At 35.8% G+C, this 60,948-nt stretch overlaps 1 protein-coding gene across 2 annotated transcripts; it reads left to right on the top strand.

Moving 5' to 3' along the window:
* Positions 1-5,125: 5,125 nt before the first annotated feature.
* LOC121727241 (lachesin-like) lies at positions 5,126-50,143 on the top strand. 2 transcript variants are annotated; one of them, XR_006035635.1, is made up of 10 exons: positions 5,126-5,517; positions 35,708-35,805; positions 41,149-41,356; positions 42,134-42,292; positions 44,251-44,379; positions 44,743-44,880; positions 47,984-48,137; positions 49,064-49,096; positions 49,633-49,695; positions 49,914-49,926. XR_006035635.1 is itself a non-coding variant. In XM_042114960.1 (10 exons), exons 1-10 carry the CDS (start codon positions 5,406-5,408, stop codon positions 50,009-50,011), a joined length of 1,188 nt encoding a protein of 395 aa, XP_041970894.1. In that variant the 5' UTR covers positions 5,126-5,405; the 3' UTR covers positions 50,012-50,143. The 2 variants fall into 2 exon arrangements, 1 of the variants encoding a protein (XP_041970894.1); XM_042114960.1 differs by having other exon boundaries at positions 47,984-48,133; positions 49,914-50,143.
* The last annotated feature ends 10,805 nt before the right edge of the window (positions 50,144-60,948 follow it).

Here is a 60,948-nt window from a genome sequence, read left to right as displayed (position 1 = left end):
CTAGTACACCGTAACCTGCTCGTTATGTACTAAAGATAATATGATTAAAGTGTGAGAATAAGGGTAGAGGCTATTGTGAACCATGTTTTAATAGTTCAGATCACTTTCAAATTCAAATATTCAAATATCTGAAGGAAATTTTCTAGATTTAGAAAAAAATCTCCTTGCTAATTTTCTTGAGTATTGTTTTCTAATTAATTAATTATTTCTTAATTATACCGACTGCCGATATGTGCCGGTATTGGGTAATTGGGATATAATAATTACAATTTAGGCCTGTTTTTTATTTAAAACTAGCTGTCCCGGCAAAGGTTTCTTTATTTCGCCCGTATTATTTTATTGAAGTGGCTAAATAAGTATGTCACTATGGCAACGTCCATCGCTATCCCGTCGCACAAACAATGGTCGCCGTCAGTCTCGAGTTGTAATAATTTACCATTATGTATTCAACAAATACACTTATCAATATATTAAGTACCCAGTAGCCGATTCTCAGACCCACTGAATATGCATATAAAATTTGGTTAAAATCAGTGAAGCCGTTTCGAATATGCACAATGTTAGGCCGCGTACTCCTTGTACGCGGCCTAACATTGTGACACGAGAATTTTTTATATAAAATGTAATATATTTTGATTGCTTTAAATGAGTCGGAAACGTAACTGTATTGTTGAGCTTAATTTTAAATTATTTATATTTAGCGGTTTTTTTAAAGCACGTCGAAGCAGGATAGCATTTAAATGTTTTAGGTTTATCACATTCTCCATGGAATAATAGTAGAGTAAGTCCATTCCGAAATGTCAAAAGTCGAGAAGACTCGGTAATAAAATTTTTATAATGTCCCAAGTGTACCGTCGTTACAGTAAGTTTACACGGTCGAAGCTTTTTTAATAGTAATGTAATAGCCATTTCTTTGTAGCTTTCACTAAAATCTACCTACTTACACAAAAATAACTAAAAACCACACATTTTATATAGATTGGAATAAAAAATTTCACTACGATTTTATTACAACAAAAAGGCATTACACAAAATCGATTACATGTACGCGAATGTGAATTTCCCGATTGTCCGTCAATGACGTGAAATCTAAATATTAATGGTATTTCTAAGGCTAGAGGGAAATACTTCATTTCGTAGAACGAATTTCCACGGCGCCGCTAGGCCGGTCACTGTGTACTTGGAAACCAATAAATAATACACACTTTTTGTAACTTTATGTTTTCACTGAAACGTTTAAAATTAGCTTTATAATTAGCGTTGTCGTTATGTATCCATTAGGTACTGCAGTCAGCAACCAAGGAAAACCAAGGATTGCAATCCAGAGACACGGATCCTATAATCCGTAGGATCCGGCATCATTTTACGGTTAGCATATCCGGTGCTTGCAATTTTTGATGATGGTCTAACGGAGTGGCTCCTATAAAGATTTAAAAAAGCTTTTTAGACATTATTTATTATTAGGCTCTTCGGCTTGTACTTTGTTATTTTACCTTTTGGTGTGTTCCAAATTGTAGGTCAATAAATTATAAGATAATAGATAGTTTGTGGCCAAACTTCTCCGAAACGGCTGGATTAATTAAAACTTTGAGTACTTCCAAGAATCGACCAAATTTTTTTCTTGACCGAAAGAACGTAAATGGCAAAACATGTTTGCTATTATTTTTAATATAAAATTAATTTCTTTTGAAAGTAAAAATTACAAATCTACACTTAATATTATAAAGCGGAAGAGTTTGTTAGTTTGTTTGTTTGTTTGTTTGAACGCGCTAATCTCAGGAACTACTGGTCCGATTTGAAAAATTATTTCAGTAGTAGATAGCCCATTTATCGAGGAAGGCTATAGGCTATATTTTATCACGCTGATACTAATAGCGAAGAAACAGAGGAAAGTGTGAAAAAAACGGGGGGAAATTATTTGAAAGGGCTTATTTAAACGCGCTAATCTCAGGAACTACTGGTCCGATTTCAAAAATTCTTTCCGTGTTAGATAGCGTATTTATCGAGAAAGGCTATAGGTTATATTTTATCGCGCTAAAACTAATAGGACCGAAGAAATAGAGGAAAGTATAGTAAAAACGGGAGAAATTATTTGAAATGGCTAATTTGAACGCGCTAATCTCAGGAACTACTGGTCCGATTTGAAAAAATTTTTCAGTGTCAGATAGCCCATTTATTGAGAAAGGCTATAGGCTACATTTTATCACGCTAAGACTAATGAGAGCGAAGAAATAGAGGAAAATGTGAAAAAACACCGGGGAAATTATTTGAAAGGGCTTGTCTCACGAACTACTGGAGAAATTTTTCTGTTATTTGGCATAGAAACAGGACCAGTAGGGTCCGATTTAAAAAAATCTTTCAGTGTTAGATAGCCCATTTATCGAGGAAGGCTATAGGTTATATTTTATCACGCTAACACTAATAGAAACGAAGAAATAGAGGAAAATGTGAAAAAACACCGGGGAAATTATTTGAAAGGGCTTATCTCACGAACTACTGGAGAAATTTTTCTGTTATTTGGCACAGATAAGAAGTAGACCACGTGAAGGATCATAGGCTATTTTTTGTGGACAAATTTGTCTGTGAAATATCTAATTTACGCGGGCGAAGCTGCGCGGAACGTTATATTTCGAGTGGTCACGACATCACGCGTAAACGGCTAGACCCATTTTGCTGAAATTTGGTATAAAGATACTTTGAGTCCCGAAAAAGAACATAGGATACATTTTGTCCCGGAAAAATGTACGGTTACTGCACAATATACTTTTATGATTTGCGCGTAAACTATTCAATCTATTTTGATGGAATTTGGTATGGAGATACTTTGAGTCTCGGGAAACGAGAAGGAATACTAATTTTGTCCCGGAAAATGTACGGTTCCCGCACAATAAACTTTATGATTATCGCCTTAACTATTCAATCTATTGTGATGAAATTTGGTATGGCAATACTTTGAGTCTCGGGAAAGGACAAGGGATACTTTTTATCCCGGAAAATATACGGTTCCCGCACAATAAACTCTTATGATTCTCGCCTAAACTATTTAATCTATTTTGATGAAATTTGGCATGGAGATTGGAGATACTAATTTGAATCTGAGACAAGGAATGTTTTTGTTTCGGAAAAATGTGCGGTTCCCACACAATATACTTTCTGATTTGCGCGTAAACGACTCAATTGATGTACGGGAACAACTATAAACTAAAGTCCACGCGGACGAAGTCGCGGGCAACAGCTAGTATTTTAATAATAATCAGAGGCACCAAGAACCTAGAATTTTTTATTATTTTTAGTATCTCTTAAATTCTTAAATAACAACTCGTAACATGGTTTCTCTACCATTTAATATAGTTTTGTCACTTAGTTATGAAATGTTATACGATAGACTTAAAGGGCTTCGAAATAGGAATGCTTTCGAGTCAGTCATTGATTGTAAACATTTCCAGGTGGAGTATTGGATTACACCGCAAGTGCACCGCACGTCCGACGAAGCCACCTAAGTACCACCCTACTTTAAGATTTCCATTAAAAGATTACCTGAGATCAATAGAAGGCCGAACTAACCACATTGTCTTCAAGTAAACATATCAGCTATATTATTAACAACAATTTAAAAAAAAACTGTAATGCTTTCCGACGTGGATTCGTCACTTCGACATAGAAAATCATAAAATCTATACTAATATTATAAATGCGAAAGTATCTCTGTCTGTCTGTCTGTCTGTCTCGCTTTCACGCCAAATCTACCGAACCGATTGTAATTAAATTTTATATACAGATAGTCTAAAGCCTGAGAAAGGACATAGGCTACTTTTTTACTGGAAAAAAGGGTTGTAAGGGGGTGAAAATACGAAAATTTGTTACATCGCGCTAACGCTTGCCCAACATCTTTCTATAAGAGGTGGTATCATCATATTTTTTTTTTCGATTTTTTCGATTGCTATTTCTTTTATACGTTATTTAATAAGTCAGTACTTTATATTATATAATATATACAGTGACGTAACCTTAAACCTATCAATGATAAATAGTTTATGGGTAAAGTTGTGTAATTGGGGGGCTAAATAAGCTTTAAAATTTGGCATAATATGTAAAGTTTAATTTAAAAAATGAAATATTATGTGCACACTGCACAGCTGTTTTGATTAAAGGGGTACCAGGGTTTTTTTTATAAAATCTTTTGACACCAATTTTGTTGACATCGCGCGCTATAAACTGAAGTCCACGCGGACGAAGTCGCGGGCAACAGCTAGTAATAAAATAAATTGATTAATGTGTAATATAAAATACTGTATAAGATAGTTTTATTCACGAAAAAAATCAATTCCCTGTTGCATCGTGACAAAACATTGAATGAGACAAACAGACAAGGACAAAATATTATATTAGCTTATTCATTCATGACTTATTCATTTTGTAAGTTTTTTATTAGTTGCTAGTGGCAAAAGAAATAAAGTTTCGTGATAGTATTTTGCATATTTCTGTGCAATAACAAAACTGAGATCACATAATCCTATATTAAATCTCTGGCTCTACTTACTTTTATAACAGCAACAGAATGTAGAGATTTTCGATAAAACTTCTAGACTGGGTTAGTGTTATGATGAATGAGGCGTTCTCGTGATTAATAAAGTTAACTTAACAGAACTTTGTAGCTGAAATATTGTGATGGTATAAAATATCACTAACTCCTAAAGTAATAATAATACGTATTTAATTAAAATATACTTATTGATGCTTAGAAAAAAAACCTGTATTTTTTCAATAAGTTTAAGGACTAGGACTGCGTGAGTTTACTTGCTGTAAATATTGTGTAAGCCGTTAAGGCTCGTGCCATTTAAAATAAGTACAATTAGTAGACTATTAAACCGAAATATTACACAGTCAAGCTTTCAGGTTAAATAAATAAACCCTTTTTATTGCATCATAAAAAAAAGAAAAACATTTTAATATACCGCGCAAAAATGAACGACTACGTGCATAATACCTGAAGCATGATAATACGTGGAGTATGGAAGTTTATGTCGTGGTTTCTGTGAAAGAGAAAGCCTCATCGAAAGGGGAGGCGCTTCGGCTTGGCCGTCTGATGTGTCAGTTGGTTCGCACCGCGCCAGTAGTTCGCAAGTTCTCAGGGCGGCCAGTCGCGAGCCCCACGCACCGCGCGCCAAACTTTTCACGGGACTTGGCAAAGTATTTTACGATACTTGAACACCCCTTAATCACTATCTCGCGTGTGCCAGACGCAGTATAATCGTTTATGATACACCAGAATGATTTAAAACCGTTTTTTGAAAAAGATGCCACGATTTTCTTTGGGTTTTCAAACTTGATGTTAATGTTGTTTTAATTATTGTAATGAGGGTTGAATTGATGATGGATCTACCTTAGGGCCCGTAAATATCCATATGATAACAATGACGTATCTACTAAATTTAAGTGTTACTTTTGTCGTAAAAATGTTCCTAGCCCTACTCTACCTGGACTTGCTGTTCACGAGGTCTACATTTGCAAACACATGTAAGTATATTAAATGTAATAAATAAATCATGTTTAAGGTAGATTTATTGTTTTGTATACAAAACGCTTTCTTTTGTAAATAAAGTAAGAAAGTACCTAAAAGTTTTCTATTTACTTCACACTCTTCACTCCATAGAAAGTAGAGAAGAGACATCATTAATAATATTAATGAAGATATGAGTAGATGAACCACGTTACAATTTGAAAACTGACGTTTTTTTGCATATAAGGAGGCTTTAGGACCGGAAGAATTTAAAATAAAATATAGAAGCTATATACATAGATTCTATATTAGCCAGAATAAATAATAACGTAGTTAAGTTGCAAATTATAAGGGAAAATATGAGAACTTGCTCTTATATTGTAAAATATTAGTTATCCGGTTCATTCACTCATGTCTTCATCATTATCATTATTATAAAAGTTATATTATGTATATTTTACTGTTTGTTATATTTAAAAATTTTTGCAAACAGTAAAATATACATGGACGACGATGTAACATAAACACTAGAACTTAACATACATTAGTAATAATAAAATAACGAAATCCATACTAGATTCTTGATAGCGAAATAAAAAATAACGTTCCTTTGTTTAATACTCGTAATGCCTCGTAGCGAGGGTAATGTAGCAATTTTCATGCACTCCAACTACCCTCTATTTCGATGCATTCAAGTTATTCATGGAGAGCTTGATAAAAATTGTTAGTGCGAGCTCGAAAATTCAGTCCACGATAGACAGACCATGTGCTTCGCGAGACGTTATGCTTGTGTAGAATTCTGCTCCACGTTAAATAAATATGAAGCCAAAGAGATGTAAACAAAATATCAATAATACATGTGTGTTCTTGATATTTGGTTACTATTAGAAACAAGTGTACACTTCTTTCTAAATCAATATTGATGAAATTGGTTGCTTATATTATAGAGTACGTACGTACTAATAATGTAAGCTACCAATTTAACTAAAATTGTGTTCAATTTTACGAGTGCCTGTCATCAATCATCATGCTTCATGTAACCTAAAAATGTAACTGCTGTAGCCACTAAGTGTGTCGAATATCGAGTGAGAAAAAATATTTTTCTGTTGAGCCTGTAGTCAGTAGACAGAGCTTTTATTGTGTGCTTTATTCTAAAGCTGTAACATTTCATTTGTATTCAATCATCACTTTCGAAGTAAGCCGAGAGAAATGCCACAGGCAAAACACATTTGCCTTTTAATAAATCAAAGAGATTTGTCTCCCAGACACAGTGGATGTGAACACGATTGATGCTCAGGTGAGACGAAGCAAGTAGAGTTTTTCGTTACTCTAACTAATAACTATGTGTTCTATTAATAATTATATTATTTCCTTACATCAATATTCTGAAAAAAAAGTTTAAAATGTATGAAGTTTTAAGTGATGATTGAATACATTTCATTTGTATTTAATCATCACTTTTGAAGTAAGCCGAGAGAAATGCCACAGGCAAACACATTTGCCTTTTAATAAATCAGAGAGTTTTGTCTCCCAGACACAGTGGATGTGAACACGATTGATGCTCAGGTGAGACGAAGAAAGTAGAGTTTTTCGTTACTCTAACTAATAACTATGTGTTCTATTAATAATAATGTTATTTCGTTACATCAATATTAAAAAAAAATGTTTAAAATGTATGAACGTGTATCTTTGTTATATCTTCACGCAATAACTATAACTAAACGGATTTTAAATAAATTAAGCATCGTATTAGTTTAGGCTCCGGATTAGTGCGTTGAATATTTTTTGTTCCAAAAAGAACTTATCTTGGTTTGATCGCAAAGGTTTCGCAAGTCAAATCTATGTTTTATCAATAAAGGTTTCATTATAATATTTTTAACATTATAATAAAGGTAACATTAACAATAGTTTTTAAACATCATAATATGTCGACAACAATAATTATGATAACATTTAGTTGGTCTACTTCAATCTTGATTTAAGACTGAAATATAATAATAATAATATCTATGGACACTTCGCACCACGTCAGTCTGGCCCCGTGCTAAGTTCCTGAGAGAGTTGTGTTACGGATATCAGACAACGGAAATATATTTAACTACTAGCTGTTGCCCGCGACTTCGTCCGCGTGGACTTCAGTTTATAGCGCGCGATGTCAACAAAATTGGTGTCAAAAGCTTTTATAAAAAAAACCCTTGGTACCCCTTTAATCAAAACAGCTGTGCAGTGTGCACATAATATTTCATTTTTTAAATTAAACATTATATTTTATGTCAAATTTTAAAGCTTATTTAGCCCCCCAATGGGCATTGTCCAAAAAAAATCACATCTACTTTTTATATATTTTTTTTGTTAAAATAGGTTATTTTAAGAATATCAATTAAATAATTTTGAAATTCATTGGCTAGTTTTTTCTCAATAAATTTTTAAAGTTTCGCTCTGACATATTTAGTATCGTAAAAAATATAACAATCGAAAAAAAACGGAACTCTAATATTAGATGATACCACCTTTTATAGAAATACTTTTGAGCAAGCGTTAGCGCGATGTAGGAGACGCACGGCGCCATCAATTATGAATTTTTGGAACTTTTTTTTTTTTTATTAAATAAGGGGGAAAACGAACAAACGGGTCACCTGATGGTAAGCAACTACCGTCGCCCATGGACACTCGCAACATCAGAAAAGCTGCAGGTGCGTTGCCGGCCTTTTAAGAGGGAATACGCTCTTTTCTTGAAGGTTTGCAGGTCGTATCGGTCCGGAAATACTGCTGGTGACAGTTCATTCCAGAGTTTTACAGTGCGCGGCAGAAAGTTACGCGAAAAACGCACTGTGGAAGACTGCCACTTATCAAGGTGATGAGGATGGTATGTTTTTCGCGTGGGACGATAGCGAAAAGTTGCAGGTGGTATGATTCCGAACAATTCCTCAGAGCACTCCCCGTGATACAACCGATAGAGGATGCATAGTGAAGCTACATCTCGGCGTAATTCCAGGGGGTCCAAGCTGTTTGAAACACTATGGCAGTCAACAATTTGAGCAGCCCTTCGTTGGATACGATCCAGAGGGAGCAGTTGGTATTTTGGCGCCCCTGCCCAGAGATAAGAACAATATTCCATATGAGGCCGAACCTGCGCCTTGTAGAGTTGTAGGCGTTGGTCCGGACTGAAGTACTGTCTCGCTCTGTTAAGAACACCAAGCTTCTTCGAGGATAATTTGGCCTTACCCTCAAGATGATATCGGAACTGGACTTCGCTCGATATGTTGACGCCAAGTATCTCAATGCTAGGGGAGATTGTTAAAGATGTGCACTCGAAACGAGGATAAACGACCATTGGTGACCTTTTAGTGGTGAACGCGCAGACTTGTGTCTTGGTGAGGTTGAATTGGACTAAGTTACGTCTACCCCATTCAGAGACCTTCTCCAATGAATTCTCCACCTTAGACACAAGTTCGTTTCGACTCTCAGTGACATTTTGCCGAGAAATATTAGGGGAGCCGGTATATACAGCATCACCTGTACATACCGGCATCAGCATCATCCGCATAGCAATGAATGCCGTTGGTTGGTAACATGTCATTGATATGCAGTATGAATAGAGTAGGCGATAGTACACAGCCTTGAGGGACACCAGCATTAACAGACTGAGTTTCCGAGCATTCGCCTTTGCCTTCGAACTAACTTAATTTGAACAAATTTACGCATTTTCACCCCCTTACAACCCTTTTTTTGAGTAAAAAAGTATCCTATGTCCTTTCTCAGGCTTTAGACTATCTGTATACAAAATTTTATTACAATCGGTTCGGTAGTTTTGGCGTGAAAGCGAGACAGACAGACAGACAGACAGAGATACTTTCGCATTTATAATATTAGTATAGATTTTTATTTACTTAATTTTTTTTATTAACGCCTCCGTGGTCTAGTGGTATAGAGCGCGGCTCTTAACTCGGAGGTCGTGGGTTCGATTCCCGCGTTGGAAACATGCTATTTCCAAGTTTGGTTAGGACAATGCAGGCTGATCACCTGATTGTCTGACAAGTAAGATGATCCATGCGTCGGATGGGCATGTAAAAAAGTCGGTCCTGCACCTGATCTCTCGCCGGTCGTGTCGGTCTTCCGTCCCACTGGGTTATGAGAGTAAAGGAATAGAGAGTGCTCTTGTGTACTGCGCACACACTCGGGCACTATAAAATTACTCCTGCGTAGCTGGCCTGGTTTCAATGAAACCGGCCACCGTCACCGAAAACCGGTGTGGGAGCCATTTATTATAGATTTTTATTATATGATAGTTGATACACATATTTAATACACATCCATGACCCAGAAACTTTGAAAACTTTTTGTTCCGTCGGCGGGAGTCGAACCCGCGACCCCCAGCTTGAGCTACCAACAGCTCACCAACTGAGCCACAGAGGTCGTCATAATATAAATATAATGGAGCTCAATAAATGTCCCGGTGTATATAGTTTAGAAGTCATCCATCAGAAAAGCGTGTGAAGCAATGATAACTGAAGCTCATTAATACCATGAAACTAAGTTAACAATCTATAAATTACTTTTTCTTTCCTAATGGCCTGTTATTTTAAATAATAACGAAAATTGGACGACCTCGTTATAAAGTTTAATGTAATAACTAACATGATCGGTTGATGTCATGAAGTAAAGACAAGTAAAAGGCAAATCCCACCAAAACATTAAATGTAAAAAGGAGCCAAGCAAAATATTGCATTGCCATGCAATATATCTATCGTAAAAAGTTTTCAGATCACATTCAAGCCAAGCCTTCAATTTATTTTGTAATTTAAATCAACATTCAGTGAATTTATCAATAGTTTTCTTTATTTTATAATTATTATAGTGGCTCGGCAATGAGCACAAGAAAACAAATATAAAACTTCATATTTGGGGTAGTTCATACTTACACAAACGGCAAGCGTAAAGTGTTTTTAGTATGTAACGATGCATATGGACGATGGTACCCAATAAATCCAATCAGTCGCTGATTATTTCTCTAGTGCTCATTGCCAAGCCACTATAATAATTATAAAATAAAGAAAACTATTGATAAATTCACTGAATGTTGATTTAAATTACAAAATAAGTTGAAGGCTTGGCTTGAATGTGATCTGAAAACTTTTTACGATAGATATATTGCATGGCTATGCAATATTTTGCTTGGCTCCTTTTTACATTTAATGTTTTGGTGGGATTTCATTTCTTTTTTTAAGGTTTCTTTTCTTTTCAGGTCGCGTTAAAACTTTTCTGTACTTAGCTTAGCACCCATTCTCTATCTCTAGGTATATATTCTAGATCGTAAAATTAATTGATAATAACAGGTAGGTACTTCTACAAAGTACAAATTCTATGACGATAGCCCAAAAACTTTTGAACTTTCAGGAGGTTGTTCGTGCACCGATGTTACTTTCGATTGAGTATTACGACCTATCCCGGATTTTTTTAAACCATACTAATTATACTCCGTAAACAAGCGATACTGCGATATAAAGGGAGTGCTACACCATCTATCGAGCGAGTATGGAGTGTTCATCGTAATTCGCAGTTCTGATTTCATTTATATTTTAATCGAATTTAATTATCATAGTTTCATTGTTAACTGTGTTAACACTATTTTTCCTTTTGTACGTAAAATAATCATTATGAAGTCGAAACTCATTTTTAATGTTCTTGCAAAGCCACAAATATAAAAATCTTTTCTTTTATTTAATAAAATTATATTATACTTTTTAGTTTTTAGGTTTCCTTGCCCAAAGGATGAATACGGGAGCCTATTCCTAATGAGTCTAGACTTCGCTGTCTGTCTGTCGTCCGTCCGTGTGTCACGAGGCTAGATCTCGAGAACCGCAATAGCTAGATATTTTTTTTTTTACAAATTATGTACTTTTGTTGTCGCTATAAAAGCTAATAGTCCAACTAAAATAAAATAAATAATTAATCGGGGGTCTCATACAACAAACACGTTTTTTTGCCCTTTTTTGCTCTATATCCATAATGGTAAAAGTAAGGTTTTTGAAAATTTCAGAAAATACTTAATTGTATTTCAACTTTAATAATAAGTAATAAAAAGTACATAAACTTGTGATTTAGGGGGGCTCCCATACAAATTTACGGTACGGAACCCTATGTATGCCAGTCCAACTCGCACTTGGCCAGTTTCATAATTTTTCCTTTCATTGTGGATAACGACCTACCTTGTTGCCAAATTTCAAGGTTCTAAGTCTGCTAGAAGTACCTTAGTATTTTGATGATCTGTCAGTCAGTGAGTGACAAAATGTAGTAACTTTGATCATCCGTAACTTTTAAACTATTTATCGAAATGTAATGTAATTTGGAAGTTAAGCTAGTTTTAATACTTGCTCCTAGTCACCGAAATTCTAAATCCCTAGCTTTGTTAACATCGAAGATAAAGGGGGTGGGAAAAAGCCGCGAACCGCTTCGAGAAAAGTATGCTACGGCCGTGCCTTTGCTAAAAAGCTTGGCTGGAGCACTGCCGTGCTCCCAGATTATTAGGCATACAATTAAGGTTATAAGGTAAGTCAAATAACGAATTAGTTTGTCGTCATAATTTAAATCAGGGTGCTTAGTCAGATTGTATCCGATAGTTACGACAGTGAAGATACATGCCAAATGAGAATGACAATACTCTATATCAGAGTGTGTGCATCTGCAATGCGTTAAATCAAACATCTCCGATTTGTAACTTTACCATCGAAATTATCGAATTCAACTTACGTAACGTACCCCTATAATATAGGGGACATATTATGTCGATGGTTGATTAGGTATTTGATGGCTTAGTAAATGATTTTAAATTATGTATTGAGTCAATAATTTTGACTACTATCACGTGAAATCTGACCTTAACTTTAAGCAAAAAGGTTCATCCCATAAAAGAAATATAACAGAATACAAAAGTAAAAAACCTTTTACGTAACATGTATATTTCATAATGACATACTAGAATTCATAAGATCATAGTAATATTCTTAAGTTCCAATCCACATGGACCCTATAAAGTAAACAATCTATGTGCAACATCAAAGGTTCACGTTTGGCTAACATTTTAAGCTTTAGTAGTAAAGTAAATATCTTTATTAAACTAAAACAATAAAACTAAATTACAATAAAAACTAGCGTAAAAAGAGAACAGTTTAAATATAAAAAAGGTTGTCATCCAGACTGCTGCCTTTAGGGAGAGTGCCCAGAATACTAGCCACATTGCCCCGCTGTAAGGCCAGGCTTAATCGCTGGCCAAAATACGCTCCAGCCCTCTGGTCACCTGTGCGATCTATGAGGCGGGATGATATAAGATTGAAAAACTTTTTCATATCATCCCCCCACGGGCCTAACGTTTCAAACGCAAGCGGCAGAAATATGTAGTCACGGCTTAAAGATACATATTTTCGCCGCTTACGCGTTTGCGCTTCGGACGCCGCCGCACCAGCCGTCACTGAAGTTCCATGTAAATAGGAGGCCGCCAGTGTGTCGACACATGTTGCGTCCCACACCAAGCACCTCCCACTTTTCCATGGAACTATTGTTAAGCCGTCGGGTCTCTTGCCATCATCACGGGCAATACCATTCGGCTCTAAAATAGCCGGAACGTTGATGGAGACAAGAGCCCGACGTACAACATCATTCAATGCCGCGTGGCGCGACAGACGACCAGCGCTCCGCTGGCAAGAAAGCCCATGGTGACCCAGACGATCTACCATAGATCCACAAGGGCAGCAGTGTGGATGGTTTGTTGGCAAACCTAGTCGCAGACTGATGGCAAGGGAGAAGGTGGTATTGTCCAGTAACGTGCCTAAATTTGGAGATGGAAGTGCTTGGAGCCAGAGTCCAGATTCCCAAGTTGCAGCAGCCAGAAGACGGGCCCGCTCAGCCGCGTCGGAACTAGAGATAACTAGCTTATCAAATACAACACGGCAAAGCGGCTCATCCCAAAGACGCTGCAAACAAATGTTGGCTGGAACGGCCCCATTGGCACTAGCTTCTCTCCAGGCCTCTAACGCGTCACTATAAAACGGAAAATCAAAGTTGCCAAAAGAAGGGGAGAGAATTTGGCGGGTCAATGGACTGGTACTATTTACTGAAGATAGAAAGGCTGGAAGAGCAACATCTGACACTTTCCTGATGCCGATGCCCCCAAAGCGAATAGGGAGTGATGCTTGGCACCACGCCCTATCCGTAAGTGAACAATTAAAAATATGGGTCAAAATTTTACGGATGGCTGCGTCAAAAGAGGCCAAACTATTGGTAAATTTCCAAACTGGAGAACACCTTAGAAAGTAGGTAAATTTTGGTACAAACAAGCAAAATTTGATAATTTGAAAGGCCATATGAATATTAATTTTTTCCAAACGATCACAAGAATTTTGAAATTTCAACATTTGTTCCTCTAGGAATAGTGGAATTGACTCCTCCAAAATAGGAGCTCCTAAAAGGCGCAGAGCGTATTTATCTATTACTTTTAGTAGTATATTTTTTTATCACATTGACATTAAATTCTCTTAACGACATTCAATATTTTTTAACATATTATTATTCAATTGTGATTAATGACACAAACTTAAAGTGTACACTAACATTATTTTCAAATAAACAATACATCTCAGGTAAAAGTTATCTGTATACCAATTGAAAAATCACCCTGTTGCCTTTAATGTTATAGCCATGGTGGTTGTCTGATGTCATATTAGTCGGATGGTCGGTTTACTTTACTATTTCCAGCGCTTAAATACTTCGACATGTCCACTTTCACGGACAAAGCAATTAACGAACATAGGCTTCCATCTAAAAACATGTTTATGCTTTCGTACTCTTTTATTAAATACCGGTTAGCTATATCTCACTTATATTGTAAACGAGCTTGTTTTCTTCTACTCTTGGCCGATCTATTTTGACATTTAGTAGATTCGAATAATGATAAACGAATGATCGATTGATAATGAAAGACATATTAACACCTTTTACCATTCACGTAATTATAATGGAATCATGCGTACGATGACCTTTAGGCTGCCTTGTAAAAGGTATTTTATATATATTGTATGCCATAATAATATTATAAAAGTAATTAATTATTAGCCGGCAGTAAATAGTCGACCAATTAAATTTTTACAACGTAAACTGCGCAACCTCAATTAGGCCTACTACGAAACTGTTTTGAGCCTCAAACAATAGGAAGAGAATGCCGCGTCTTCCTCTAACAACGTCATTTCACGTTTATTAGAGTAGGACGTGGCATTATCGTTCGATTGTTTGAGTCTCAAAACAGTTTCATGGTACAATGCCTGGTTTAACTTGTGTCGAATACCTAGTGCGGTACAATGCCTGGTTAAACTTGTGTCGAATACCTAGTGCCTCACAATATTTCCCTTAAATAACTCATATAATTTTCTAACACTTTAAGTTTAAAAAAGTATATGTCCGGCAGATTACGTTGACCTTTGATGGAATAATACAAGCGAAATACAAAAGAACACGTAGAATTTAGCTTTAAGCAAACTTTGTGTTATATTTTTGGAATAATATTATATTATCAATAATAGCTTACAATTACTTTGACAGAAAATAATATTATGATCTTTCATGTCTTTGCTGATCGCCCTAAGTTACCCTCGCTCTGAACACTAATCTAAGTATAACCATAGAATATATTATGTTGTATAACCACATACCAACAACGATAAAGATAGTAAATGAAATAAAAATAAGATAAAACAAAAGTTGTTACATGTTTATCACACGGACACAATTAAATACATTTAATGAGTACTGCACGGGCGTCGGGCTAAGGGGTTTCACGAACGTGTCTCATTATTTCTGTTTGTCACGAAATACGATAATACTGAATTACTGATCAGGCCTCATTGTGATTGCATAACGCACCCTTTCACACGTTTCTGTTTATTTGCCCTACTGACAACTATCCGTCGATTTTAGTATTATATGTTACTATATAAATGTTGCTCACAATTTTGCCCGCAGTTCGATTGATACACACTCTGAGTGAGTTTCTGTTTATTTGATTTATTGACTACTGTCCGCTGATTTTATTATTATATGAAGTTGCGGTTTCTACGGTAGTAATAACTAGATATTGCCCCCAACTTCGTTCGCGAGAACTTTGTTCACTGCGTATTTTTCTCGGTGTTCAAAGTACCTGACTCAGCAACCGAAGCATGAGCGATTATTGAAAATACGAAGTATAGTAAAATTGTACATGTAGCGACAGATATAATGTGTTTTAGTATAATATAATGGATTGCGGCTTTCAGCATTAAAAATCACATATTATGTTATTCTTATTCTGAAATCTTTAGTAAGATTAAAAATAGTTGCTCAATTCGAAAAGATAGGATTTAGAATTTGTAGAATCCATCTACTACTGGATAGTAGAGATATTAGAGTTAGAGAGAATAGACAGATTTAGTCATACTGATTTTAAAAAATATAAGTGCATATTGCATAATCTACTCTGATATTTGAATAAAAATTAAAATATGTAGTCTTTTACTTATACAATAATATCAATTAATTGTATAATGCATTTTCAGCACTGAGATATTTGGCTGTAATTTCACACTTGCTGCGCGCAATGCCTACATGGTTATTGTAGCTGAATATACATATTATATTATAATCATTCATGTTAATTGAGATATGAATTGTTTGGCAATTATATATTATGTACAACAAAACAAAACAACATACTTAAACATGGAATAAGTATATTTAAGATGATACTCTGCCTCTGCATACTAACTAGTGATGAACTGTTGCATGTACAAAATATCCCCTTTTTTACTAGCTCTCTCATACGTACTTTTTTTTTTATGAAATAAGGGGGCAAACGAGCAAACGGGTCACCTGATGGAAAGCAACTTCCGTCGCCCATGGACACTCGCAGGATCAGAAGAGCTGCAGGTGCGTTGCCGGCCATTTAAGAGGGAATAGGGTAATAGGGGAGGGTAGGGATGGGCAGGGAATAGGGGAGGGTAGGGAAGGGAATAGGGTAGGGGATTGGGCCTCCGGTAAACTCACGCATTCGGCGAAACACAGCGTTTTGTGAGAAATTGTTCTGTGAGAATGTGGTATTTCTCCGGTCGAGCCGGCCCATTCGTGCCGAAGCATGGCTCTCCCACGTATAAATTTACTTACTTATCCAAACCAAATATTTAGGCCTTGTTCGGAATATTTAGCAGATAGTTTATGTGAAGTTTACACAAAATCGGTCGAGCGGTTCTTCATTAATCAGTTATTACATTTTTGTAATATATTAAATAAATGGAGAATGATTTTGTTAGTAGGGATTTTGCTATTTTTAAACTTTTTTCATTGTTGACAGTACAAGCAAGGTTTTTTTAATTATTTAACTTTATACGTATCGAAGCACGTACCGCTAGTAAATAATAAAAATATGAAACAGTTTTTAGAAGAACCATGTAAGTACCTATAATCTGCATTCAGAAATTATAAGTAAATAAGAAAACAATATTATGATGATTATTTTCACTTCACAACTACCATTTTAATGTAAATGCAGTAAAAAAATGCATTGTAAAGAAGAAGCATGTAGCAACTACCATTGTAAAGTAAAAATAATCATCATAGTGTTTTCTTATTTACTTATGATTTCTGAATGTGGATTATTATTGGTACTTACATGCTTCTTCTTCGCCCCATCCCCTACCCTTTTCCCTTCCCTACCCTCCTCTATTTCCTTCCCTACCCTCCCCTATTCCTTTCCCTACCCTCCCCTATTCCTTTCCCTACCCTCCCCTATTCCCTCTTAAAAGGCCGGCAACGCACCTGCAGCTCTTCTGATGCTGCGAGTGTCCATGGGCGACGGAAGTTGTTTTCCATTAGGTGACCCGTTTGCTCGTTTGCCTCCTTATTTCATAAAAAAAGAACCATTCCATTTTCCTTTTGTATAAATTTTTGAAGTCGATTATGTAAAATGAACATATTAAATTAAAAAAGAGGAGATGAACAGTAAATTGTTTATTAAACTTACTCCCGCTAAGAAGCACTACAAACTTGGCGTTACAAGTAAAATAGCGGACATTCTTTAATTGGCATCTTTTATTATCTCAGAAAGGTATTCTCAAAGAAGAAAATATTTTTACAGGTATCATTTTGCAGTGCTCTAGAAAATCTTTTCTCTTTGGTATAAGATCAATCTTTGCGCTGCCCTATTTTTGTCTTCTTTACTAAGCATCTTCATGATATTACCGATCTTTTAGAAATTTTATGTTTTTTCGTGGGAATGCAAGCGACGTTATTATTAGAAATTTCAGCTTGCTACCATTTCTTATTAGAATAAAGTTCCTTGGTATTTTAATAAAATTAAATACAGTATCAGAAACTATCGGTAAAAAAACCTGCAAGTAACTGGTTTTGTAAGATTTTGTAACAAACGACGTGGTTTATTGTTAGATGTGGATATTTTAAACGTTATTTCAAACTTGCGCATTATAAAGCAGTAATCATATTGTCATACTGATGCACCATCAAAGACCTACGTCATTTGGTGAGGTTATGCCAATTCAAATATTGATTGGGATCTTACAGCTGGCTCTTCATCATCTTTCTACAATCATTGCAAATATATTATGAATGCCTTAAAATTACGCTATAAAGAGCAATGTAGTAAATATGCTCCGAAATATTACATTACAATTTATCATACATTTTTTTTAACAATTTACATACAATTCGATTATTTAAGTTTACTTATATTTTAAAACAAGTATAGATAACTATTTCAACTCGTCGGATACTCGCAATTTAAACATTGTCACTGTTAATTGACAAAACTGCTCAACTAACAGGCTTTTATGGGGCGGCGGAGGGCGCGACTTCCGGCGTTGTCGGACGAGTGCCGGGCCCGACCGCGCCGGACGACCGGACGGACTGGACGCGTTAATTGACTATACGTCAAATTGCCGCGCTCATCCAAATATAGCCATTGATTTTCAACACCCTGTATTTATAGTGCCCCGCTATGATGCCACAGTTGCATATTTTAAATACTTTTATATTTGTACCTTTTAGAGCCCCCGCAGACTGCAGACTTTCTTTTGGCCGATAGTTTGATTTGGCTCTTGATCAGTATAAAGCAGTATGGAAGAAAATCAAATCAAAATCAAAATTGTTTTATTTTTGAATAAATTTAAAATAAATGTTTTCAGAAAGTCCTACATGATGCCTACCACCGGTTCGGGAACTAACCCGGCGAGAAGAACCGGCGTAAGAAACTCGCACGGGGCCCACTTTTTTACCAAAAAAAGTGAGAAAAAAACTAATCTTTTAAAATAAAGTTTACAATTTTGTAACTAAATATTATATATAATATCCATATACATAATTGTAAGTCCTATAATAATGAAGAAGTAGCCTTGCAAGAAGCCATCCTACTCCCAAGGTGTGCCATCGTTTATGAAATCATTGACCTTATAATAGGCTTTGGCACACAAACGTTCTTTAACTACTTTTTTAAATTTATTCATGGAAAGATTTTGAACGTTTTCTGGGATTTTGTTGTAAAGGCGTATACATTGACCTTTAAAAGACTTTACTAAGTCTGATCACCGGCATATCTAGCTTGTGCTTATTTCTAGTATTCCTAGAGTGAATGTCACTTTTAACTTTAAATTTACTTATATTTTTTCTAACATTATTACATTATCCAAAATGTATTGAGAAGCAACAGTTAGAATACCAATTTCTTTAAATTTATCTCTCAGAGATTCTAAAGCAGACATTTTATAAATAGAACGTATGGCTCGCTTCTGCAGCACAAATATTGTATTAATGTCGGCAGCGTTTCCCCATAAAAGGATTCCATATGACATCCTACTATGAAAATAACTAAAATATACTAATCGTGCCGTATCTTCGTCAGAAATTTCCCTAATTTTTCTGACTGCATATGCTGCAGAACTGAGCCTACCTGCAAGATTAACAATGTGAGGACCCCACTGTAATTTACTATCAAGTGTAATACCTAAGAATACAGTGTTGTCTACCAAATTCATCTTCTCATCATTTAATACTACATTGGTTTGGACTTGCCTAACATTGGGCAAAGTAAATTTTATACATTTTGTTTTACTAGAATTTAAAAGTATGTTATTAACATTAAACCAATGTAATATTTTTGAGAGAGCACTGTTTACCTCGTCGTAGTTCGACTGTTGTTGCTTCACTTTAAAAATAAGTGAAGTGTCATCAGCAAAAAGCACTATCTCAATATTATTATCCTTAACTAGATAAGGTAAGTCATTTATATAGATGAGAAAAAGAAATGGGCCTAATATAGATCCCTGTAGGACACCTAATTCTATTTTGGTTCCTTTGGACCTTTTAGTATTTACCTCAACCCTTTGAGTCCTATTTTTAAGGTAAGAAGTCAAAAGGCTGAGAGCAGAGTCTTTAATTCCGTAGTGGCGCAATTTCCTGATCAATGTAGCATGCTCAACACAATCGAAGGCTTTGGAGAGATCGCAAAACACACCTAAGGCATCCTGCGACTCCTCCTAAGCCTCAAAAATACTGCAAAGAAGCATCCGTTGTGGATCGACCCTTAGTAAATCCGTATTGATTATCATGTAATAAATTATTAGAATTAAAATGTACTAGTAATTGTTTTAAAATAATTTTTTCAAATATTTTACTAAAGGTCGGTAGAATTGATATAGGCCTGAAATTCGTGGAATCCGATTTAGTTCCAGCTTTGAATAAAGGAACAATCTTGCTATGTTTCATTAAGTCAGGAAAAACACCATTTTTTATACAGTCATTAAAAATAATTGCTAAATGAGGAGCTACGATGTCAATTATTGATTTAATAATTTTTGTGAACATGCCCCAGTGTGTGAAGTGCGCATATTACAACGATACCGAATCGGTCGATAATTAAGTTTGATGGGCTATACGATTACCTTCAAACGTATCTATCGGCAAACTGTCGGCCGATGTTTAATCAGTACGGCGTTCTTCCACGCGCGCATATGACTCTGATTGTATGGTCGGCCGACTCGGCAGAAATCCAAATCGTGTTAAATTTTTCATTCAAAAATCTATCGCTGTGAATGGAATCGTGCGAGAACAATCGGCCGGCTGTTGTCTAGTCTGCGCACTCTACCAACAACCCAACTGTTTAGCTGGCGTAGTGTGCGCGCTAACAGCCTAACAAGTAACAACCCAACCCGACCAAACTATCGGCCGATAGAAGTCTGCGGGGGCTCTAAAGGATCACAATGTGATAATAATAGATATAATAATTTTTATTTTAAATTCACGGGGTAATAAAGTTGAAGCAATGACTTTTAAATTCAGGACATGGTAGGATTGGTTGGACGTTTGACAAAATATGTAACCACACAAGAAATGCAAGAAATGTCACCTATTTCATATCTTAAAAGTAATGGGGTTTATAACATTTCTATATCTATAGCGTTCGTCTGTTAGTATCTAAGGAGTTCATTTTTAGCTATAAAAATTATACACATTCACGGGCACAAATAGAATACATAATCTGTAACATTTAGCGAGGAACAAAAGCCCTAAATATGTTCGAGTAAACGTTCTAATTACACGACTTATTTAATAAAGAACCATTAATATTTAACCTGCTCATTTGAGAGCTCGACTCGCCCCTTAGCCACAAAGGTCTTAAGCGAAACGTTTTACTAAGAAATACATGTTCCGTTTTCTTGTATGACTACTGCGCCGCGCTAAACATAAGAGCATTGAAATTTTCATATTTGTTACTTAATGATACGTTGAATATGTTTTTACTTTGAAATAATTATAATTATTATTTTGTTGACATTTTTCATCTCTATTAAAGACTGCAAGGTTTAGTGACGTTGTGGTTGGTATATAATTGGTAATAAATATGTATTAATTTCAATTAAAATTATATTATTTGATGTACTTACACGTGCGGCTCAAAATAACTTGACATATACATTAATTTTGCAATTTAAAGTAGCTAAAATGTGAACATTTTGATAAACAACAAAACAGCACTATTTTTTTAACTTCAGATTTATAATTTACTCGACGTTCCTTACGTACAATTTACAAACAACGGGCGAAATAAATCAGGCACAATTAAGTCATTTTCTTGTAAAGAATTCACGAAGAATAATTTGTGAACCACCGTGAAAGTTTTGAGACTCTAATTTGAGAAAGTTATAGGTGCGTGAGTAACGAACACCAATAACACGGTAACGAAAAGGTCGGGGGATTAATAATGCATTTACTTAATAGTGCTGTACTGATTGTCACCAGTGCCAGCGCCTTCATTGCTTTAAAATTTGGATAAGTAAGTAAAAGGGGAGGTAAAATTTTGCGAAGTAAAATATCAACAACTAAACGGATAGTACTGATTGGGCAAGAACTTAAATCACAATTATTACGGCATACAATTACTATAATAATACACTACCCCTACGCTGTATACCATTAGGCATTATGACAATGTAATGTTATCAAGACCTGATAATTGAATAAGATACAACATATGTAATTATTACTATGTCGTTAGTCCCAGTTACAGAAATCCAAAGCTTTTTGTTCTATAAAATTTTAATCAACCAATTTTCATCCCGCATGCAAAAGAAATAAAACTTTATCTATAACCTTTATTACGTCGGACGATAAGATATCGCAGGTCAGTTGTGACATAAATTGAGCACATTTTTCCACACTAAATACCTAATAGTTTCATGTGTCGCGTGTTTAGAAACTAATTTAATGAAAACAAGGTTTCGTAAATGTTATTCGGGTATAATGCGACCCCCGTATCGTAATGTGAGGGTGGCTCGGAACTGACTTTGTGGATACCGTAATATAAAGCGGCACGTCGCGACTCGTTAATACTCAACCTGCTTTTACTATTCGCCAATGACAAAATTGCTTTATTCTTTTTACAAACTATTCTTACCTTACAATTTCGGACATCTGCAATCATCTAAGTAGGCATTTCATATGATTTTATAGCTCTTTTTTCTGAATGTCTATACATACTATTATGTTATTCGATTAAACTGTAACCCAACTGCGAAAAAGCCTATTTAGCCTAAATAATTTTATTTACAAGTACTTAAGTACATTTGATATCTTTAACCTTTACGAAATTTTAAGCTTTCATTTATAAAACGTATTTAAGTTACATTTCACAAAGAAACGACTTCACTTGTTACACATAACAGCAGCAATGCGTCCTTTTTACGTATATTTAGCGAGATTTGACTCGGTTTCAAAATGTACTCGTGTAGTATTACAGTTATTGTATGAGTCTTGACTCTTGACTCTTGGGTGACCTGATGTTTGATTCAATATTGAGTTATAGCTTAGAGATACTTAGCTGAATTTATAATTTATTACTAGTTGACCCGGTAAACGTTGTTTTGCCATATAAATATTTTTTAATAATGTGAATTACCCTCATTACTTAGGGGTATGAACAATATATGTTGGCCGATTCTCAGACCTACTCAATATGCTCACAAAATTTCATGAGAATCGGTCAAGCCGTTTCGGAGGAATACGGGAACGAACATTGTGTGTGTGTCTTATATATTAGATTTTCTTATAGTATTATTAAAAAGTTCAACAATTATTATTGTATTTTAACGTTCAAACGCAAGCACTACGGTGCTACGCGGTACCACGTAGCAGAGCTACGGCGTTGCTACGAAGTGTAGAGGTGCTACGTAATTCGTAGCGCCACATGGATTCAGTTTTCTTTGCTGCCTGTAGACATCAGCTACAGAAGTATAATAGTCTTTTAATGGAGCGTGTCGTGTGTTCGTCCAAATCGCCTTAACCGATTCTGATGAAAACTTTGGTGGTGGCCGATTCTCAGCCCAACCTGAGTACGTCTGAGAATCGGCCAACATTTATTTTTCATACCTATGTTAAGGGTGGTCCACTCCATTTTTGTCATTAAAATTTGCTTAAAGTGTAAAACGCTGAATTAAACACGTAATAATGAAGTATTATTTTTGTATAATGATACACTTAATAACTTTCTTGTATATATCGTGTTTATTTTGTTGTAAAAATAAACGTGACTTGCATTGTACTGCTGAGCGCTATGCGGTGGTATCATTTACTGTATACAGGGTGTAACAAAAATAAGTGATAATACTTTAGGGTGTGTACGCGTTCCTTGTATAGAGTTCACTGTGAAAGTAGCAGCGCTGAAAGACCAACATTGTTTTTACTTTTGTATGGGGAAACTCGTGACGCTCGGACCCTTGCCCATACAAAAGTGAAAAAATTTTTTCGTCTTTCAGAGCTGCTACTTTCACAGTGAACTCTCTACAAGGAACACGCACACACCCTAAAGTATTATCACTTATTTTTGTTACACACTGTATAATAAGCTGTAATCGATTAAGTGGTAGTTTCATGTTACGATACAATTACACCATAATAATATGATCATTCTCTACTTGATAATTACCAGGTTAGTAATGAGTAGATCTTAAATCTTCAACAATGATAAATCGACAATTAATATTTTTGGGAATAACAGAACATAGTTTTACGCAGCTAAGATCAAGCACAGGTATATCACATTCCTCTAAGATATTATAGGAATATCGTTTTCGCCAAGGTTCGGTGATGACTGATTGCGTTTAATATCCTAAGTTTAAAGTTTCGAGCGCTTCAAAGCTTAAAAATATTTAAGTATTGCGATAAGCTTTTCTATTTTTAAAGTATATACTCAATAATATAGTTATGTTTATGATGTTGATACTAGATGTTGCTCGCAACTTTGTTAACACAATTTTTTTTAATGAAATAAGGGGTCAAAGGAGCAAACGGGTCACCTGATGGAAAGCAACTTCCGTCGCCCATGGACACTCGCAGCATCAGAAAAGCTGCAGGTGCGTTGCCGGTCTTTTAAGAGAGAATAGGGTAATAGGCGAGTTTAGGGAAGGGAAGGGAATAGGGGAGGGTAGGGAAGGAATTAGGGTAGAGGATTGGGCCTCCGGTAAACTCACTCACTCGGCGAAACACAGCGCAAGCGCTGTTTCACGCCGGTTTTCTGTGAGAACGTGGTATTTCTCCGGTCGAACCGGCCCATTCGTGCCGAAGCATGGCTCTCCCACGTCTAAAATTTCGTAAGACTTTACGTTTTATCGCGTTCGACTATAATGGTATCCCCATAATACCTAATTTTATCAAAGAGCTTCAGTGATTTAAGGGACAATAGATGGACTGACAAAATTTTTCAGGAATATCGAAGAAATTTCATACCATAATGTTAAATTATGGTATGGAATTTTTTCTAAATTTTTTAGCATTTTTACTATAAAACAATTACTATCTAATCGGTAATGACACACGTTGCCGCACCGCGTTTCTAGTTTCTAAACCATTAAGATATATTTAGGAAATTGACGCGCAGACAAACCTAAAATGTTTCGCAGTGCAGGCAGGCTAGATTTCCAGAGAGTGTCAGGTACATTTTGGGAACAATTTCGCATCTGAACCCGGGATATTTTGTATCAATAGCTGAAAGTTAACTCTTGAACGTCACAGACTCACAGTGCGACAATCATGACGTGTATATTAAACTATATTGAAATACGAAATTATTTATTTTTTTCTAAAAAAAGTTATACTAAACTTAGTTTTTACTTATTTAAATTATAACAAATTTTTCGAGGCTACTGGAATTTGGGAATTTGGGATACACCTTATCAAATCTGTTACATTTTTTTTATGAAATAAGGGGTCAAACGAGCAAACGGGTCACCTGATGGAAAGCAACTTCCGTCGCCCATGGACACTCGCAGCATCAGAAGAGCTGTAGGTGCGTTGCCGGCCTTTTAAGAGGGAATGGATAATAGGGAAGGGTTTGCTGCGGTCGTATATCACGCATTTCCCGTAGTCCCACCTTCAGGAGCAGGAACACCGTTGGGGTTTTAGTGGGTAGTCCCGGGTGCGTCTTCCGTCCGCCCCAGGGAGTCCCACATACCTCGGTGGTCCTCCCCAGGCCCCGAGGATGCGTAAAAGCATTCCCCCAACGAAAAAAAAAAAAAAAAAAAAAAAAAAGGTATAGGAAGGGAAGGGAAGGGAATAGGGGAGGGTAGGGAAGGAAATGGGGTAGGGGATTGGGCCTCCGGTAAACTCACTCGGCGAAACACAGCGCAAGCGCTGTTTCACGCCGGTTTTCTGTGAGAACGTGGTATTTCTCCGGTCGAGCCGGCCCATTCGTGTCGAAGCATGACTCTCCCACGTTTGGTCAAATAAGATGCCTCTGTGCCAGATTTTCCTCTGTGTTCAAACACCCAGAAAACAAAACTGGCTAGAATATACAAAAAAAAATAAAACATAGGAACACAGCTCAGGCCTTGCTTTAATTCTTAATACTTAAATCGGTTAAGTTTTGGAGCAGGAATCAGCGGACAACGAATCGAAGTTTTACTGTTCTTTTATTAGAACTTTTGTCGTGTTGTCTCTATCGCGCTCTGCGGTGGGAGACTTGAGATTGGTGAGACAGCAATACATTTTCAAATATCTATTTTCAATTTCTCTCGCCCCTGGTGTATCCTACGACTAGAGATCGCCCAATGGTCGAAATTCGACCTTACTTGCAACGACATTAGGACTACTACCTATATTTTGTAAAAAATATTGACTTCATCTTAGTTTTTTTCAATTCTTGTCTCTGGGACTCAGCTGATCTCAGACTGGCCGTTGAAGTATTATCTAATAGTAATATCTAAAATTAAATAAAAAAGAAACAATAATCCATTTTCAATTTGTCAACTTGTTGTCAGCAGACTTCAACCATAAATAAAAGAGTATAATTCGTATGTACGAGTATAGGCTTGTCCGTTCCGTTTAATCTCCGCTGTTCGAAAATAAATCTCCGCCAGCCCTTGTGCCTCAATGTCCCAAAGCGGGGTCCCCGCAAGAGCAAGTGCTGCATCACCAGCTATTGTGCGATAGCCACGGATCATTCGCAACGCCATTACCCGCTGGACACTCTTTAAAAGCGCTTTGTTCTGGGCGCTTAGGCCTTCCGACCATACGGGAGCTCCATACAGGGCCATGGATCGTAAGACCCCCGTGTAAAGCTGCCGACAACTGGACCCTGGTCCGCCGAGGTTGGGCAGGAGGCTACCGAGAGCCGCTGCCGTTCTCTTCAATCTCGGTGCCAGCCGACGAAAGTGCTCGGCAAACGTCCATCTCGAGTCTAGGAGGAGACCCAAGTATTTTAATTCCTTCCCGACCTGGACGCTCACGTCGCCGATTCGGACTGTAGCGTTCGTGGAAAATCTCCGGCGGGGGCCAAGAAAGAGAATAGCCTCTGTCTTCTCTAACGCTACTCTCAGCCCTTGGACTATGAGTCATACCTGCCGAAAGGCTCATTATAGAAGTACGGCTGCTGCAGGAATGTTTTATAGAATATTAACTATTTACTTACACAAAATATATTAAAAACAAAAAAAACAAAACGGCCCTCTTTATGAAATTCGAGAAAAAATGGATTTGCATTTTTTTGCAAAAGAAAAATAAATAGTTAAAAAACTCATTAAATGACGGCGCGTAGTTGTACAGTTCGACAAGGCTTTCAAATATCAATATGACAATGATGTCAATGGGCGCTGCTGGTAAAGGAGAACTGTCAAAAATGACTTTTTTGTATGATAGAAGCGTTAGTTCCTTTTCTCGCACCGTTCATATACAGCCTTGTCGAACTGTATGTTGAATGGTTAAGTCATTCTTCTAAAATGTACGAATTACTAAAATTAAAAATAAATGATGTAAGTAATGAATAATTATTATGCTTGTTTCTGTATCTACAGGATAAAACAAAAGTGATAATTCTTTTTTTGATATAAAATAAGGGGGCAAACGAGCAAACGGGTCACCTGATGGAAAGCAACTACCGTCGCCCATGGACACTCGCAACATTAGAAGGGCTGCAGGTGCGTTGCCGGCCTTTTAAGAGGAATACGCTCTCTTCTTGAAGGTTTGCAGGTCGTATAGGTCCGGAAATACTGCTGGTGACAGTTTGTTCCAGAGTTTTATAGTGCGCGACAGAAAGTTACGCGAGAAACGCACGGTGGAAGCCTGCCACTCATCAAGGTGATGAGGATGGAATAATTTCGCGTGGGACGATGGCGAAAAGTTGCAGGTGGTATGATTCCGAACAATTCCTTAGAGCACACCCCGTGATACAACCGATAGAGGATGCAGAGGGAAGCTACATCTCGGCGTAATTCCAAGGGGTCCAAGCTGTTTGAAACACTATGGCAGTCAACAATTCGAGCGGCCCTTCGTTGGATACGATCCAGAGGGAGCAGTTGGTATTTTGGCGCTCCTGCCCAGAGATGAGAACAATATTCCATATTATGTTGCCGAAACTGCTTCTTTTTTTTTAAACGGGCTTTGGCCCACCACACATTCCCACCACTGTATCTCCTGTGTCGCCGGGATCGACAGCGGTATCCAACCACGAAAACCCTTTGATATGATCTCAGGGAGCCCGAGGGACATGCTAAAACTGTCTTGAGACCCGCAACGAAATTAATCAGAAGAAAATAGGAGGAGTAGGAAGATGAACCTGCGCCTTGTAGAGGTGTATGCGTTGGCCCGGACTGAAGTACTGTCTATCTCTGTTGAGAACACCAAGCTTATTCGAGGCTAACTTGGCCTTACCCTCTAGATGATGTTGGAACTGGACTTCGCTCGATATGCTAACGCCAAGTCTTTCAATGCTAGGGGAGATGGTTAAAGATGTGCCCTCAAAACGAGGATGTACGACCATTGGTGACTTTTTAGCGGTCGGCAGACTTGTATCTTGGCGGGGTTGAATTGGACTAAGTTACGTCTACCCTATTCAGAGACTTTCTCCAATGAATTCTCTATATTTTTAGACACATGTTCGTTTCGACTCTCAATGACATTTAGCCGAGAAATATTGGAGGAGCCGGTATATACTCGTACAGCATCACCTGTACTATCATCCGCATAGCAATGAATGCCGTTGGTCTGTAACATGTCATTGATATGCAGTATGAATAAGGTAGGCGATAGCACACAGCCCTGAGGGACACCAGCATCAACAGACTGAGTTTTCGAGCATTCGCCGTCAACTACGACCTTTATGCTTCTGTCTGCTAAGAAACTTTTTGTGATTTGCATGGCCAAGCGCCCTGGCGTAAAGAGTTTCCCCATACAAAAACGAAAAAAAAATGTTCTCTTTCAGCGCTACTACTTTTACAGTAAACTTAATACACGGGACTCATACACAGTACATACACTAAAGTATTATCACTTAGTTTTGTTATACCTTGTATACTAATATTATGAAGCTGAAGTGTTCGTGTGTTTGAAAGTGCTAATCCCAGGAACTGCTTGTTCGATTTGAAAATTTTTTTTTTTGGATAGCCCATTTATCGAGGAAGGCTTTAAGCTAATAAATAATACAGTTTTTTTGTATTTTACTGAGTATTCATGTTATGATTGAATTTACTTTTAGTTGAAAATACGAACTTAAAATGCCTAATATCTCGGCTCCGACATAGTTTAGCTATAGGGCAATTCCATATGTGACTGACTCTACAGCCCAAAACGTGACCGACACTACACTCACTTTGTGCAGGTAAAAGTCGGTAGTTTTACATTAAACTTTAAAATTTATGTATCTCAGCACGTACAGTACGAACTCTAAAAGTATATAAAAGCTAATCAGTTATTATTTAATTCATTAAAATGCTTTTTTTGAACTTAAACGTCACAAAAACGAAATCACTAATAATTAGTCAAGAAATAACTCAACACGAAATTCTCAAAAACTATTAACATAATAACCCAAAAGGCAGCGATAGGCAGACTTTCGTAATTTTTTTAAGCTAAAAATTTTCCATTATATGAGCCCTATAGAGGTAAGAACGACCAGACACTATGGAGTTTCGGTCGCTATTACTTTAGAAGGTTTCCAGTTCTGTAGGTCTATCTTACGTTCAACAAAGTTTAAAAATCAATAATTTTATCTTATTTTCTTGCGATATCTGTAATAATCTCATGTCCTACTGCCAGATTTTTGTGACAATTGCTTCCCATTTCCAGACATCGCAAAATTTTGGATTTTATTTGACTTTGAGGTGGTCTGGCAGGTTCTTAAAATAATAATTTAGCTTTCTGCTTCTCTCTCTGCTTTCTATAGCTGTTTTCGCCATCTATTAGCAAAAATAACAAACAAAACGCTACTTTTGAGCATGATCGACTCCATAATGTGACCGACACTACAAAAATATTTTTTAGAGTTTAGGTGTTATAAAAAAGATGGCAAATTTTTAATGCCGGTATCATTTGAGTAACGCCGTCACGTAGAAAAGTTTCTAATTTTGTTGATGTAAAAGTAATTTTACCGTAGTTATAGACAAAAGTAATGATTTTTATGTGACCGACACTACAACTCGACACTGCGATCTTACAAGCCTTATCTTTATAAAAATGAATTTTCTCGAATCTCAAAAGCTATATCGGTATTTAATTGTTTGAACAATCAGTGTGTAACAAAATGTGAGAAGAATTTAAAGTACATAACGTGAAAACTAAGTCAGAACTTCATCACACAAAACCACACTCAGCCGATCTGACGACATCATCTCATAAATGGCAGCTTTGCTAGAAAAGTAATGCTTAGAAATTGTTGCTTCTATAAAATCTTAATAGTGCCATAATGTTGTGACTATAATTAAGTATTTTTAATACCAAAATCAGGTATTTATTTTTTAGTTTATGGTAGACTTTTACATGGAACTGCCCTATATGTCCCCCATAATAAAGTTTACTCCCCTTGATATGTTCTTTCATAATATGCTGGTTTGGTGAGTGGCCGCGAGATTTGAAAATTACGCCAATATTACCCAAACCCCATTTAAAATAATATTAGCTCGATGCACTCCTTCAGGCTTCACCATATAAACTATTACTGTGCGAAATTTCATGCACCTACGTTTCCCCATTTTTCGTAAAAAGGGTTTTTTTTTTTTTTTTTTTTATAAAATTGTGGCCGTCTATGGACTGTTCGTCCATATCCTTTTTTTGTTATTTTATTATTTAGATTTTTCGCACCAAGGATAATTGAAATAATATTATGAATTTTAATTAATTGTGGTCCATCACGCCATGGACACTTTTTTTTGTTTTTTTTTTACATATATATAAATAATATAATATATATATGTGTATATATATACTTAATAGAATAGACTATTATAAATTATACATATAATAAATAAATATATATTTATTGTTTTATAAATTACATAATAATAATATTAATGTTTTGAACGGTGAGGTCCCAGTCGGTGTGGCGGCCAGTAGATCCGACATTTTCCGATTTTCTTAGATTTTATGCTGCTCCACCCTTTGCCTTTAGATGTTGTGACATTGGCTTGGTGGAGAGGGGTCACTCAAGCTGGGTGGAGTTTCTAGGGTGTTAAAGAGATATCGTTCTGTGTCGAATCTACCCGCCATGTGGCTTAGGACTTTATCGTTCCTGTCTTTTATAGCCATTTTTATGTTATAATCTTTTATGTGTTCGGTTGACACCTCCGTGGCTCTTTTTATGAAGTTTGCCACAGCGTCTCCATCAGTGTCAGTGTAATAGACACAGGTGTTAGTGTGCCGGGATATAGCTACAACTGCATGAGGAACGCTGTCATGGATTGCCAGCTTTCGGGACTTGGTCTGTATGATGAATACCGAGGGACTCGTTAATCCCTGAGCTTCATGAATTGTGAGGACGCGAGAGTCCGTTCCCGATCCATAGCCTGTATTAGTGAGGGCTGCTTTCTCCTCTTGTGTGTGGACAAGATACAGGGTATTTAGATCGGTTTTAGGTATTCTCGCTCCTGTATACTTCATTAGCTTTAGGGACCGCACAATTTCCTTCGATGAATAGATGTTACTATAATAACATCTATTCATCGAAGGAAATTGTGCTTAAGGCGTATGCCACATCCATAGGGCTCCTGTGTGTGCAAGACAACTCCTGGGTGATGCTGGTTACCAGGTTAGGACGAGTGTAATTAAGTTTAAAGAGGTTTTCATTTTTAAATGAGGATAACATCGTTGGCGCCTGTTAACTGATTCGCCATGACGATTGAGCCGAAATGGTTCATGAGGGCCTCATCAACTATCAACTTTTTGTAGGTTCCTTTTGTCCCATTTACCAGCAAAGAGGCCATGGTACGAACTTTATCTTTAACTTTGTTGCCAGTTCGTAGCGATAGCCTTTGCTTTAGATCCTCGGCTGCTTCGATTGTCGTTGTTATTATAACGTCTGTTTCCTCATTGAAGTTATTAATGATCCAAGTTGTCTTCCCACATCCAGGAACCCCATTGACCCACGAGTAGTTGATAGGTTTCGCGAATATGTCCCAGTCCATGCTGGATTCGGGGTCCCCAGATAGGACTTCTGCCATTTCTAGTATCCTGTCTTCCAGCATTATTCTGGTACATTCCGCTATTACCACTATTGGATCCTCAGATTTTGTGATAAATTTGAGTGTTCCCGTGCGTTTTGTCTCATCCTCGTCCAGAACCACGAATCCGCAGTCGGCACTTAATGCCGCCATATACTGCCCTGTCATCGCCCCGGCAATTATTGTGGAGGTGACATTGTCGTATATGGCAGCTTTTGCATCTTCGAGTCTCACTTCTAACAGCTTTTGATTTTTCCGCTGATAGGCCTGCATGATCTTATTGCAGGTCAAGAGCTTTATGGTCTTATTTGCTCTTATTATCGCCTGGAATTCGAGGAAGGCATTTATTGTATGATCTTCGGGGTTCTGGGCCAGTCTGAGTTTTGGCGGGAGCACTTGCCCGAGATCGGCCCTATATCTTTTGTTTTTATTTGCCGGTGTTTGTGTAGATGGTTCCCTCAAAAAGCCTTCATTGCTAAAGCCTGCCGATTTGTTTGTGACGTAGCCTTGATCCGAGAAAGGGTGTTTTTATCCTCGATCATGTACGATGAAGTACCTTTTTGATGGAGCCCACAAACGCTTTTAATTTGGCCATTGAGTTTAGAGACTTCTTAATTTCATTTTTATCTCTCTCTGTCTCATCCTCTTTTTTTGTTCTCCCGTGATGCTTAGAGTCGTTCACTTGCGGAGGATGAGTTCGCCTTATTGCTGGGTTGGGACGCTGCTGGCTGATCATCAGGATTCTTTTTGAGGAAGCCCTCGTAAAAAGGGTTACAAAATTTTTCTCTCACGTATTAATATATAGATTACATAATGTAAATATCGTTCGGTATCCTACATTATTTTATGTTTGTTTAGCATTATACAAAATGTTCAGGACTTCTTAGATAACGATAATAATAATAAATCCTTCATCATAAAATCCTAAAAGTTATGAATTTGGTTGTACTAAACAACAAGGATAATATTATACTTACCCTAATAAATTTAATATAAACACTTTCATATAACATACCCACATTGATAATTAATAAAAGGGTGGGATTAAAATATTTACTTTCAATATGAATCTATTTATATACGCGAGCGAAAAACTTTGGATCCTTTTTGACGAAAAATGCGGAAACGTAGGTGATTAAAATTTTGCACAGTTATAGTTTATATGGTGAAGGAGTGCATCGAGCTAATATTATTTTGAAATTATGCTTTTATCATACATTTTTTAACAAATGAAACATCACACACACTACAACACACATACTAGGAAATTTTGATTGACAAGCCTATACATACGAATTGTACTCTTATTTATGGTCGAAGTCTGTTGTCAAATTGAAAATAGATTTAGTTTTTTTTTATTGAATCTTAAATACTATTAGACAATTATTATTACACGGCCAGTCTGTCATCAATTTGACTTTATTTATCTGAGACGTAGTCTGAGACTGTCGCAGGAATTATGTCTAAAAAATAATAAAGTCAATATCTTGACATAGAACATCATAAGCGTTGAAATTTGAAACTCATAATTTAATTTTTTATTTGAGGTTGAATTTCGACCACTTGGCGATCTCTTGTATACATTAATTTTTAAAATCTATTTACCTAACTACTTTATTAATTCACGGAAAAATGAATTGAACAATATTTTAGTAAAATAAAAGTACAAAAAGATTATATTTGGCAAACTGAGTTTCTTCAAAGATTACTATTTTGGTGTTAATGACATCATAATATGCTATACGAACGAGTATTGCGGCAGTAAAGTGTACTAAAAGAACGACTACGGTTAACATCTTCTGAAATGAAGAGTATTGTTCTCTGAAAATGATTCGTTTCGTCCAGTAGTCAGTGCAGGTATTGTGATAGGTTTGTGCAGGTTTATCGAGCGGGGATTCCCCGTCCGGCAGGAGTCAGCGCCTGAGATATTTCGGTGACGTACCCGAGGGATTTACCTTTTTTATAGCACTGCTCCGACGGTCTGAAACCCTTTGTTTTAGTGAATAGAAACACAATTCAACGTATTTCGCCACTATACGTCCGAAGTTTCACCACTTTGCAAAAACAAGGCTTTATAGTTCGTTTTATTTAATTTCGACGTAAATGTTGGCAAAGCTACTTATTTAAATCTGTAGCATATACTATGCCACAGATTCAAGTGACACATTGACAGTGCAATTTTAAATACAAACGCATATTTATAACCATGCCATACATGCTACGGTTTACCGGAGTGTTCCACCTGTGCAGGTATGCCTGCGCAGATAGACCGGAATGTGTGTGGGAATAGACCTGTGAAGTTTTTTAGGCCTGTACAGGCGACCGGCGCAAAATAAAAAAATCAATTCTTTCGAGTGACACTTGCGCAGGCATACCTGCACAGGTGACCTCTCCGGTAGACCGTAGCGTGTATAGCTTACATATGCTTTTTTATGAAGTAAGGGGGCAAACGAGCAAACGGGTCACCTGATGGAAAGCAACTTCCGTCGCCCATGGACACTCGCAGCATCAGAAGAGCTGCAGGTGCGTTGCCGGCCTTTTAAGAGGGAATAGGGTAATAGGGGAGAGTAGGGATGGGAAGGGAAGGGAATAGGGAGGGTAGGGAAGGGAATAGGGTAGGGGATTGGGCCTCCGGTAAACTCACTCACTCAGCGAAACACAGCGCAAGCGCGGTTTCACGCCGGTTTTCTGTGAGAATGTGGTATTTCTCCGGTCGAGCCGGCCCATTCGTGCCGAAGCATGGCTCTCCCACGTAGCTTTTGTTAAGATTTAGAATTGAAACGTAATTGTTTAGCTACTGGTGCGTACAAAATTCTTACATCAGTACATGAGCTGATGGAGACTTAACTTAGCTTCAAGGTGATTATTCTTATCAATAGGAATCATTACAGCTGCACCGACACGTTAATTAATTTATTAATTATGTACAGGCTTAACTTCGCTAATTAATTTTAACAACCAAACTGCGTTTAAAATGTGAAAATATAAAACCTTATTCTTTATTGTAATTAATGAAATTCAATTCTTAACATTTATTCAAATAAAGCCCTAAGCTCCATCGTTATTATTTACAAAATATTTGAATCAGTCAACAAGCTTCTCAGATTACCCAATTACAAATGGAAAACGTAATGTTTGAGATAAAAACAATTTTTAAAAATCATGATTTATAAAAAGGCTATTATATAGTTTTATTCCGACTATAAGAAATAAAAGTTGTAATAAAATGAGTCGACGTCGTATCGATCGTAAAATAGTCGATAAATAGTAGAATAGACGTCGTAATAATCGTAGTTGCAGTTGATAAGAGTGCGATGTAGAACTATTAAAGTATCGGTTCGAAATACCTTGGTCGAAAGCAAGTTCAAATTGTATCCGACGTCTCCGTTTATGCAATATCTTCAATATACAATGTACATCCTGTGTTTTGGATATTCAATATATTCTCCAAGCAAAACTCAGTCTCCAGTTAATATCAAAACAATCGAATTCTCACGCAGACACAAACTGTCTAGACTTTCTAGATGTCGAAATATCCAAATCGGAAGGACTCGTATTCGTAGCCGGAGTCATACAAGTTGACTATTTACTTTAATGTATTGCTTCGTAACGTTTTCTTATATTTTTTTTAACATAAGCATGTCTTTAGTAAGTTAGGCGACGTATATTATGAGATTGTCGCTTATAGTGTGATTGTTTTCAGACGAGCCCGGCTTCAGCGGCCCCATAGAGAACGTGACGGCCCCCCTGGCGCGGGAGGCGGTGCTGGCCTGCGCCGTCCACAACCTCTCCTCATACAAGGTAGGTGTTGGTTGTGGTAACTATATCGCGGGCTTCAAGCCAGAAGGGCGTATAAAAATAGTAGTTTTTTTAAAGACAACTGAAATTTGCATGTGTCTATGAAAGTTTCCTTAATCCGTGAAAATATGATCTTCTGTATTTTAACTATTCGAACTCACAATTTTGCACTTACATCAATTTTCTTCTTAAAAAAAACGACTTTTTATACGCCCTTCTAGCTTGAAGGCCGCGATATAGTTTTAGTATTATTTTTAATCCTGCATGAATATGTTGCGTGGCCGTAAACCGCATTAGGGTTGATTCAGACCGCAACGCGACGCGTAGATGCATTTCTAAGTTAGTATGGATTTGACAGATTCGCAAGACGTCTCACGCTGACGACATCTGTCAAATCCATACAAATTTAGGGCGCCTCGCCTCGTCACGTTGCGGTCTGAATTGACCCTTAGGCATAACTACACTGCAGAGGAGCGACGCGACACGTCACGAGTGATGTTATTCAAACGCTTGAATTACTTAAAAATGTTTATTTAACGAAATCTTAACTCTATTTTATAATATTATAGATTACTGTTAAATTTCGCACAGAGTTACAGTGAGCGGGCAAGAGGTGGCTATCAACTGCCTTGTGTGGGCCTAACTATTGCTTATAAACTATGGAGGGGTATGGGGCGCGGGGCGACGAGTCCGGCGTCTGCGACGGCTGGTGCGGGCGGCGACGACAATGACGCTGTGTTTACATTGGTGTCGCATTGCTCTGGTCCCAGGAACAGCGGACGTTGGTTTCGGCGATAATTAAGCCACGGATGTTTATAGGTGGTGTTGAGTTCATTCTATGAAGAGAGCTATGTGGGCCTCTTTGTTACTGTAACATAACTTACGGCCAAATATTTTATCGTATGAAATCGTATTAGCCAAGACGCCCTAAGCAGCGATATGCGAGACGAAACAAGTACTATGGACTGTGAAGTGCCGCGTCGCTCTGCTGCAGCGTAGTATTGCCTAGTGCGGTCTCGCCTCGCACACAAAATCTTTTTAGGTCTGAAGTTTCTTCACTTGTTGTTTTAGGAGTAAGATTTTATGGAATAAGAAAGATTATAGTATACAGAAATATAGCTAAACAAGTTCCGCAATGTCCTCCGTAACCGAGTCCTTCGGTTACGTATTGCCTTTCTCTTTTAAGAAACTTGAATGATATAAAAATATAATTATTTAAAACAGAGACAAGTGACTGTAATTTAGAAATAAAACATATTAAATAGATAGTTAACGATCGATATACACTGCAATAAATTGCAAGTAAATGTATTAGAAAATTCATTTGTAAAAGTAGGAAGTAGGAACAGAAACTATATTGTTCGTACAAGATAACCTTTTGGTACAAGAACATCTCTGTCCGTGCAACTTCATTAAACTATTTTATAGTTTCCATTTCAAAAGTTTTATACTTCTTTTACAAGTAATTCTATCCCTATCTTAGTTTTACGGAGCTCCACAAACCTACAGTTGAATTCGTTTGCTAATATTGCTATATTTATGCTAGGACTAGGTAAAGGTAAAACGAATAAAATATTATTTGTCACAATTTACAATACTTATGTTGTTTTTTTTTCTAAGGTTCACCACTGCCTGATAAAGTGCCGGATAGGCTATTCATAACGTTTTTGACAGATTATCTATACTCTATCTGTCAAGTTAAGCGGTGGATAGCCTATCCGGCCCGCCATAATAAAAAGGAGAATCCTATCCGGCACTTATCAGGAAGTGGTGAAACAGGCCCTTAAATACGTAACATACTAATATGCTACTAATACAAGCAACTGCATAGATTTTAAGTATAATTACAAGTAAAAAGGTGCACATTGGTTTTAATAATTCTCGTATTATGTAATAAACTTATCGACTGGAAATGGTTTGGACGAAATTAAATGTTGAATTACGACGACAACTTTGCTTCGTTTGCTCAGAATTTTCGGAGGGTTGCAGTATAGCATTAAGCCAAAAAACCAATCAGAATTCGTTATCTAACTTACGTTGATTAGCGACATTGTTTGATACGCAAATAAAAATGAACGCCAACATTCTATATTCTTTTTAGTTATGTCCGACTTTTTAGTTATGTAGTTTTCATTCATGAATTTGATAGCACCGGATAAATTGTAAAAATCAACTCCCGATGTACAGGGAGTTGTTGACTTTGGAATAAATGTTAAATCGTGTTAACGCGAACTGTGATGAGGTGCGCGCCAACCAAAATATTTAATTAATGGCAATTCCATTTGAAGCTGAATATTAGCTATTTCGTGTAAATATCATTTTATGATAGATGCAATATGAAAAACCGTTTATTCTCGAATTTAAATAAATGTTTTTTGTCTGGCTGTGATTTTGTTGGAAATTTTATTCAAAACAGTTTTTTAATTATAAAAATGCTTCAATCATAATAAGTACTCGGATAAAATAATTGAAACTGACAAAAGTATTTTACAAGCTCATACCGTGTACTTAATTATGTACTATCGGCAAAGTGGCCGCTGACCAGGCATACGATGAAAATCGCACCGCTGAGAACTCATTCTCAGTTCATCTAGGTTGCATTTGTAACTTCACTTCTTTTGTGCTTAAATATTGAATGGTGTTTTTTTTGTGCTTAACTATGTACTTGTATTAGTGTTATGAAAAGTATAATATCGAAGTTTATTTGTCTGAGGATTTTCACCAAAGTCCAATTTGCCCAAGGCCTTCTTTGGCAATTACTGCTTGTGGATCAATTTGTCTCATTCGCACCAAACTTTCGGATGCACGTTTTACCAATTTACACATTGATATTAATAATATGTTACTTTGTTACCAATGGCTTTGGTAATTGGTTATTTCCAGATTTAGACATAACGTTCAATCGAAGAAGACAATAATAATTTATTAACTCTAGTAGAGGCATCGCGGCTGATTTGGTTAGTTTCAAAAAAAGGTTTGAACGGAATTGAGTGTTGCAAATTGCAACTTATTAGGGTCAATTCAGACCGCAACGCGACGCGTAGGTAAATGCATTTCTAATCTGTGGATTTGACAGATATATGTAAGACGTCATGCTCCCCAAATCTGTCAATTCAGTACAAATTTAGAAATGCATCTACGCGTCGCGTTGTTAAACAAGTTAAATGTGCGTTATTTCGAATAAGTTGAGCGAACTTACTTTAAGGCGGGAGCTTTAGTTGTATTCAGTGGCGTATACCATGTAGGCCGTAGAAAATTCTGACGGTAGTTTTAGATTATTCGTTTGTAATCTAGGCTTGGTATAGGGTATATTAGTCAGTACTGAAGATGCGACCCGGTCTCAAGACGCGGTTCGGCTCTGTGATTGGTCCAAATTTTGACAGCCAACCAATCACAGAGCCTGAACCGTATCTTAAGACCGAGATGCATCTTGAGTACTGACTATTTATACCAGCCTTAAAGTCTTAAGTCTTAATTTATTTAAACGTAGTAAACACTCAACCGAATAATATGCTACATATCATTAAATTCAGTGTTGCTAAGGTAAAACACGCGATTATTGGCACTACAGAAAGTCCTGTTATTGACACTTATTGTATTTCAATCTCTGGAACGAACTGTGGCCAGCAGTATTTTCCTGACCAATACGACCTGCAAACCTTTAAGAAGAGAACGTATTGCCTCTTAAAAGGCCGGCCACGCACCTGTAGATCTTCCAAGGTTATGACTTATGAGTGTCCATGGGCGACAGCAGTTGCTTTCCATCAAGTGACCCGTTTGCACGTTTGCCCCCTTATTTTGTACAAAAAAAATGTTGAAACACTCAACCGAATAATATGCTACAGGGCAGTTCCATGTAAAAGTCTACCATAAACTAAAAAATAAAATACCCGATTTTGGTATTAAAAATACTTAAATATAGTCCAACATTATGGCACTATTAAAATTTTATAGAAGCAACAATTTCTAAGCATTACTTTTCTAGCAAAGCTGTCATTTGTGAGATGATGTCGTGAACTCGGCTGAGTGTGGTTTTGTGTGATGAAGTTCTGACTTAGTTTTCACGTTATGTATTTTAAATTCTTGTCATATTTTGTTACACACTGATTGTTCAAACAAATAAATACATATATAAATACATAAATAGATATAGCTTTTGAGATTCGAGAAAATTCATTTTTATAAAGATATAATAGGCTTGTAAGATCACAGAGTCGAGTTGTAGTGTCGGTTACATAAAAATCATTACTTTTGTCTATAACTACAGTAACATTACTTTTACATCAACAAAATTAGAAACTTTCCTACGTGATGGCGTTACTCAAATGATACCGGTATTAAAAACTTGTCATCTTTTTTTATAACACCTAAACTCTAAAAAATATTTTTGTAGTGTCGGTCACATTATGGAGTTGATCTCGCCCAAAAGTAGCGTTTTGTTTGTTATTTTTGCTGATAGATGGCGAAAACAGATATAGAAAGCAGAGAAAGAAGCAGAAAGCTAAATTATTATTTTAAGAACCTGCCAGACCACCTGAAACTCAAATAAAATCCAAAATTTTGCGATGTCTGGAAATTGGAAGCAATTGTCACAAAAATCTGGGATATGAGATTATTACAGATATCGCAAGAAAATAAGATAAATTATTGATTTTTAAACTTTATTGAACGTAAGATAGACCTGCAGAACTGGAAACCTTCTAAAGTAATAGTGACCGAAACTCCATAGTGTCTGGTCGTTTTTACCTCTATAGGACTCATATAATGGAAAATTTTCAGCTTAAAAAAATGACGAACGTCTGCCTATTGCTGCCTCTTGGGTTATTATGTTAATAGTTTTTGAGAAGATTTCGTGTTGAGTTATTTTTTGACTAATGTAATGCAGTGCAATCGTTTATTACCACAGAATCCACAAAATGTAAATTAGAAATGGTTACAAAACATACAATTATCGTTAAGATCCAAGTTCCGATCCCTCACAGTCCGTCGCCTAGCAACCGTCACCCGACTGTGTTGCCTACTCTCGCTACACTAATTATTAGTGATTTCGTTTTTGTGACTTTTAAGTTCAAAGAAAGCAATTTAATGAATTAACTAATTACTTATTAGCTTTTATATACTTTAAGAGTTCGTACTGTACGTGCTGAGATACATAAATTTTAAAGTTTAATGTAAAACTACCGACTTTTACCTGCACAAAGTGAGTATTGAGGGGAAAACACGCGTTACTGGCACTACAGAAACTCCTATTTATTATTATTGACACTCATAGCAAATGAAAATCCATGGAGCTAATAGTGGGATGACTGCCAACATTGGGACTCCTATATTTTGTCTTGTCCTCAGGTGGCGTGGCTGCGGGTGGACACGCAGACGATCCTCACCATCCACACGCACGTGATATCCCGCAGCCGGCGCGTCGGCGTCACGCACACGGACCACCGCGTGTGGTTCCTCCACATCCGCGAGCTGAGAGAGACCGACCGCGGCTGGTACATGTGTCAGATCAACACCGACCCCATGAAGAGCCAGCTCGGCTACCTCGATATTGTCGGTAAGTTTTGAAAATAGAAAAAGTATTTTTCAAACAGAGAACACTTTTTAATGAAACATTTGATTTGGTAATAAATAAAAAATATACTTTTCAAATAGAGAATACTTTTTAATTAAAAGTTTGAAGATTAGTATTGCTCTACCGCTTATATTGCAATCATTGAATAGGTTGATACTTTGATGTTTTATGCTAATAAATAATTCAAAAACTATTATACTGGGTATAACCTTAGTATAACAAAATTTTGCAGTACTAGATACTTGTATTATAAACTTTATTATGTGATACCCTAATTAAACCACAATGTTATAGAAAAAAGTAGTACAGAAGCTATTGTACTCTTTAAGCGGTTCGAAACTAAACATCATTTAATATTAACACGTCGTTTCGCCGGCGCCGGTAAATTAGTTTATAAAAACCGCCAAGTGAAAATGAATCTCAATTATGCAAAGGTATTTTATGATACTCGAGAAAAGTTGGCAGTCAAAAAGTGCAATAAAAAACTAATTAATAATAAAATGTGCTACCTAAATGCAAAAAGATTTTACTGCCTGCACCAGCGCCGAAGTCGGATTATAATTCTTGGAAATTTAAAGATGATCTTCTGAATTCCTACTTATTGGAATTATAATGGAGTTACAGGAATCCCACGACGATGATCTTCAGATAGAGATATTAATAATATTATTTTCGATGTTGTCCCTTTGCTACAAAGCATTTACAAAAAAATCTGGAACTACCCATAGAAGTTTTAAGGTATAATATCGATTGTCACAGTTCCGCCCGATATATTGGACCGCGGGACGAGTATGGACCAGACGGTGCGGGAGGGTGCTTCAGTGAGTTTGACATGCGTGGCGACGGGCTCACCTCATCCGCAGATTACGTGGCGCCGGGAACACTCCCAGCCCATTACCATATCGGACGGCGTACAGGGTAAGTTACTTTTTTTTAAAGGAATACTCTGTAAGTATATACTCTGTAAGGAGTAATAAGGTCTTACAGAGTATTCCTTTAATATTACAAATTACGGCCCGGCTGTGTTATCGCATACCAGCCAAGTCTACACCTGAAGAGATTTAAAAAAAAATCTCTTTACTTTCTCTTTACAACTGTAGAGAGAAACAAACATAATAAATGCATAATATTTATATGGAAAAAATTAAGTTTTTTTGTTTGTTCAAAATCTGAAAGTAAAAAGTAAGTTGAAGTAAACTGCTAAAAGACCTCGTTGGAGGAGGTCACAACACTGCGCACGGTGTAAGCACAGCAATGTAGATCTTTACATTGCGACGCCTCCGCGCCGCTGCGCTGCTATAACGCCTGGCATTTAAGATTTTAGGCAATACCGTATGCGTGTCTCTAGTAATTGACTTTATTATCTTTCTTGTTGATGAGGCTAACAAAAAATAGAATTTTTTTATTGCCTTCGACAAAATTGGGATTTGGTCGAAGGCAATAGAATGGAAATGTTTTATACAGTATTTGTTATGTAGAGATTACTGGAATGAGAATTGCTACTTTAATTAACAAAGTACAAACCCTGTAAATATTTATTTATAAACGTCAATAGTATTTTAAATAAATAACATTTAATAATGATGACTCATCTGTAACGGACTTTTTAATCCAACCGACCTAAAAACATATCCGATTTACGAACATAACCTTAAGTTTTTCCAATTCGATTTAAAATGAAATAAATCGCTATGCAATCAGAAACCGATACATTCAATAAGTCGAAGCGAGAACCAATTTGGAATACAATTTGCAATCGTCGGCGTCGTCGCCGCAATCGGCGGTGTGCAACTAATCAATTTATAAACAAGCCCACTAACATTTCGGTGTACTAAACCTGATGGAGTAGACAAACCCCCCAACTACTCTACACGCTATAACAGTTCTGAACTATGTAGCAATTTCAAATAACCAATAACATTAAAAGTGTGGCGGATAACATTGAGTGAGAGCCGGGACACAAAAACACGATACGACGTCGTGTCGTACCACGACGCAACGTCGTTTCACGATGCGACGTCTTGTCGTGGGAATCCACGACGAGCATCGTAAAAAACTACGACGCGACGTCGTAACGTGCCACCATACACGGCACGACGTCGCGTCGTAGAAACTCACGTGCAAATTCAAAGATGAGTTTCTAAGACGTGGCGTCGCGTCGTAGAAACTCATCTTTGAAGATGAGTTTCTACGTCACGATGTCGCGTCGTTGTTTTTTACGATGCTCGTCGTGGATTCCCACTACACGACGTCGCATCGTGAAACGTGGTACGACAGGAGGTCGTATCGTGTTTATGTGTCCCGGCTCTAACATAAAATATGGGACATTTTTTTTTGTTTTGAAAAAAAAGTGTATTACGTAATATATTTTAATAAAAAAAAATATCGGTTTTACACTTGCGCGTGAACAGCAACGAATAGTCGTTACAAATTCTTCGTCATGAACCAAAATACTTCCAAGGCTTGACGAACACTGCAAAATCCTTCAACCTTGCTGCTGCGATTCGCGAAGTTTGCGGACTATACTTACTCATTTTTTTTTCTATGGACGCTTCACACCACGTCAGACTGGCCCCGTGCTAAGTACCCGAAGGACTTGTTTTACAACTTACAAGTACCAGACAACGGAAATATATTTAATACTTTTATACTATACATAATATATTTAAGATTTTTATCATATTATACACATATTTAATAGACATCCATGCCCAGGAACTTTGAAAACTTTTTGTTACCTCGGCGGGATTCGGACCCGCGACTCCCGGCTTGAGCTACCAACAAGCCACCAACTGAGTCACAGAGGTCGTCGATTATTATTCTTACCTTTGAGTAGGTGATGGATGAGTGTGTTTTTATAATAAGTTGTTTTGCAGTGTCATCGTACGAGGGTCCAGTGCTGAACATCAGCCGCGTGGTGCGAGCACACGCGGGCGCGTACCTGTGCATCGCCTCCAATGGCATTCCGCCCACCGTTAGCAAGCGGATCATGCTTACTGTGGAGTGTGAGTTATCTCACTTATTATCATGTTAACTTTGTGCTCAACAGTTTCGTATTATAGAAAGCAATTGAGAAAGTGCAGTTAATGTTAATATTCAAAAGGTTAATATTGGGTGTATATTGCGAGGCGTTGTTAATGTGTATATTTAGTAATTTCAGTATGAAACAATAATAGTTGGGAACATATTATTAATATAATACTACCATCTTCGCCATGTATTTTGAGGTCAAAATAATAATATTTTTTTATATACGATGCCTCGAACTAAGAGAAACTTATTTCGTGCCTTTTCTTGATATTTCTGATTATGTTTCTATCAACCTACGCCATTATTTAAAACTGTAATTCATAAAACAATCTCAACAGTTCCACCGTCAATAATCATAAGAAACCAGTTGGTGGGGGCGCCGCTGGGCTCGGACCTGGTGCTGGAGTGCGAGGTGGAGGCCTACCCCAAGCCCGTCAGCTACTGGAGCAGGGACAGCGGGGAAATTGTACCTGTTGGTGAGTGATTCAACGTGCGATTTGAGTATGTCACTTGATAAATTCATTCACACATTGTCTACGAAGTTTCTCTAATTTATTTTACTTAAAACATTTATTTTTTGGCCACAACTCCAAAAATATATTCTAACACATACTCAGAGTTGCGGCCAAAAATATTAATAGTTAATATATGATTATACAGAAAGTATAATCATATATTTTCTGATCATCTAATTATATGACACAAATTAATACACGTATATATAATAGCAATCTTCTTATATATAAAATTCTCGTATCACAATGTTAGTTATAGTACTCCTCCGAAACGGCTTTACTGATTTTTACCAAATTTTATATGCATATTCAGTAGGTTTGAGAATCGGCTACTGGGTACTTTTTATATTGATAAGTACATTTGTTTATTAAATAATAGTAAATTATTACAATGCGAGACTGCAGGCGGCGACCATTATTGTTTGTGTGACGTGATAGCAAGGGACGTTGCCATGGTGCCATACTTATTTAGTGACTTCAATAAAAAAGTGACGACCTCTGTGGCTCAATTGGTTGAGTGTGTGGCAGCTCAAGCCGGGGGTCGCGGGTTCGAATCCCGCCGACGGAATAAAAAAAAAGTTTTCAATGTTCCCGAGTCTGGATGTGTATTAAATATGTGTATGATATAATAAAAATCTTAAATATATGCATAGTATAAAAGTATTAAATATATTTCCGTTGTCTGGCACCTGTAACACAAGTCCTTCAGGTATTTAGCACGGGGCCAGACTGACGTGGTGTGTAGCGTCCATAGATATTATTATTATTACTAAAAAATAAACTAGTACCAATGTAACCGAGTAAATTGAAATTATATTTAATAAAATGATAAAGAAGTACATTACAACTACAAATAATTTATATGGCAACAACGTTTGCCGGGACAGCTAGTATCAATATAATATTATTACAACTCTAAAAGTGCAGTGATAAAAGTAGTCTGCATTTATGCATCTCAAGTAATATAAACGTGTTTCATTTTATGAATCTGTCTGACTCCACTTACTTACTGAATCACTGCGAGCAAATAATTCTCGAGCCAAATGAATAATTTATGTTTCTATAAATCTGAACGGCGGGAAAGCGCTGATCCACCGCTATCAATAGTTTAAAATTAATCTTTACGAATCTGAACGTATCGATGTAGTTAAACTAATTCACTTTGGAAATCATTAGAATATTTTGAATTCTAAAATGTACAGAATAATAGGGACAACAATGGAATCAACAACAAAATCAATATTATTGGCAATCAGTAAAATTAAGTTATTTACAATCGGTAACTGGTAAGGCACAACAAAATAATTTGAATCGAATTATTTCCTCGAAGGTGTTACCCAAATAATATCGTTTTCGTTCGATATCAAATCATAACCATCAAAAGCACATCGAAAACCCGTAAGCTCGGGGACAAAGTTTTAATTAATTTACAAGCGATCGGGCTTCAGATGCAAACGCAATCAATTATTTTAATGAGTAAAATAAAATCCCTGTCAGAGCTTTTACCGTTAAGTATGGGCAATGAAAATTAACACAAGAACTATTAAGGTAATTGGAATAATAAGAGCTATCAATAATAATATTTTTATTTAAGCTTCGTTATTTTTATCAGGCTCTCTTTTTCCAAATATAAGATGTAAGCACAATACTTTCTGGATTCGCCTTATTCTACATGACATATTGGTTCATAAACTAATACAGAAAAAAAAGCAAGAAAACATGCAATTCTTGGAAACTTTAGAAATTAGAAACTGAAATCAAACTATTTTATGAGTATAAGGAGGAAATGACGTATTAAGGGAAAAAAGAAAATTCTTAGATAATTATTAGAAAATTTAAATCGGAATATCAAGTATTTTTATAACTAAGAAATGACATAAAAAGGCAGAAGATAGGTCAGTTATATAAAAGGAAAGGTCAACTAAATATAAATAATTCTTCAAATAAGATGATTTTTTGAGTTCAGTACCCAAAGGGTAAAAAGACCCTATTACTGAGACTTCGATGTCTGTCCGTCTGTCTCCAGGCTGTAACTCAAGAACCGCTATAGCTAGACTTCTGAAATTTTCACAGATTGTGTATGTCTGTTGCCGCTATAACAACAAATGCTAAAAACAAAATAAAATTAATATTTAATGGGGGCTCTCATACAACAAACGTGATTTTTTTGGTCTTTTTTGCTCTATACCAATAATGGCAACAAGTAAGTAAGTACTTGATTTTTTTTCAAAGTCCTTAGTTATGTATGTACTCAAAAATTGAATAATAATTATAAAACAAAATAAAAAATTTAGTGGGGCTCCCATACAAATAATACAATTTTTGGCCTAGTTTTGCTCTATAATGGTACGGAACCGTGGTGGTTCGTGGAATGGAATGGTTCGTGCGCGAGTCCGACTTGCACTTGGCCGATTATTTTAATAGCTGACCTCTAGTTCAGGTTAGTAAAGGCATCAGGTGGGAACGTCTCTTCAGGTGTAATTGATCTGAGCAGCTATTGATATGACGAGATAAGTCTATTTTGAATATAGAGCATATTCGCTGTTCACTGTTGCCGATCTTGTTTAGTAATATCGTCAACGCGAGAGATATATTTTAAAATTAAAATACATAATAAAGTAAATGTGAAAGTGTTTCCGTCTGTTTGTCTGTTACTCTCTCCGCTAAACTCATTTTGATAATTCATATGGAGATATTTAAAGTTTATGTAAATAGTACCGTCATGCATAAAATATAATTATTAACAGCAAAACCACTGGTAAATTCAGACAAAGTAAGACTGTTACATAACTATGGATGTCAGAAAGAAATGAGACACTGTAATCAATAGCAAGCAAGAAAAACTAAAAATAAAATTAAGTTGTTTTATTTATTATTATTAAGTTGTTATGTTAAGAAACAACATTCTGACAATCAAAATAGGGAGTTTATTGTAAGAGTACAATGTTTTAAGGGGAGGGAAGAAAAAACTATATAGATGTCCATTATTATATGTCGAAGAAAAGAGTTTCAGTGCTAATAAAATGTGTTTTGAATACACAATAATATATATTTTTTGTTTTAGGCGGTAGTATAGAGCCATTAAAGATAACTGGATCGTATCGATCTATTCTCCGGCTGCCGCTGAAGAGACTAACGAGCAGCGATTATGGCACATACAAGTGTATCTCGAAGAATGCCCTGGGTGATACCGAGGGCACCATTAAGTTATACCGTAAGTACCCTGGTTTTTTACTATCCTTTAAAGGAAACAATCTTGAATATTTACACATAATTGGTTCCCTCGTAGGCGCTGCAAGTTCGTTAGATATAAATACTTTGAGCAACTCAGTCTTGCGTCTTTTTCGGTTTCTCAGCAATGATAGCAAGTTTTTTTCTTTAGCTAGCTAGGTTTTATCTCAGCGACACCATGAATTTCTGACCTTTTTTTTTGCGACGGCGAGAAAAGCTTCATCATTAAATCTCTCGGGTACCTTCTACATAATATTATAAATTGAATATAATAATATTATAGATGCTTACTGTTTCAATCAGTTGGAAAAAAATAAAACTTTCTACTGTTATACGAGTATCAGCTGTTTTTAACAAAGCGTGTTACTTTTCGGTTCATCGACTTTATTTGTACTATGTTGCAAGTGTTCATCAACTCTTAAAGATATTCGGTAATATTTCGACAGACTTCCGTGCACATAGTTTGCGAAGCGTCTAACCGCAGCGTTGCTTATACCGAGTATAAATGTAAATTAGAACATATTCTCAATACTGTTTTAGAGAACACTGTGCTCAAACTTTCAGCTTAAACATCTGGTACAGCTCCTTCTACATTAATTACTTTTTAATTAAGAAATTGTCCTTACATTTTCTTCAACAGTTGCCTTTGCATTTCCGTTTAAAATGTTTGTTTACACGGAACTGAGTTTACATTTTCTAATTGAAGTTATGTATTTATGTTTACATATTATTTTGAAATGTAATCCAGTTATGCTAATGCAGCTGGGGAGATTGTACAGTAATAGTGAAGATTAGTAGTTAGGTTATTTACTAATTTATGAAGTAATATTTGTTTCAGCTTTAATTTTGTAGAGCGTTTACTAGATTTTAATTCTGAATATATGCATAATTAACATTTTTCATTCATTAACAGCCATACCACCACCTGCTCTGGAGAATAAAAATGGTACGTATGAGAAATATTTTCAATTTAAATTATATTTCTAATTCTTATCCAAAGATAATACTGCGTTCTTGTGATGCAAATTGCAATGCGTTGTGTCGTCGCGAAATAATCTGCGGTGCGCGACAACATAATCGAAGATAGTGATAACGTGGCGGCACCACAACGCAATTTTTTTTGAATTTATTTTAAGTTTGGAATAATTTTGTCACCAATATTGGCGGTGCGTTGTCGCAACGGGGTTATGTTTCGGCCCTTACCCCTTCACTTCATGCTGTGCGACGCCGCGTACACATCAAAACACCGCGACCGACGATGCAACGCATTATTGTGCCATATCGTAAATAATATTGTCAAAATATCGGAGCGCGAGCGTCGCCGCAGCGACACGGAGGAATGTGGCTTAACTCTAAGCATAATAACTTAATAAGTATAGTTATTTTTAATTAAATATAATAATTGAATGTAATTTAAACGAAGAAATAAACCCTAAAAATTCCGTCTTACACATTTTTCTTAATAAAATGTTTTTGTTACAGCTATTCAGAAACTCAACATCATGGTGGAAAAGTCTTCTGATATCACACCGTATGGTACTCAAGGTAAGTAACACAATATAACACGTATGGAAGACACAATACATATGTTTTTAAACCCTTTTCAATAATATATAAATTATGATACGTTGTATTTAGTTTTCATTTGTTTGCTGAAATTATAGCAGTCTGTGTTACATACACTTCGTTTGTACTCACAAAACTCTTTCTTCAAAGTAATTTCGTATTTGTGGTAAGTTTTTAATTAAAAATTCGTTGTTAAGATTTCAGATTGCAAGATTACAACAGGGGAGCGTCTAAGCAGCTCTATAGAAGACTTTTGTTTCCATTGTTTATTATTATTATAAAATTAACATTTTAAATTTGTTATTCGGTATTCAGTAATAAACAGATAAATGTTTTCTCAGACAATAGGATATTGTAAAATAATTTTTGTTCAAAACACAAAGGATTATAAAGGTACCTAGTGTGATTCACTGATCTATAATATTAATGTTTTAAGTGATTTATATTAAATAATTAGTATCTATTGGAAAATTTTATTTGCTTTTACTAAAAAAAACGGGTAGCTCGTTCTTATACATCCGGTACTTATAGGTTAATATTGTTTTTTTTTTTACTAAAAAGAACAAGTTTTATTTATATTATTTTATACTGTCGGGTTATCAATATGGAACTAAAGTTTAAAATCTTTATCAATTAGTTTTGATTTAAAACTTTATTTTAATAATGCAAAGAATTGAAATACTCAGTACTAACATTAAAAGAAATTGCATTATTGCTCCTGCCTCAGTAATAGGTCTACCAGAATCTGATGGCAAAAAGTGAGAAAATAAATTGGCTCTAGCAATACCAGGGTAATTAGAATAAAACATTTTGATCCTTATTTTTTCTTCTAGCGGCTGATTCTGTGCGTGAAACATGCAAATATAAAAATTTATCCAATGATCAAGGATATTTTTTGAAAATCTGCTGTCAAAAATTGCCAACAGATTCTGGTAGACCTATACCTCTTGTCAATTATTATTTTTGCAAAAGTTTGCTAAGGTGCAAAAACAAGGCTGCTTTGATGCGGATTTGACATTTAATTGCGGTCCGAATGCAGCTCTGCGTAGTTCCTGAAAATCATACAAATGGTGAGTTGTTTGTGTGATAATGTTTGTTATAATCCGACATGTTGCACATATCATATCAGAAGATTGACGGAAATGTTGTCAAATGCCGAACAAAAATTTTTGTTTACTGTCTATGCTGGTGCTGCGCTCTAGCGTCAAAACAGTTATATAATACATCCTATTAATCGATTTACTAAATACTATGTTCTTTTAGGAATTATTAAAATAAAGATCGTTTTTGTGCCGACTGTACCTATTGTTCGTCAAGTACAATAAAGGTGCTTCCTCACCGGGAGCACTCGCTTGCGGCACGTTACAGAGTCGAGCATTACATCAGTGAGGGAGGAGAACCGAGCTACAATGCGCACCTTGTAATGATGCAATGTGTAATATCTTGATACAACTTGTAACATCAACGCTACGTGACAGTGAAGTCAGCTTGCTATGGAATGCTCAAAGTCGAATCTATAATGTTACATTACAAGTGAATGCTCCCGGTGAGCAAAGAGAATGCACCTTTATAAGTTTACAATTATTTCTTTGTACTTTATTAGGAGTTTGTCGCGTAGAAAAATGGAAATATGTTTCAGTAAAGTTTACTTTTATGTTTTTTTACCGATAGCTTGAATTATATAAAATACTTGTAGATAAATTATGTAAGTAGAATTTTTGAGAGAAATATGAAACATATCATCGCTTACACAATTTTTCTGTTTGCTTTGTTTAAATCGTAAAATAAAGAGGCACGTATAAACAAATATCTAGTATAATAATATTATGATGTAAAAACACTCGTTAATTGTCAATATGTGTGCAGTATTATAATTAATAATATAGTGTATATCTACAGACTGAGGCGATAAGCGACGAAGTGTAAATATTGTGATAGATGTAAATTTACCCTAACATGACCGTATTAATATTAAATTAAAATAATTTATATTTATTAATTATAATACCCATGTTCCGTTTGTTAAAGCTGTTAGCATTTGCGGTCTTCATATCTGTTAATTATTAATTAAAGGGTCGAAATTTAAATAATTACAAAATAATGTTGTTTTTATTATTACAGAATACTATTTTAACACATAATATGATTTGAGAATTACCGTCAGAACTAATACTTTTAGATCAGAATCTCTCTATCTTCTGTTAACTTATCATAATAATATAATGTACTTACCAACATTATTTTAATTTTTTTTCCATGACTACACTCAATGTCTGTTTTTAATTATAAATAACTTCTCAATTGACAAGTATAACATTATTTTTATGCAAATTATGTTATCTATTTAACCGTATTATAAAAAAATTATAATATGTAAACAAAGTACTTAATATATATTTTGTGTTTCATAATATTGTTACGAGTTATGATGATTATGTACAAATGAACCCTTCGAAGTATTAGTTTTATTAGCAAAGTAAATATATAAATTAACCTTTATCTAAATAGTTACATAGCGCTTGTGTTAGCTTAAAAATTTGTTCGGAATATTTGTTTTCGTTTATCGCGGACCACTGTGACTACATTGAGTAAATAAACGTAAGTTTATTAAAACATTGTTGTATTATTTACCTGGTCCCTTTATATTTTAATTGGTACATTTTATATTTTAAAATATATTGTACAGGTATAATCTTGGATTATTATTGATACTATAATGTGAAAGAAAATTAGTGTTAGGTTTTTAGGGTTCCGTAGCAAAATGGCAAAAAACGGAACCCTTATAGATTCGTCATGTCTGTCTGTCTGTCCGTCCGTATGTCCACTCCAGCCACTTTTCTTCCGAAACTATAAGAGCTATACTATTGATACTTGGTAAGTAGATGTAGTATGTGAACCGCATTAAGATTTTGATACAAAAATGGAAAAATTATAAATTTTAGGGGGTACAAATGAAACAATTTTTTTTTTAAATCTAACCTATGCGTGTGGGGTATCTATGGAAAGGTCTTTAAAAATCAAATTGGGGTTTCTATGATAATTTTTTTCTAACCTGAATAGACAGAGACTCTTCCAAAGTGGTAAAATGTGTGTCCCCACCCTCTAACTTCTAAAGTAGGGGCATGATAAGTCTAAAAAATATATGGTATACATTACTATAAAAACTACCAACGAAAATTGGCTTAAACGATATCTAGCAAGTAGTTTTTTTATACGTCATAAATGGTAAACCTTCATTAAATCAACTGAAATATAAAAATAAATCAAAAACCTTTTAATTTCATAAAATAAACCTTATTGCTGCTGCGGAACCCTTCATGGGCGAGTCCAACTCGCACTTAGCCGGTTTTATTGCTTTTGGTTTGTTTTTTTTTGGTTAACGGTCCATGAAATTCGTCTTGAGGTAACTTAGGGCCTTGGAGTACCAAGTAAAATAGCAATTTTGGCCAATTTTAGTAGCCGAGAGCACTGTCTAGCCACTATACTCCTTGACGACCTCTGTTGCTCAGTTGGTGGGCGTGTTGGTTGCTCAAGCTGTGTCGCTGGTTCGAATCCCGCCGACGGAACAAAAATTTTCAAAAGTTCCTGGGTCATGGATGTGTATTAAATATATTGTGTATCATATTATAATAAAAATCGTAAATGTAATATGTATATTGTAAAGTATAAAAGTATTAAATATATTTCCATTGTCTGGTACCCGTAACACAAGTCCTTCAGGTACTTAGCAAGGGGCCAGACTGACGTGGTGTGTAGCGTCCATAGATATATTTTATTCTTGGTAGCTGTAAATTGTAATCAAGCCATTACGTACTCGATGAAACACCTTGGGGTGTGTTAATTAGCGCTAGTTTTCTGCAAGACCGTTAGAGAGGGCATTTGCGCTAGTCTTTGAGGTAACAAAATATAATATAATAACAAAATTTCTATGATAACGATTTTAAGGAGTTCCATGCGACAGTTTTACACTCTGAAGAAATTGTGAATGAATTAGTAAACATATTTATATTATTTTTACACATTTTTACGTTTACGCATACATCTAGGTATTATTTTTTACTTAAAATGTAATATTTTCACGTGTTACAATTTTTAATTAGTAATTATACACTCGTGTTGATGACTACAATATTTTTACCTTCATTGTTTTCTTTTCATTATAACTCATATATTTTTATAAATTGAAATATGAACGAAAAATGGAACATTTTAATTACATTTAAAATTCATATACGCATAGACTTACCCGCATAATTCTTATTGTACCTATTGAATTTTTGTTAAAACATTTTGTCGGTAACATGGAAATAAGTTTGATAATAATCTATAGGTCTACCAGGATCTGATGGCAAAAAGTGAGAAAAGAAATTGACTCTAGCAATAAAACGGGGTAATTGTAATAAAACATTTTGATCTTTTTTAACCGACTTCAAAAAAAGTAGGTTATCAATTCGACGCGTATGTGTTTTATTTCCAGACCTGCCTAATTTTCATATATGTCTATGTTTTATACGTGGGAGAGCCATGCTTCGGCACGAATGGGCCGGCTCGACCGGAGAGATACCACGTTCTCACAGAAAACCGGCGTGAAACAGTGCTTGCGCTGTGTTTCGCCGAGTGAGTGAGTTTACCGGAGGCTCAATCCCCTACCCTATTCCCTTCCCTACCCTCCCCTATTCCCTTCCCTTTTCTTCCCACCCCTACGCTCCCCTATTACCCTATTTCCTCTTAAAAGGCCGGCAACGCACCTGCAGCTCTTCTGATGCTGCGAGTGTCCATGGGCGACGGAAGTTGCTTTCCATCAGGTGACCCGTTTGCTCGTTTGCCCCCTTATTTCATAAAAAAAAAATATATCAGCGTCTGAACAAATATGCCCAAAAGTGTATGTATGTATGTATGTGTGTATGTATGTATGTATGTATGTTTTTATGTTTGTGTTCGCATATCTCTGGAACTACCGATTTCAGTAATTCTTTTTTTGTTGTATTAGGTATTGTTCAACTTAGGGTATAGTGCAAGTTTCATAAAAATCGGTTCTGTAGTTTTGGATATAGAGAGTTTTAATTCTCAATTACGTACAATTTTGAAGTCGGTTTTATCTTTTTAAAATACAGTTATTTATTTTTCCTTATAACGGCTAATCCTGTGTGTGAAACATGAAATGTAAAAATTTTACCAATGCAAATTGATTTGAAATTCTGCCATCAAAATTTGCCATCAGATTCTGGTATACCTATAACTTGGTAATTGAATATCTATACTAGTCTATACTAATATTATAAAGAGGTAAACTTTGTTTGTTTAATTGTCACGAATAGGCTCAAAAACTACCGGACCGATTTTTAAAATTCTTTCACCATTCGAAGGCTACATTATTTACGAGTAACGTAGGCTACTTTTTATTTAAGAAAATATAGGGTTCCGTAAAATATTTTAGTTTTTTGGAAACAACCAGAAAATTGACTTATTTTGCGTACGCTGCCTAAACTATAAAAGATAGAACTATTCAATGTTGTAAGTAAATGTAGATTTTATAAATATCTACAAAAATGTCCGCGACACACTATACCTATCTATGTCAAGTGAGGCACAACAACCATTTTTTTATTTAAAAATCTTGATTTTTATTCGACTACATTTAAACGGATTTATTTTACTCATGCTAATAATCCTTATCAAAATAAATTGTTTCATCACTAAGTACAGTTTATGTAGAATATATTTAGTCTTTGAATTATTAAAATTTGACGTTTGGTTTAGAAGTTATGGCGAAATTAAAATATTGCGATGTACGCCCGTTTCGAAGTGGGCGCTACCAATGCGGCGATGCGAATGTCACGGAAACCGTACATTTTTCCGCAAAAAAGAAACCTATGTCCTTTCACGTGGTCTATTCTTCATGTAAATAATGTACCAAGTATTCTACACATTGAAAAGGTCTACAGAAAACTCCGCGATGGTATTTATACTATATACGTATAAGGATATCCCACAATAACATTTTTTGTCATTTACTTTTAACTTCAAATAATGCCTAATTTTCGAAGCGATTTTAACCAATACGGCAATAATCCTTATTCATTTAAATACATTACTCGTATTGATTATGACCCTTTACAGCATTTTTTTATGAAATAAGGGGGCAAACGAGCAAACGGGTCACCTGATGGAAAGCAACTTCCGTCGCCCATGGACACTCGCAGCATCAGAAGAGCTGCAGGTGCGTTGCCGGCCTTTTAATAGGGCAATAGGGGAGGGTAGGGGAGGGAAGGGAAGGGAATAGGGGAGGGTAGGGAAGGGAATAGGGTAGGGGATTGGTCCTCCGGTAAACTTCCTAACGTGGTATTTCTCCGGTCGAGCCGGCCCATTCGTGCCAAAGTATGGCTCTCCCACGTATGAAAGCGTATAAAGCATATTATGATTTAAATTTTAAATGAATATTTTCGAAGACATTACAGATTTAAAAATTGCGGGACGTAGCTTTTGCGGCAGTAGGTACCGACCAATGCGGGCCAGGGGTTATAATGAATATAAATTATTTCTCAAAACTACTGAATCGATTTTAATAATTTTTTTAGTGACATAGGCAGTAGACTGTAATATATTTTATACCCGTGCGAAGCCGGGGCGGGTCGCTAGTTTGTAATAAAACACATACAATCATCTTCCAAGTAAGCCCTAAAGCTTATAATGTTATCTAGTTTGTTAACTTATTAGTATCTGTAGAATATAATAAACTTCAGATTTTAGGACACAGTAAGATAATCTAAAGAAAATAATATTATTAGTGAACTTCTTAGATAAAGATAAAAAAATAAACAAAATATAAGTCTACAATACTATCTAATTGAAAGTAAACAATTTTATTTATTTTGACTAATCGAAAACAAAATATATCGGAAGACTTAAATTCTTTCGTACTTAATATACAAAATACAATAAATTCCATACAAATGGTCAGCATTAATTAATATTGAATTATGACAAAATATGACGACACAGCCCACTTCACGAGGATGTATCTTTAGATTAAATGCAATTAAATTCCATACAAATGGTCAGCATTAATTATTATTGAATTATGACAAAATATGACGACACAGCCCACTTCACGGGGATGTATCTTTAGATTAAATACAATTAAATTCCATACAAATGGTCAGCATTAATTAATATTGAATTAAAACAAAATATGACGACACAGCCCACTTCACGAGGATGTATCTTTAGATTAAATGCAATTTTATTCAGTACTCCACTAGACTTCACGATCTAGAGGCAATTACAGCAATAATAATAAAATGCTGAATAATGCATAAAAATATTATAAAGACGCTACGGTATTTCCGTAGTTCAAGGATTGCATAAAACATAGGCCGTAGCGAGCTATTCGCTACATTCTAGGCAGCTTGCCACATGAAGGTACTTACATTTTTTAATGTCTTAGTGTGGATAATTTTTCCTTTTGTAATTTCATGGTTTTGAAAACGTATTATGAATAAGTTGTAACCAGAGTTTTGTTTTAGATTGTTGTTATCTAGGGGCATATCGGGCTGACGTGGAACAAATAAAACATTTAAAAAAAATGTAAGTATAAAAAATTAAAAATATATTTTAAGCTATGGGTTTCATCAAAGTACCGCCTGATTCTATTTATTAAATAAAATATTGACTGCTAATTAAGGCTTTTGGCGTTATCTGGTAAATAAGATCATATTCAAGTTAAATTTAAATATTATTACAGGTTACCTTGAACAATTTTTTTGATTACTATCAAGCAAATTTTTCGCGAGTAGCTTCATTTTGTAGAGATGAATAATAATTAATCAACAAGTCCTCGTTGACTACGGAATCCTAAAACGGAACCCTAACCAGCTGATTTTTTTATATTGATAGGTTAATAGTTATATAATATAAGAGTAACTTTGTCCTACAAATAGAAAATCCATATAAATTAAGACCATCAAATCGAAAGATTAAATCCTTTCTCTCTCTGTAAGCTATAGCTTTCGAGAATTTTTGCAGAGGAAATTGTTGTGCGTCTTATCAAAACTCACGAAAAATAAGCTTGATAGTAATAAAAAAAAATGTTCTAGGAAACCTGTACTAATATATTTCATACACAAAGTATAAAAATTTGTGAATTATATGATACGTGTATTTATCGTTGACGAGAAGAATAAAATTGAGCACGACTATTCACAAAATTTAAAATGCTTGAACTGAAACTGCAGTAATAGCTATAGTGCAACCAGAGCGCGACCTTCGTAGCATACTAAATGTATGCTACGAGAGTCACACTTTATGGGGGCGACTAACCCTAAAGTATCGATTTTATAATTCATATTTATACTTGAAAATAAGCCCCGAATTGTTTCATTTTCTAAAATTAGATACTACATTATATTCCCGAATCCGATCTGAGCAAAAACACGATATCTTAATAATTTCTCCTTTATGAGTCCCGCTCATAAAGGGTGTTAAAAATCACCGACGACATTGCAAACGCGGTCGGCGGAATCTTTTAATTCGCTCGAATAACACGCGACTCGTAAGCGACCCCGGATTATTAAGTGGGAACGCCGCAATAGGAATATTATGATATGCTTTTACATTATGTTGGGGCCATAAAAATATATTTCGTGTAATATATTAGGGAAAAGGGCCTAAACGGTCGATCATTAAAGGTGAATTGCTAAGCTCCGTACCCGTTGAAATGTAAAATGCTTGCATTTAAATGCCACGATAAAGGGGGAGTTTTAAGTTTTATTGTAACGTGGCCTTTTCCGTTTTTCAACTTTTGCAGCTCATTATGGAGCTACGGTTAGATATGTTTACTGTTATATTAAAAGATTAATCTTTAATTATGAGCTTAGTAAGCTTTTAGTAATAATTAATAGAAAGGTAATGTGAAAACTTATTGCATTTAAGAAGAGTTTAAAAAATTCACACAGTCTTAAACACGTTTACGGGTTTTGTCGCGAAACACTTTTCTTGTTCCCAACGTTTCGGCTACTGTTCTTAGGCACAAAAAAGTGTTAGCAAAAAATTTGTAAGCATTTAAAAGTATAAACGAATTTCACGTACATATAAGAAATAAAATAAAGCAACACACAGTATCAACATCTTTTACTTATGATTACATAAGTATGAAACATATACGTATCACTATAAGTTTTATCACTTTAATGATAGTAGTAACATGCCGGTGACATCCTCATTATGTCATAAGCCCCTATTGTCGATCCAATAATATCAAGTGTATCATTTAGAGGGCCGAAAACAGACAATAGGTAGTAATCAATAAGAGCCCGGGGCACTATTGTGCTCCTAATGTGTGGGAATTAGCTATTTGCTTCATGACGAAGACAAATTATGGCCCTGCCTCGATTAATTACCGAGCTTAACTATGTTATCGATATAAGTCGAGATAGTTGTTATTGACAATTTAGGCTTTATCACACTAGCGGTTTGGGGTGAAACGGTTGCGCCGGGCCAATACATCAATGAACGCCGCGAATCCGAAGTCAAACCGCCCGTGATCTTATGATCGCCGCGTAACCGCTCTGCCCGCAAGCCGCCAGTGTAATAAGGCCCTTATTATTAGTGCGATAAGGCGCTTATTATATTATATTCAGCACAGCTGGTTTAATATTACCGGGAAATTTGCGGTACAGTCAAGTGCAACGAGAGACGGCGGACGGAGTGCCTCATTACATGCTTCTGTTGTAATAACGCTGGTAATTAGTTTGCCAAATATGATTATATTACAATGACACTAGATTTTAGCTTTGGGGCGTCCATAAATTACATCTCTTGGTCACAATTTGCATCGAATAAAGAAGTTTTAAAAAGAGCGGATTGTGAACGCCAACTAATGAACATCTGCATCCAAAGAAAGGTGGCTTTTTTCTGTCACCTACAAAGAGGATCTTAATATTATGATTTTATACGGTTGATCATAGAGGGTAGATTTCCGGGGAAGAGAGCACCTGGTAGACCAAGAAGAAAATGGATAGATGGCATAAAGGAATGGACCAGATGTAGCTACTAGAAGAAATTCAACCAGCTGACCGCCAAACTTCGTTATGAAGAGGGCACTAAATGATGATGATAAATTATGCGAGGAAGGGAGGAAAGTCCCCCTTGAGGGAGAAGATTGGAATATTTTCAGCATTGAATGCTTTTTTGTAGCAAAAACTCGCTCGTCTCAAGGAGCTATTAGAAAACGTTTAGAATTAATAAAGATTAATTCTCTCTTATATGTTATAAAGAAAATTCATTTTCAAAAAGAAAAGTGATAATCATAATGTAAATACTAGAAATAAGAACAAGTTAGCAATACCAATGTTCAGACTAGCCAAAGTAAGCAAATCCTTTAAATGCAATGTATACGCCTATGTATCAAGAGGAGATCAAACAACTCTTAAAAATCATAAAAATAAATAATAATGATTAACAAAACGTTATGAAGTATTAATATACGAAATACAAAATATAAACTAAACACGAACTTGTGTGTTTTACTTTTACTCGTATAAAAGTTTCTTGCAAAAGATTTGTGGTGAATGTGCAGTTTGTTAATAGCAGCTAAGAGCTAATTCGCGTTGCGCGATGCTCTGTATGTAACTTTAACTTTTCTAGCAAATCCACTGCTATTAAGTTCGGTTCTAAATATCATCATATTGAACAACTGTTACTTATTATTATTTTGCTAAAACGAGAAATATTTAAGTACCTTGTGACGGTACCCATAACTGGTGCCACAGTTCTGCATCGCGCTATTGAAGTTTCTGAAAATGGCAAGATAAGAATCAGTGGAACTTCGGCCTGACTAAGCATGCCGTCTCGCCGCGCCGGTCGGAAGATCCACCGCTCTTGGGGAAGCCAATCGAATTCCCACATTGGTGATCCCGCCGGGATAAAACCCAACCCGGTAACTAAGTATGTAAGCCGTGTCAAAACGGACCAAGTAGTTTCGATTTTGCTAGTTCTAGCCTGCAGACGTCTACTACACTCGTACATTCCGTAGATCTATAAATTGTAAACGCTATTTTTAGTTTTGGTTATACACGAACAAAACTTTACTTTAGCGCGCCTTGATCGTTGATTTCCATTATAACTATCTGTGAAAAACTCATAATTATCAGAAACCCTTATTGAAAATGTGTTTTAGACGTATATCGATACAAAAATTTGGCACCATCAAAAACATTCACAAATAAAACAAAA

This window comes from Aricia agestis, chromosome 5, assembly GCF_905147365.1.
Source record: "Aricia agestis chromosome 5, ilAriAges1.1, whole genome shotgun sequence".
NCBI lineage: Eukaryota > Metazoa > Arthropoda > Insecta > Lepidoptera > Lycaenidae > Aricia > Aricia agestis.
Note: the sequence above shows the minus strand (reverse complement) of the source record. Positions and strands in the feature narration are given on the sequence as shown.

What these genes read in the sequence shown, in the direction of transcription:
- LOC121727241 (XM_042114960.1), top strand. Translation starts at nt 5,406, where the DNA reads ATGATAACAATGACGTATCTACTAAATTTAAGTGTTACTTTTGTCGTA. An exon ending in CATATCGGACGGCGTACAGG is followed by an intron (nt 42,293 to 44,250) that starts GTAAGTTACTTT and finishes GTTGTTTTGCAG; the next exon opens with TGTCATCGTACGAGGGTCCA. An exon ending in CACACCGTATGGTACTCAAG is followed by an intron (nt 49,696 to 49,913) that starts GTAAGTAACACA and finishes TTCGTTGTTAAG; the next exon opens with ATTTCAGATTGCAAGATTAC.